This window comes from Eleutherodactylus coqui, chromosome 3 (genome assembly GCF_035609145.1).
Source record: "Eleutherodactylus coqui strain aEleCoq1 chromosome 3, aEleCoq1.hap1, whole genome shotgun sequence".
NCBI classification, from domain to species: domain Eukaryota; kingdom Metazoa; phylum Chordata; class Amphibia; order Anura; family Eleutherodactylidae; genus Eleutherodactylus; species Eleutherodactylus coqui.
Genome location: NC_089839.1, coordinates 205,971,465 through 206,032,412, shown reverse-complemented (window position 1 = coordinate 206,032,412; position 60,948 = coordinate 205,971,465). Strand labels below are relative to the sequence as shown.

Sequence of the window (60,948 nt, the reverse complement as noted above, 5' to 3'; positions counted from 1 at the left end):
GTGCATTTGGGTGCGTAATGTGGGCTAATTCCAGCCTATGTGAGAGCGCCTTAAGACAACTAACGAGCCACAGAACGGGCACCAGGACAACCACATCTACTGATCACTCCATCAATATACGACAGGATTGTGAGTTCAGACATTCCCATTCCACTCTGAATAAGGGCGCCGTCACGCGGGCCAGTGTGATGTCACTCGGACCAATATCACGCTTGTAAACCTACGATTTCTGCCTGCGATTACAATGAGTTCTGTGAGAAAAAACGCATCACATCTCTCCACTTGTGATTTTCACGTGCACGAAAACTGCATATTTCTTCATCGGTAAAATTGCATCACAGTCACATGAAACTTGCATTTTTTCTTAAGCTCCCATAGGGATTAAAGAGTCACCCAAAGATAGAACATCCTGTGATGAGAAAAATTGCTTGTCGGTATTAACTCATTGACTTCAATGGGTTATTTTCACGTACGGGTTCCGTCCATGTTGAAATCAGACGGAACTTGCACGTTAAAGTCACTCATGTGAATGCAATCTAAGAGTGCAATCCCACAAACAATTTTCCCCTGCGAATCACCCATTAATCCCTATGGGAGCGAAAAAAAGTTGCACCACACTCACAAGTAAATGTGAGCTTCATGCAAGTGTGATTTTCTATTTTTTTCACTATTGCAAACACATGCGATTTTCATGAGCATCAAAATCACACGTGCAGCAATGCATTTTTCTTACATTGTATTTGCAGTAAAAGTTGCTAGTTTACAAGTGTGAATACACCCTAAAGGCTTATGAAAAGGAGCGTATATCGGCCGCCGTTTTCACGGCCGGCTGATATACGCTACTGTCTGAGCTGTCTTCCTCCTTCCCTCCCTCTTGCTGGCTCTCTGCCTCTTTCCTCCCCTCCGGCTGTTTGCAATGGGAGGGGGAAGTGCAGAGCTCTGCTCCCGCCCCCTTGTCCGCAGCCAGCAATGGTAGGGGGCAGGATGGGGCCTAGCTTAGCTCCGCCTCCTCCCATTGCAAACAGCCAGAGGGGAGGAGAGAGGCGGTGACGGAAGGGGGAAGACAGCTCAGATGGTAGCGTATATCGGTCAGTCGTGAAAACAGCGGCCAATATATGCTCCTGTGAATAAGCCCTAAGGCTAGTGTTACACGGGTGATCACAATTTTGCCGCGAGAAAATCACGGCAAAATCGCGTCTTTATTCCTGCGATTTTTAAGTATCAGCAATGCTTTTTTTTGGAATAATCTTGCATCACATTGCTGCCACCCGCGATAAAATCCCAGTTTTATTTATTGCGAAGGTCAATAGGGCTTTTTAAGTTTAAAATCGCAACGCAGCCTTGTGGTGTTGTGATAAAAAGGAAGCTCCATAGGGAAACATTGGAGGTAGAAAAAAAAGAAATCGCACATTGCAAAAAGATAGAGCATGCCACGATTTTTTGTTTTCTCAACAGCGAATCAGTGAGAACATCACGAATGGGAAGGAAACCATTGGAAATCATTGGTTTCATAATCTGCTTTTTTACTGACTCTCGCATTGTGCGAAAATCGTGTGATTTTCTCGCCCGTGTGAAACCACCCTAACACTGAATTTACATGGGTGAGACTGATATCGCACTCTTAAACCCGTGATTGCAATGCGTTTTGATAGAAAATGCATCTATGTACATGTGATTTTCATGCGTATGAAAAAAGAATTGCGTGTTTTCAATCATTTCAATTGTAAAAATGGCACATGGTGCGACTTCTCTAGCTAGGACCATTGGTGTGAGAGAAGAATCACTCATGTGAATATACAGATTGAAATAAATAAATTCCATCGCTATCGGAACTCGCTCGTGAAAATCGCCAGTGTGAATTCGGCCCAGTGTAGAGAGAGAGAGTGGAGGTGAAGCGCGACAAATATGACATGATAGCAGTGGTAGGAGGTCAGTGAATGATGGGGGTCTTGTTCCCTTTGGCTCTGTAGTAGGACGCGGTAATCCAGCAGTAAAACCGCAAAAAGACGCAGGTTGTGTTATATTTTATTTCCACATAGAAATACTCATTACATTCTGTGGTACAAACTGTTCCCTTGTCCCCAAAATACTAACATCATAACTTATAATGTTTACCAGTGAACCTCACAGCCGCCACCCCCGACCTTCACGACTGGGGGTGGAGCCTAATAATCTACTATATATTAATACAAAGTAGTTACAAAACATAATAACAAAATATTAAATTACAGTTTACAAAGTCTCCTAGTGATGAGGTCATCAGTAAGCGCCCGCCCTGGAGTGGATGCAGGTTACACCGCACGTGGCAGCAAAAATAACCCCTCCTACTACAATGCAGAACGGTGATTCTCCTAATCCTTTATTTGTCATTGAAACAGACGCAGTTGTCATAGCCGCGCCATTTTTTATAGCCACTTGTGGATTCTGCTGTATAAAGACCTGACCTGGTGCAATGTGGGTGAAATTAAAGGGCAACTCCACCCAATCAGTTTGTTCCAAGGGGATTTCAATCTGGTCAGGTTACTAGAATTGTCCATAAACCCCGCACTGTTATTGTCAGCCGGGTGCAGGCAGACAATCAATGTAACAACTATGGAGAATTGGGACCTGATTATAATCAGCATGGAAGGAGGGGAGAAGGGTGGGGGGTAAATACTTTACAGCCCAAAGTACAGGTTTAGTTGATGTTCAGTTCTGGCTGAAGTTGAGTTTGGTGCATCTGTAGAGTTGAAGCTTTAAATCGACCCTCCGGTTGTGGACAAACAAAGATGGCCTGATACACCAGCCAGTCAGAGCAGCATGTACAATTTTAGACTACCGATGTATATTAATGCACAGTGTGCATCAGGCAGTCAGATAAGCGATTCGGCCATCTTTGTCCAAAATCGGAGGGTTGCTTTAAGGAGCTGCAATGCTGAATTTATGGTGGAAAACTGGTACATCGCATACAATGAACACTTAAAGGGCTGGTAAATCTACAGTCCAGAGATTATAACAGTGCTGGAGCATTATAAAGAGGAGCGCCTGATATCAGTCAGTGCTCAGCACTGGAGGAATGTGATATAAAGCAGTAATAGTGGGGGGCAGGGAAGTCTGTACTTCCTGTCGCTCATCACATTGAAAATGGGAAGATGGAACAATACCTCTACAGTGTTACCTATTGAAAGGCAACATTCCTGCAAGTCATTGTCAAGCCTTTGACTGAGGAATGGACTCCCAGAACGAACGGAGCCTAGTACTAGGGTCAACTGAACCAATGTTTTCATGAATTGCTTCATAGTTGGAAATACAGTTACAATTCATGGAGACTTTGGTTCAGTTGACCTTTGCACTGGGCTCCGTTCATTCTGGGAGTCCATTCCTCAGTCATGAACTGGGCCCTGTGTGTTTTTGGTCATGAATGTCTGCACACTGATGAGGGGGCAATCACCCCAAAACAGCTGTTTGTACATGGTTATTATTTCCCTCCGGAGAAGATTCTGGCTTTGGCTCATAATTCCCTGTCTTACTTACAAGGCTTATTGAAAGGTCTGAGATTGTCTTGCAGGAATGTTGCCTTTCAATAGGTGGCGCCATAGAGGCATTGCTCTATCTTCCATTTGCATATTTCCCAGAGGAGCATGCATGGCCTTATAAGTCTCCTCACACCTACTAAGTGCTCTCCCTATGGAGAAACAATACCCTTCCCAACCCTCATCCCATTGAAGAATAGTAAAATCAGCCTGGAATGTATGATAACAGGGAGCAATAGATTGCATTCATCTGTCTTATTTTTACATGTCCACAGTATACATATCTCCTGACATTGGGTCATCACCTGTCATGATAGAACTCTACTTGCATGTGTCTGTATTTCCATCCTACAGCCCTGTATATACTGCAGTGCAGACGATGATATGGGTTGGATGGGGTGGTTGTTTGTGACATTGGCATCAGGAGAGTCCTGGGACAGCAACGTGTTTGTTGATGGTTATCAGTAGGTCATATGATTGGCAGCTAGAAGAATGATTGCCCCCTGCCTTCTGGCAGAAGAGCAACTAAGCTGCACAAGATGTTTGCGCACAGCACCAGCACTGAAGGGGTTACTAGATTTTGGCTCTCAGGCTGGCACATTTGGCTCCTGTCAGGCGGCCCCTGTTCTCCTTCTACTCACAGGAACTTCTACAGAATATAAAATAGTTTCCGATTGTCCTACGCAGATTACGGACTGTCCCAGAGCGGGAACGAGACACAGAAGCCCCTGCAAAGCTGTCAGCGACCACAGACGTGACTGGATTTCGTACATGCCATCTTTTGTCTACCATGAAATGCCAAGCAGCGCCCCCTCCTCAGGGCTCGCCCACCTCTGCAGGGCGTCTTGAGATGGATTTCCTCTCCGCTTTCTTTATACTGTGCCTTCTGCATATGAGAACCTATTCAACTATAAGGCAATTTATGGAGACTTTGGGTCACTTGACCCTTGCACTTGGCTCCGCTCGTTCTGGGAGTCCATTCCTCAATCACGGACCAGACCTTGTGTTTTTTTGGCTTTGACTATCTGGGTGATGACATCATGTGATCCTTCTGACGGCCGCATGGTACATCCAGCATCTTCATAGGTTCCTTATCATTAGTCCCAGGTCTTGTACAATTCCTTCTTAAATTTTGTGCTTCTCCTTCCCACAGAGGTGAAGGTCCTTATTCTGGGAAGACTGTAAAGATCATCAGAAACCCATAATCTCATGCCCTCATCTAAAGCTCAGATACCTGGAGTAGTCATATGTGGAAGAAAAATGCCGGGCCTGAGCGATAACATGGCTGCCTGCATCACCATCAAACATAGAAAATTGGGCTTTGAGGTGGACAAAGAAGAAGGACCTACAATCCCTGGAGCATGTCCCTCGCCAGTGCGGGCTTATGGTAAATCAGATATTGGATGGATATGTTGGTTCCATTATATAAGCATCTCCCTCCCAAGTTCTTGGGGTGCAGGACAGGAGATAATATGGTGTCCTTCCCCATCATGGATGGTAGATTCCCCTCCCAGGGCACATCAATAGAAGAAAACTGAAGCTTCACGTCCCGTCTGATGTTGCAGCAGCATACGGACTGTGCAGTTAAGTCCTGGGGTGATCAGAGGTGCAGGATGTCGGGGAGGTCTACAAGGAGGGGTTAGTGACTTCCACTGCTTTTACTGCTTCCAGTTGCCCAGTCAATGATGATAAAACTGAGACTCATGATCATGAAGAGAACCCCGAGACCAGCAAAGCAGGCGGCCTGTGAAGACAACGTAGAGTTATTGAAGGCTCATTCAGGCTATGGGGAAAAGGAAGAAGAGAGGCGGTTGCCTCCATCAGTGTACGTACCAGGATTTTGGGCGCCGATTTGGTGGGCTCCTTGTCTTTTGGCATTATGCGAATGTAAAAGACAGCAGGGAAGATGAAGATCAGACATGGAGCAGAGGTAGCGCCTGCAGGACAATACGGGGGGAAAAGAAGAGAAACAACTTTAGGTGTTTTTAGATAGAACTCATTCAAAAAATCGTTCAAATGAGCCAACGATTAAACAATGAACGATAATCATTCACTTTTCATTCGTTGTTCATTTTACGCAGGCATAAAAACCATTGTTGTCTTTTTCGCTTATCGTTTGGTTTAAACACCGATCCTTCAGTCCTTCTCAGTTACTTATACAGCAAATGTGAAAGACTGAACAATTCTTGTCTGAATGAGCCAAAGATGTAGCTGTCTAAACAGGCTAAACGAGGGCAATGTGCACGCTGTGACATCACTCGCTCGTTCAAACGATAATCGTCTCATCTCAAAGAACCCTTAGAAGCCAAACAGAAGCCCCTCCTCCAGTGATGACATCACACATATTTGTGTCACTTGAGGACTTGATGTATAATAAAAACTTTAGATGATTTGTTCTGAAAAGGTTAATGCTCTGGCTGGCCGTGAATAAACCTTATCTTGCTGAATATTCTGTGGTATTCCAACATGTAGACCGCATGGATGGACACACTATATACATTATCACAGTAGATCTGCAGACCCCGGCCTCCACTGTCCCCTACTATCAGAGCTTTTCCACCTATATTCACAAATATTACATTACTAAGGCCATTAGAGCTAGACAGCCTCCTCTCCTGACAAGACTGGTTGCTAGCAACAATCCCAATGAAAAGACTGTGGCTATTACATTATTCCTCCATTGACCTAACAGCCTGTTTGGCAGCAGTTCCATCATCTCAGTTTGTGATGGTAATCCGAGTTTCCCTCATCGACTCGCCTTCTCCAGACTGAGACGTTGAATGGAGCGTGGACTTAAAAATAAAACGACTCACCAATGATGCCAAATATTCCCAGGATGCTGGGGGCGAAGATAACCAGCAGGTTAATGACCGTGAGCAGCACTGCGGCAATGATCGTGTGTCGGATCCAGCTGAACTCCTTGTTCTGGAAGAGCATGTGCTGAATGGCACGACGGACCTGAGCAAGACAAGTAATTAAGAGATGAGCGCTATTAATGAAAAGCATGACAGGATACTGCGCCGGGTTGTTAGAGCGTGACCTGCACATCACTACCAACGTGCAACAGATAGCAGCTACATGTTCTTTCAACAACCCCCAGCCTACACCCTCCCGACAACTACAGCTCTTACCGGGAATAACACAATGGGCACAGTGAGGGTAACGGCGGTGAGAACAGCCACGCGGACACACAGAATCAGGATGTCAAATGGATCCACTTTGCTGTAAGTGTGCAGAAGCTCCGACTCCACGTGGTCTGAAAACGTCACAGAAGAGAGTGAGGATGATGGGGAGAGTGATTGTATAAAATTAATCTCCGTAAATCATCACTGTGTATAGACACAACATGCTAGTTGAATGCTCCCATATTGGAAAAGCTCAACTAAATATTTGGAGAGATGCTGGACAACAAGCTTGCTGACTGTTTCCAGCGACATCCAGCAATTTAGCTGTAAGTGGGAACATTCTTGTCTACAGTCAGAGGTCGAAAACCCATCCTGATTACACAGCTGAAATAGTCCCACAAATGGATCCCGTGTAGTTAAATACATCAGTAGCACAAATCTCTCTCCTGCCTTGATTGATATTACAATGTATCAATGCAGGTAACATGTATCAGTCTGCATCAATCCAGGATGTATATTTCACAGAGGATTGTCTAGACATAATACAATGTAACAAACCCTCAGTTGTGAGAAGGATCAGGCCTGTACAATTTTCATCCTCTGGATTAGTGATGAGCGAACTGGAATGTCATCAATACCACTAGATATGGTGTAAAGCACTGCCTAAAAGCCATAAAAGCCTCGTATAACACGGTTAGGTCACTAGGAGGGTATCTAAGTACTTTGCGGCTGTTTTTAAGGCAAAGTTAACTAAAAAAGAGAAGAATAACAAAAAGGACAGAAGGAAAAAAGAATGAAGACTAAGGCGAAGGAGGAGAAAGATAAAAATAAGGAGACAGAAGATAAGAATAAGGAGAAAAAGAAGCATGAGACGAATGGGGAGAAGAAAGAGACAAGGAGAAGGAAGACAAGAATGAAAAGAATAAGGCAGAAGACAAAAATAAGGAGAAGGAAGAGAAAAATGGGGAGAAGAAAAAGTAGGAAATAAGTGGGGAGAAGGAAGAGAAGAATGGGGAGGAGAATGTGGAGTAGAAGAAGAATTGGGAGAAGGAGGAGAAGACAAATGGGGAGATGGAAGCCAAGAATGGGGAAAAGCAGACGGAAGCCGGGAATGGGGAGAAGAAGACGGAAGCCGAGAATGGGAAGAAGCAGACGGCAGCCGAGAATGGGAAGAAGCAGACGGCAGCCGAGAATGGGAAGAAGCAGACGGCAGCCGAGAATGGGAAGAAGCAGACGGCAGCCGAGAATGGGAAGAAGCAGACGGCAGCCGAGAATGGGAAGAAGCAGACGGCAGCCGAGAATGGGAAGAAGCAGACGGCAGCCGAGAATGGGAAGAAGCAGACGGCAGTCGAGAATGGGAAGAAGCAGACGGCAGCCGAGAATGGGAAGAAGCAGACGGCAGCCGAGAATGGGAAGAAGCAGACGGCAGCCGAGAATGGGAAGAAGCAGACGGCAGCCGAGAATGGGAAGAAGCAGACGGAAGCCGAGAATGGGAAGAAGCAGACGGCAGCCGAGAATGGGAAGAAGCAGACGGCAGCCGAGAATGGGAAGAAGCAGACGGAAGCCAAGAATGGGAAGAAGCAGACGGCAGCCGAGAATGGGAAGAAGCAGACGGCAGCCGAGAATGGGAAGAAGCAGACGGCAGCCGAGAATGGGAAGAAGCAGACGGCAGCCGAGAATGGGAAGAAGCAGACGGCAGCCGAGAATGGGAAGAAGCAGACGGCAGCCGAGAATGGGAAGAAGCAGACGGCAGCCGAGAATGGGAAGAAGCAGACGGAAGCCAAGAATGGGAAGAAGCAGACGGCAGCCGAGAATGGAAAGAAGCAGACGGAAGCCGAGAAGGGGAAGGAAGAGAAGAATGGGGAGAAGGAAGACTAGAATGAGAAGGAAAAGAAGAATGAAGAAAAGAATGCTGAGGAGGAGACGGAGACGAATGAGGAGGAGAAGAAGCATTATTTTTGCAGGCTTGTTTGAGACAAAGTGAACTTTTAGCAAGGTTTAATCCAAAATAGGTTTCGACTGTTTCAGTTCGCTCAACATTACTCTGAATTTTTGCACTAGGTGCACCCGTCCTCCATTATTTTACAGGGAAACATTTTGCACATTACCCCGCAGTCTGACCGAGCTATGATTTGTGATGCTATTCATTTTTCCTCAACACTCATTACAGAAGTACACACTTCTCCTCTTCTGCCATAACTTTGTGTTTTGCTGTTAGCACCAGATAAATTAAGTGACAATTTGTGTATTTTCTGCAGAACTGACATCTCCTCTCAGAAGTCTGATGACATGAACCGGTCCTATTAGCCCCAGCACCTGCATTACATCATGCTGAGCTGCATCCCCCTGCCCTCAAAGTATCCCATATCACATGAACCTTCCCATACCCGCCTGCACGTACCATAGAAGGTGAGGTATCCAAACAGAGCGGCAAAGAAATACATGCAATACATGACGGCAATGGAGATATTAGAAACTCGTTGCATCCTTGTCTTGGAAGCACTGCCAAGAGAAAAACAACAATGGTCAGCACCACCAGTACAGAGGGCTATGGGGAATAGGGAGGGGGGGCAGAGGTGGCCTGGTCCCTACTGTCTGGGGACCCACATATGAGGACAGCAGTGCTGTGAATGGGCAGTGCAGAGATGTGACGGCAGATCGTAATAACTGCACGATACCACAGACATTCTAGTAATGTAATCTGTACATGGATCTATACAGGGTGAAGTCAAAAAGCCAGATCCAATACTGTGTCCTATAATAAAATGACAAAAGTGTACTTGAATAGGAAGGAATGGATGAACTACATGATGGTATGGCACACGGGCCACGGGAGACCCTGGAGCATAGATTCCAATATTGTATTGTGTCCCCTGTAAGAAATAAAGAGTAAAACCCAATTGAAAAGTTGAAGAGTAGCATGTGAGAAGAAGAAATCCGCCCATGGGACCGCTGCTATGACTGAAGGAAGGAAAACATATTTGAAGTACCATACCATCATGTAGCACATCCATGCCTTCCTATTCAAGGACGCTATTATTTCACAATCAGTAGTGAGATATAGCACTGCAACTGTCTTTTTGACTGCACCCCGTATATCAGTGCAGATGACAGAGTTATGCAGCACCATCGAATCCTACGCAAGCTACCACACACCGATGGAGTGATGCCCAGGATCAGCATTATATGACGGCACAGCCCTACAATCCCTGCTTTCTATGATACTCACTCCTTCAGCTCTGTATATATAGGAAGGACTTCAGGGTGACACACGAATGCGAAAGCCATGATGGGAATGGTGTACGCTGTCTACAGAGATGGGAAATACACACATAGGTTAAAGCACAGCAGCAGAAAATTATTATGACACCTACACGGCGGCATTACATGGGCGCTGCAGAGTCATGTGACCATTACCTGTGAATTCAGTGTGAACATCTTGGCTGAGCAGTCTCCACTCTCCGGCTCTGCTTCATCTATGTGACCGTTCTGATAGGCATAGTCACCTGATGTCAGGTTGCTGTTCCCAAGCATTGTGTGGTTCATGCTGTCCCAAGCCAGAGGACAGGGAATCTGGAACTTTTTATATATGACCTGAAAAAGAGGAAACACAGACGTCACATGAGGGCACCACAGCACCAAGGATGATACAACAATGTGTTAAGCATCATTCCACTTTCTAATATTCACTGCGGTAAGTATTGTGCTTGCTCTGGAGTTTCCATGGCAGCATTAAGAGACCAATAATTCTCTGCATGGACTTCCTGTCATGTGACTTCTGCTTAAATCAGATGACAGGAAATACAATCACATTTAAGGGCCATTTACACTGGACGATTATCATTCAGAATCGATCAAATTCCAGCACTCCAGTGGGAATTTGAAGATAATCGTCCCATGTAAATGCATTGAACGACTAAATGAGAATTGTTCAGTCATTCAGTTTCTGCTTTCAGAAAACTGAACAACTTGCCGATCAGTATAAACAGCCGCCGGTCACTTCTGAACAATTATCTGCTTACGGTAAATGGAGGCGGGCGGGAGAAGAACATGCACCGTTCTGGCAGCACTGACAGTAATGCCAGTGATACTCACTTGCCCGAAATCTCGTCCCGTGTAAGGAATCATGCCCACGGCCGTGACGGACTCCGCAAGCAGGATATCGTAGCGGAGTCCGTCACGGCAACCCCCCAAGAACCCCATAGTCACCTCCCGCATCCGCTATGCGCGTCCTGCCTGACACGCCGACGTGCATGCGCAGTACAGTGCATGACACGGCTGGCAGTGGGCGGGATCGTGTATTCACGCGATACTTCCGCTGTACTGACATCAATGGAAGCCGGCCACACGTAGTCCCACGGCTTTTAGAACATGCCGTGGTTTATTTAACGATGCGGAACTCTGCTGCGTGAACATTGCGCTATAAGAGTCACTACTGAACTCTTTATCCCTGTAGCAACAAAAAAAAAACCTGAACAAAACGAATACTGGAAATTCTTGTTATTTATTATTATTTGAAGAGCCAAATTTTTATAAAGCAATGAATTCCGGCTGCACATGAGTGTAAGCACAATTGCGCATGCCTTAGCGCAATATTTTTGTGCTATGAATGATCTTTTTTGCACATGTCAGCATATTTTTAATCATACTCTTTCTGCCCGGAGGGCATGTTTCTTTTGCGCGCCAGACACAAACACACTCAAGATTGAAATGGTCAATTTGTTTACAGAGTTCTGGATGTGTTAATTTTCTAACTGAATTACGCAGTATTTCACGTATTTTTTTGCGTCTTGCACACCTTTAATGACTTCTATGGGAACCTTTGGTGTGCAAATAAGCAGTAAGATAGAACATGTTCTATCTTTTTTAGTGTAACTGAAATGCAGGAACCAAAATACGTAAACGTGAGCAAACCAATTGACATCAATGAGTTCTATTCTCTGCACACTGCGCGTGCAAATACATCTGTGTGAAGCTGGCCTAAGTGGAATATGGTGCTCAGGACGTTTATAGCGCCTCCCATTACCACAGTGTGTATATGGACCAAACACTTCCCACCAATTGCAAATTGGGACACGGCTCATCAAACTCCAAGTCACAGTAGAGTGGTAGGGCATGCTGGAATTTGTAGTCCCCGGGCCTATAATGTGTATTGTATAATATAATGGACACTTACGGAGCACAAGAAGAACACCATACAGCTGAGGGAGAAGCCGCTGGCATATCCAAGGTAACCTGGAAAGAGACAGGAGATGTTTATCACACTGCCATTATAATCCAATCACCCTGAGCCGCTGGTGTCCGCAGAGTATTATTCCCTGTTATCAGACTGTCTGGATACTGATGGGTCGTTTATCTGCCCCCAGACACATTACACTCACCTAGCTGCTTCATTAACGCCAACGGAAGAATGATGGAGACCGATACTATAACAACCAGATAATTCCCATCCATGTACCAGTCCCTGCGAGAAAACACGAAAGAGCGTGAGACGGAGGAGGAAGAGATAACGTGAGAACATGCAGGGAGGGCAGCAGAGCACGGGACAGGTACATAGTGTGACACCACTATATATACAGCACGTTGTCACCAGAGAACAGTGCAAGACTAATACTAGGTGACAGCTGGGGACACCGGGTTATTACACATGACCGTCCCAATGTGAGACCCCCCAGAACTCATCTTTAATGACACGCAGATGCAGAAATTTGAGCTCAATGGGAACAGAAACTCAAAAATTTTCATTTAGCAAAACTGTCTGACAGTAAGACGTCCGTGTTGTCCACAGCAACCAATCACAGAGCAGCGTTCATTTCTCATTTAATGTCAGATAGTTTTACTAAATGAGGCCCAAAAAGTTTTAATTTTGCCGCAGTCATCACTAGGAGGATATGAGACAAAATGGCTTCCAACGAAGACAGAACAACGTTTTGTGTCCTGGATTTTCACGTCTACTGGTCTGTTATTAGCGTGCAACATCATTTTTCTCAAGTTTGGTGAGGCTCCTCCCAGCGCGCACAATTCATAGGTTGTACTCCAATTTTAAGGGAAAAGATTGCATCTGTAAGTAAAAATCATCCGGCCGTCCACCAGTAAGTGTGGAAACAGCGGAGCGCGTCCGTGTAAGAGTCACACAAAGCCCTCCGAAATCCATCATCGGAGCGAGCAGAGCATTGGACGTCCCACAGCCGACCGTCTGGGAGATTTAGTGCAAACGCTTGCGATGTTATCCCTGCCAATTGTGATTGCTACCAGCTCTGAAACCGGACGACAAAGTGCGGCGACGTTCTTTCTGCAAGAGAATGCAAACTAATGCACAGCGATGGTTTCATGGAGTCTTCAGTGGTGAAGCCGCCTTCCACCACAACAACCGAAATTTCAGAATGAGGGGGAGGGGAAACCCACCTGCCTACATGTAGCGTATGTGCGACTGCCCCAAGGTGAATGTGTTTTGCGCTATAACCTGAAGGAAAGTGTCCGGCCCCTTTATTCTCCATGAGGAAAGAATCCCAGGGATTTCGTACCTGAACATCCTACAGATATGGCGTCTGCCACAGCTGGAACAGGAATTCCAACAGGACGGCCCCTCCCCATTGTCACAAGTGAGCGGCGACTACCACACAGATGGATCAGCCGTGCCGGTGGTGACGATGGTGAACATCTTCCTTGGCCCCCACATTCCCCGGACCTTACACCTTGTGATTTTTGTCCCTGGGGGGTGTTAGAGTCTACATGCCCCCCTTACCACCCACCATAAACTGCGGCATCCCAGAAGCCATTGCATCAGTCAATGGTCACCCACTACAAGGTGTACGGCAGGAACTTGACTACAGGCTCCATGTGTGTGCAGTGACAAAGGGGGCCGCACTGACACCTCTGAGGGGGAAACATTTTTGATGTTATGCAAAAAAAATTGTTGAGTTTCTGTTCCCATTGATATCACACTTATGTATCTGAGTGTCATTAAATATCAGTTCTGATATCGGGAAGATCATTTGTAATAGCCTGGTGTATAATGTGACAGGTATACTGTGTGAAACGACTGTATATATACACAATATGACAAGAATACAGTGAGACACAACTACATACACAATATGATGGGAGAACAATGAAACAGAAATATAGTGTGACACAGCTGTACATATACAATGTGACAGGCATACGAGGGACAGGAGTGTAAATATATAATGTGAGACGTATATGGGGTAACACGTCTATAGATATACAATATGTAGGGTATATACTGTGACTTGGCTGTACATTTACAATGTGACAAGTATATACTGTGGCATGGCTGTACATACACAATATGACAAGTATATTTGACACGGCTGTACAATGTAACTGGTATGCAGTGGGACATGACTGTACATATACTATGTGAAAGCAGAAACATATAATACAGGTGACACGGCTGTGCACATACAATCTGACAGGTATACAGTGTGACGAGGCTGTACGTATATAATGCGACAGAAGAACAGTGTCTCGTTGTATTATATGGGAAAATACTGTAGCTGAGGGATATTGATGTAAACTGAGGACTCGGGGAAAAAAAGGAATCCTTGGAGTTGTGGGTAGAGTATGTGATGGCTGATGGGATACAATGTGACAAGTTTACAGTGAGACATGGCTGTGTATATACAATGTGACAAGGATACAGCGTGATGGGTAAGGCGTGCATATCCTTGATATACTCTTTAAATGGGTCACAAGCAGAATTATTAAGGGGTGTCCTGACTTTCTGTTGTATTCCAGAGGAAGGACCATTCAGTGTCTGTGGGCGCACACTTGGTGTCAGGGTAGGGGGCAGCCTGTAGCAGGGCATAACTGTCAGGGGTGTATCTCCGTGCACACCCCCCGCCCACATGGGCGCCTGCCAGCTTCCCTGTATTTTTCCACTTCTCCCTGTCCTCATGCCTCGTTATTTTTAGGTGCTGTGAGTTAATACAGAGTTGGACAGCATAGCTATATCTCAACAAGGAGACGCGTATCCGGGGGCGACCAACTACGTACAGAAGTCAGATCAGACGACAACAATTCACAAGGATAACACTGAACAAAAATCACGTGCACATGGCGTGGAGGTTGGAGGAAGGGGGGGCGAGGTGGGGGAGGGGAAAGGGATAAGGGGAAGAACATGATGGAAGGAACATTAGAGAGAAAATCTCATGTAACACCATTCCTGATTGCATGGGGTGCTGAAGTACATACAATGCAACATCCCCACTGACACAATGTAACATCCACATCCAACAGCGACACAATGCAACAGCCCCTCCAACAGCAAAACAGTTTTACACACAATGCAACTTTCTCATCGGTATTGACAGAATCTAACATAACCTCCGACAAATGCAGCATCCCCTTCAGCAGTGACACTTTACTCACAATACAAAATCCCCACTGACACAGTGTAACATCCCTTCCCACACAATCTAACATCCTCACTGACACAGTGTAATATCCACACCGACACAGTGCAACCTTCCTACCAACACAACACAACTTCCTCATGGGCACTGACACCCTCTAACAACCAAGATGATACAATGCAATATCACCTCTGATACAATGTACCACTTTTACTGGCACCCTCTAACAACCGCAATGATACCATGTAACATTCCCACCGACACAATGAAAAATATTTGGTACGGTGTTAGCCAGTAGAGAAAAATGTGATTGTTCCCAGCAAGAGAAACTAAGTAATCTTGCAGATATAATACTTTTTAATGGCTAACTAAAATACATGATTCTATTGCAAGCTTTCAAACCTACTCAGGGATCTTCCTCAGACAAAATGAAACAGATCCGAATGTGGAACAGATCCGAATAGGCATGCATACACACACACACACATACATACATATATATATATATACATACATACATACATACACACATATATGTACACATACACACACATACATGTATATATATATATACATATACACACACACACAATATTATATGTACACACATATATATTATACACAGACACATATATACTAATTAGAGATGAGCGAACGTACTCGTTTCGAGTAATTACTCGATCAAGCACCGCGATTTTCGAGTACTTCCGTACTCGGGTGAAAAGATTCGGGGGGCGCCGGGGAGCGGTGTGGCGGAGCGGGGGGTAGCAGCGAGGAACAGGGGGGAGCCCTCTCTCCCTCTCCCCCCCACTCCCCGTTGCAACCCCCCACTCACCCACGGCGCCCCCCGAATCTTTTCAGCCGAGTACGGAAGTACTCGAAAATCGCGGCGCTTGGGCGAAAAAGGGGCGTGGCCGAGTAGGTTCACTCATCTCTAATACTAATGACAAGGCACAGGCATGGATGTGGTTAATTTGCACTTTAAAGGATATTATCCTTTTAACTGCAAATTAATCACATCCATGTCTGTGCCTTGTCATAAGTATGTGTGTATATATATATATATATATATATATATATATATATATATATATATATATATATATATATATATACATACATACATGCCTCTTCGGATCTATTTCATTAAGGGCTCCTGCACACTTGCATTTTTCTTGCGCGTTTTTTTTCGCGCGATATCGCTGTGTTTTTTCACGTTATTGTCAATGGGACTTTCTAATGTTAAAAACTCATCGCACAAAGATTGCAAAGCACCAACTTGCAATGCGTTTTTAACATTAGAAAGTCCCACTGACAATCGCATTAAAAAAAACGCAGCGATATCATGTGAGAAAAACGCGCAAGAAAACCACAAGTGTGAAGGAGCCCTAAGCTTGAGGAAGAACGCTGCAAGGTTCGAAAGCTCGCAATAACATCATGTATTTTTGTTAGCCATTAAAAGGTATCATATCTATAAGATTACTTGGTTTCTCTTGCCGGGAACAATCACATTGACACAATGTGACACTGTCAGCTGATACAATGTTGCAGGGATTGACAGATAAGACAATGTGATATACGCAGGGAGATGAACGGATCCAACCCAGTCACTTGCAATAAGAAAGGGTTTGAGAATTGTCGGACGTGCTGATGGTTATTTATTTTCAGGAGTGGGGTGCTGTGGTCAGAGCTGGCCGGCTCGCTGCAACACTCAGGTCTGAGAGAAGGTGTCCTCAGATCTCAGCATACCCAAGAAATCCACCAATAAAATGTGACTCTGGGTGACGTGTTAAGGTCCTTTTACACAGGCGGCCAATAATGGGGCTTGAGCGTTCCTCCAAATACTTATTCGCCCAACACTCGGGCAGGATAAAGGGACCAATGATCAGCTGATGAACAAGCAAATAATCATTCGTTGGCTGATTGTTCATTTTCAGTGAACATAAAATTTGCTCACTGATCGGCAGCACATCTTCCCAATCATTAGCCGATTTAAAAGAAAGATGAAACAAGTGCCAATTGACATCCATGTCAGTCATTCATCACCTGCACCATTACCTGTAAACCACCCGACCCCAAGACCACATACTGTGATGGGCAGCGGCACTTACGTAGTTTTTTCCGGGAGATTCAGGAATGTCTGGATGACCAGGGGCAGCTCTGATTTCACGATGTACAGGTAGCTGGACATGGCTGCAGGGGGCCGAGAACACAATGTGAGGTCTACAGCTTTAAGAGAATTTGTATCGCTAACATCACAGTTACGTCTTCACTACTCACCTCCAATATTTTGCAGTGTTATGGCGATGGCAGCTGCCAACTTTCCTGGTATTCCAAAGGCTTTGTAGCCCAACTGCTCATAGGCCCGTAACCCTGTAACACAGGAGTGTATTACACACCATACACAGGACATGGGCTGCGACTATTGCCAGACTCAGGACCCCACTCACCTACGATGCCGGAGGACTTGAGCAGCAGGTGGATAGAGTACGTGGACAGCAATGCCACACCCGTGAGGAGGAATCTGCAAGATCAAGGCAAATATCAGCCAATCAGAAGCCAGCGGGGAGTAAAGGAATTACATAGACCCAAAAAACCTGCACAGCTCCACACAGCATGGGGGGGACTGAACCAAGACCCACTGGGTCTGACATCAATGGGAGGGGTCTCCAATCTGATCGTAAAGTGAAGACTTCTGCAACTTTCTAGGACTTTGTGTCTCAATTCTTCACCATTTTTAAGATCTCTGCTTGCTGTTAGTGAGATATTTGGTGTTTAAACTCAGCAGCTGAAAACCTATCAGGATCAAGTGCTGTTACAGAGATGCAGAGCTTGTTGCAGTGTATCAGAGTTTTCCATTCTGTAGGTGTTACATAGCTGAATCCCTATACTGATACACTGCAGCAAACCAGCTGTGAACAGGACTGCTTTACAGTCAGTGGGAGAGGAATACTTTACAGAGCGGGAGCTGGTAGACCGCAGCTCCGTTCTCAGGTAACACGTTCTCTACCAAATTCTTAGGACAAAGCGGATCAGAGCGGAGACAAGGGGTGCCTGTGCTCGGATAGGCAGCACCGTTATTGCTGCCAGATTGTGTTTCTGTCCCTGAGCTGTGGGAAAGTGCAGCTGGCATTGTGAAGGATGCCAGGAGATTAAAGGAAGACCGTGAACCCAGAAACCCTACATAGTCTGCGCAGAGTACAAGCCAGGTGTTACACAGCACCAACATATAAACAGGTTGTCACCAACATAAACAAGTCATTCTCATCCGTAACCACTGTATGGTGGGCACTGATCATTCACCTCTGTCCTCTTAGACATGTTCTGGTGTCCACCCAATGAGGACAGCAAGAGATCACATCCAGGTACATAACATAGCTAATTAGTAATCAGATCCCTTCCCAACCAAAAAAATGGACATTTTCATCCCATACAGTGCACCATCAAACAACCTGAGCTTTAAAATAGCAGTAATACATTCATAATTATACCATCAAACAACTTTAGCATTCCTAGAATAGTAACTCAATCAATAGTACACCATGAGACACCTTTAGCATTACATAATAGTAACTAGCCTTTCATAGGGTTATCAGTAATCTAACAGTACACCATCAGACAACTTTAGCTTTCATAGGATAATCAGTAATTCAGCAATACACCATCAGAGAATCTGAGATTTCATAGGGCAGTAAATAATCCAACAGTATACCATCAGACAACCTTGGGTCTCATATAACATTAGGTAATCTACAGTGAACCATCAGACTACTTATTATTCTAAGAAAACTAAAGTTATTTAACAGTGTACCATAAGACAACCTTAGCTTGCGTAGGGTAATAGGTAAGTCTGCAATGCTTAGTTTAGCTTTTGTTGAATCGTAGGTAATCTAACAATACACCATTAAACAAACAGCTTTCATAGAGTCATAAGTAATCTAACTGTACAACATCAGATTACTATTTTACGAAAGCTATCGTTAACTAACAGTACACCATCAAACAACCTTAGCTTTCATAGGGTAGCAAGTAATCTAAAAAAAAATACACCATCAGACAACTTTAACCCTTTCCAATCCAATTTGTATCCTGGTTTTCCTAGGGGGGTTACTCTTTTTTTTGCTCTTATACAACGGCGCTATCTGCTGGCTAAAGCCAGTAGTGCATGAGGTGACACGTTGGATAGGTTCCGACAGCAGAGAGGCTGGCAATATACAGTAAGAGAACCCCGATGGATGTCCTCCAACATCGGAGCTGCACAGCCTTAAATCATAATGTCTTCAGAGGTCAGACAGTGGATTGGAAAGGGTTAACTTCCATAGTGCAGTAATTCATAGAGCAGTACACCATCAGACAACCTTATCTTTCTGGAAATATGACCCAAACAGCCATACATTATATATCTCATTAGCATGGTTCCAGACAACTTGACCATGCTAAATATATGAGCCCAACTTGTGACCTTACAGCCCAGGCCTAACGAGAACAACAACAAGATCTAACCATCAACATCTACAACCTACTGTTCTAACCAATAACCAACCCACCAGTCTACTATAACTATTACACACCATGAGATCATCTCTTCTACTAACCTCCTAACAGAACCTCATCATACCTCATCTATCACACCTCAGGTGCCCATCCTGACCTATAAACCTACCTGCCCATTCTCATCACTGCAACCATCAGACAGCTTTATCTAACATACAGGTGACCCAATAGTACATTACTGCATCATCCTGATTGCCCGCAGAATACTCTACCCCAATTACACAGTCATTAAAGAACTAAAGTTAGTGCCCCCACCCATCCATCTACATTGACTGGCACCCTGGCACCAGTCTCACCCCTGTGTGCCCAGACTGGAAGATGAGACATCTAAACCTGCTCATACAGCCCCAGAACCGGATGGTAATGTCGACTCCCACAGGATATAGAACTCTGCTCCCCTTCACCCAGGATAATGTTTCTGTGTTCGGTGCCAGGGTCATGAGATGGCGCTTGGTTCTGCATGATTGAGCAAGGTATTGACACAACAAACACCAGGCTTCTATGGATAATTTTTATTAATTAGGTGAGATGTTAATAACCAGTGGCATAGTCATTATCTTCTCACCGTCCTGAGCACGGTGAACTAGGTGAGAGGAGCACCTTAAAGCCTGGATTGTGGCTGATCCGCTGCGATTGTATCGTGAAGCGTCTTACACCAGTGATTTTACGGTCACGGCCGAGGAAGTCACAAGTACTGGATATCTCAATTCTCAGAACTCTGCATAACTGCTCTGTAATAGTAGTATAATGTACTATGGTATCAAGTGAGGGTCAGTTATAGGGCGCAGTACATGAGGAACACATTACGTTACGTATCATTAAAGTCTGCTCAGCTGTGGACTACAATTAATCAGTGCACACAACCAGGACAAGGGACACTGAAGCCGAAGACCCCCACTAGTGCAGACATACAGGTACGCAGAGGTGCTGAAGAACACTGCGGAATATAATATAAAGGGAGCATTATTAAAGGGGTCTTTCAGGCAAACTTTTTGGATGGTCTGTCCTCAGGATAGGTCATCAGTAGTTGATCAACTCTGGTGTGCCACTTGGGACCCCAACTGATCAGTGGCCAGCATTGGTATTAATAGGCATAGCTCTCACTGATTTTAATGGGAGCTGTGCCAACAATTACCAGCGCCGGCCACTACATAGATGTCGGAGCCATATGCTTCCGTAACCTATGTGTTTTGCTGGTGAAAGCAGGCGCCGGAAGAGCTTATCACTAGGGGTCTCAAGCAGCGGACCTCAGCTCATTAACTGTTGATGACCTGTCCTGAAGACAGGTCTTCAATAAATATTGTCCGGAATACCCCTTTAATCCATAAAGTTCGTAGTAGTAAAATGCGCCAAAGTTATCAAGGGATGCACGTTGCTTAACAAATTGGGTGCATCTTTGGCCTTCAGTGCACTAGAAATGGAAATCTATGCCAGCTATGATATGTGCTATAGTTTGTGCCAATATTGTGGCCCCACGCTTCCCACAGTCCCCACCCACTTTCTATAAAACCCAAGCTCTTTTACTGCTGCTTTTAAAAAACGGCGAGAGGCTTAAAAAGTCAAATATGACGTGCAGCAAAATTTGTGACTTTTACACTACAAGATTGCAGTAAAACCCTTGATAAATTCCCGCCTTCACATATTGATGCCTTATAAATGTTAAGATCTTTGCTTTCTGTCAGTAAATGGGACCAATAGAGGCTAAAACCATGTCCTTGCCTAGTTCTGTTCACACAACTCGGGGCTTGTAACCAGTGGCGTACCTTGAAGCTTCTGGGCCCCATTGCAAAACCTGTAACAGGGCCCCCAACTATAATGCTTTATTCATAGTACTGGGCTCCCTATATAGAAAGGAGAGACCTTATGGGCCCCCTAAGGCTCCTGGGCCCGGATGCAACCGCATCCTCTGCATCCCCTATAGTTACGCCCCTGCTTGTAACAATGCATGGCCAGTTTCACATGAACATATTACAGCTGCATTTCTGGATGTGTGTCCCGGTCCAACTAAGGGGTTTACTGACCCGAACTGTCAGCATCATAGAGTTCAGATCTATAAACCCTGCGGTTAGGTCGGGACACATGTCCGTATTAGGACTCCTTCACAAAAGCATATGCACAAATGTGCACGCTTCAGCGCAACATATTTGCGCTATGCACAAGGTTGATTTGCGTGTGTATGGACGCATTTTAATGTATTTTTTGTGCACCCAGTGCATGGTTATTTACGCGCAGCAGACGAACACACCCTGATTTAAATAGCTATTTAGCCTAATGAGGTCCATATGTATTCTTTTTTTGAGCATGTATTTGCGCACCTCTTATAGACTTCTATGGGGACCTTTGCTGCGCAAATGTGCAGGAAAATAGAGCATTTCCTATTTTCTTCTGTGCACACAGAGAATTTTTTAAAAAACCATTGATAGCAATGGGTTCTACTCTCTGCGTATTGCACGCGCAAATATTGCATTTGCAAATATGCACCTGTGAGGGACTCCTTACGGAAACAGAAACGCCCTACCTTGTGCGTGTTTGCGCACCAAAGAGCCCCACAGAGGTCTATGGGAAGTGTATAAATACATACATCTGCCTGCGCAGGTATGTGATAAACGCAGCGCATACCCGCAATCACCGGCAACTCGTTAGCCGAATTAGTCCTTTAAATCAGGTCAGGGTGATTCCTCCACCAGTGCGAATGAGCAGTGCCTGAACAAATACTCTTCATATTTGTGCCGGCACGAGGGTATTGCGTATCACATTCGTCTGTTTAAACTCTAAGCACAACATCGGTTGGTATTAAAAATGCATGTCTGATTAAGCCGATTTATTAAAAGATACGGACTGAGAAAAGCTAGAAAATACGCCTGTGTGAATTGCCCTAAATTTCTGTCCATACCTGGACTCCAAGCTAATGGCTCTTACCTGCACTGATACTTTATAACATACACATCAGCGTGTGCGCAGGACCGCGGCAGTCTGTATTTTCAACCTATTACGTTCCCATTTACTGACAGCAAGCAGAGATATTAAAATGGTCAGAAAGTGAAACCTGAAGTCCATAGGAAAGCGGCAGACCTTTGCATTATACAGTGATTAATCCCCATGATATAGGACAAGGGGCGGATAGTACCATCACCACAACACTTACACACCAACTTATATATGTGCCATATAAGGGTGTATGTGCACGGGTATTGCAAGTTCAATCCGAGGTTCTCGGGCGCAAATCGCATCCCACAGACGCCTTGATCTCATGCTGTGCGATGTGCCGGACTCTGCACATTATATGTCCTATTCTTATGTGAGATTTGCACACAAAAAAGACATGCTGCGAATAAACGGGTTCTTTTCCTGTGCGAGTTCTGTCCTTGTTGCAACTGGACTGAACTCGCACGGGAATATTGCCAATGTAAGTACATCCTTAACAGAATGCTCCATATGCTTCATACAATGTTCACACCGTCCACTTATATTTATATACCATATACACTATATATGTGACCGCTCAATGGGCGGCTTCTACAGCGATATACAATACCACGCACTTACAGGAAGAGAAGAATGCCCGTGTTCGCCATCGCATACGCCAATCCCAGGATGCCACTGCCCATGATGGCGTTACTCAGGTTAAAGATGGACATCCCGAACGACGTCTTCCCCTCAAACTGTGAGAAAATAAGCGTAAGAATCATCCCTGGCACCAGTGATGCCACCCATGTACTTGTCAAAAGCATCCCAACCAGCACCAGGTGATGGCACTCTCCACACCAGCAAGTGTCACCTGCACAGGTAGGAGAAAACCTCCGAGCTGTATCACTGCCACTTATGGCATTCACATATAGAAGCTATAGGGTCACACAGTGGTTACTCACATCTGTGAATCGCGGTTTCTCCTTTCCGGAGGTGTGAGGTAGGAACTCTTCCAGCTCTTGGTTCTCGACATAACTAAACGAAGCAGACATGACTGTGGTTATAGAACATATATAGAAGTGGGCTGATATAGAGGACGGCACGTATCTTACCTCGGCTCTGGCGTCTCCGTTCTCAGCATCCCATTGAGTTTCTCGCACAGCTGCATGTCCACCATTTCTGTCTGCGGAGGAAGCTCCATGTCCGGGCATCAGAGACGCTCACCACACTGCAAGAGACAAATACGGGTCACCACAGAGCAGTGTGTGCGGCGATGGCGCTCGCGTCTGTGTAGCTCCTCACCAACGCACGCTTTCTGCTCCCTGAAAACAAACAAGATAAGGAGGTTGGAAAGGTGCGAGCTGCGCAGGTGACGGAGCCGGACCAGACACGATGATTCCCACACATACAACTCCACCGTGCGCAGATGTCGCCGCCATCTCTGAAATTGTCATGTGAATTTTTATGGATGCTCCTGGAAACCTGGCAACCGCCTGCTCCATAGAAAGCGCTCCAGGCCCCGGGCGCCTCCATCGTGGTGCTGAGAGTTGTGATACCAGGAGAAGACACTGATCAAGCAGTATATTTCCATTCAGGGGTCACATCTGAGGTAGGATCACTGGTGACCCCCATCTCTCACGTTTCCAATATGCCCCCTCCCCAATATAATCGACTTTCCATCACAGGCCCCTCCCATAATTCCTGCCACTAATATGAGCGGCTTTAAGGTCAGCTTCATATGAGCATAAACGCATTTGAGCGCAACTAGGTATAGAGTTTTTGCGGAATGAACGACGCTTTTTTGCCCGCACATCAGCGAATTTTACCTTACTTCTTGCGCCCGCAAGGCATGTTCATCTGCGCGTGACAAACAAAGACGCACTGATTGAAAGGGCTACTTAGTCCTAATACATTTATGATGTGTTCTTTTTCCTGCGCAATTACGCAGTTTTTCACGCATGTCCTTGCATATTGCACACACATTTGCACACCTCTATTTACTTTTATTGGGATCTTTAAATACGCAAATACGCATAAAAATGGAACACGTTCTTTTTTTTGCGCGATCAAAATGCCCGTGCAAAATACGGAAATGTGAACGAACCCACTGAAATCAATGGTTCTATTAACTGCGTATTGAGTGCACAAAATTTCCGTCCACAAATCCACGCATGTGAAGCTGGTATAAGAAGTATCGACTAACAGGATGACTGACAACATCCTGAGGGTCCCCATTACATGGCCACATGTGAGAAGAAGCAGATAATAACGTATAGAAACAACATTCAGGAGCTATGTAATATTTACTTCCTGTTACCTATATAGCGCCAACATATTCTGCAGCGCTGTACAGAGACGGTTATAGCAGGGGATTATGTGATCATTATGGAGTCGTTATAGAAGATGGCGGCAGATTCTGCAGGTTGCCCGCCGCCCCCGTGGTGATGTCACGATAAGAGTGCAATGTTCGAGTCTGACAGAAGAGTCTGTCATTGTGAAAGCAGAACCTGTGCGCCCCTGACCTCCCCGACCCGCTCCTCCCCTCGTCCACCCGCTTCTGCCTGACTTATCTGATCAAAATCCACTTGTATCCGGAAAATCCGGTGTCACTGCGCTGTCACCGACCGTGTGACGCGTCCTGAACCAGCGAACATACTAACCTGTGATCCTGCATACATCACAGCCCGGGAGCCTGTATACAGACCAGCACATATATATCAGCCAGGAGCTCATATATATATATATACTACCCAAGAGTTCATATATATTACCCTGGAGTTCAAATAGTGACCAACAAATACCGTTATATAATGCCCATGAGCTCATATATACTGCCCACCAGTTAATATAATTCTCCCGGAGCTCATATGTATCGCTCAGTATCTCATATATACCAGCTAGGAGCTCATATATACTACTCTGGAGCTGATATAACGCCCATAATTTGATATATACTACCTTGAGGCTTATATATACTGCCAAGGAGATCATATATTATATACGCACACACTAATATATATACTGCCAGGAACTAATACACTTCCCCAGCAGCTCATATATTAAACTGACCCAGAAGTGATACTCTTCTGCCAGAGCTCAAATATACTACCCTGGTGCTCAGATATACTACACCAGAGCTTGTAAAATAGTGAATCCCCTACAAATTGCGGTTTTGCTGCAAAACTCGTCCTGCAGTTATATCTCGGGCAGATATACAAATGATTAGAGTTGTGGTGATTAGATGAACAGTCTTGTCACCTGAGGCCCTAAAAGTGGCTCCCCCCTTGGCCTATAAAGGCTCTTGGAGGCTCCTTGTGTGTAGTGACCTCTTCTTCCGCTTGTGTAGAGCTTGTTGGCCACTAGACGCCTCTACGAGGCAGAGAAGAGATGTCACCCCATTACCAGAGTCTGAGAGGGGCACATTATTGGGATGTGAGAAGCTGGATGGTCATATCGGCGAATTGGCCCCAACCTGGGCAGTCACCCATAGTAGTGGTACGAAAGACCATGACAGCTTACCATCAGTCTCTCATGGCGGCTTCCAAGAGGCATTTCCCAGCAGGATAATGCTCGGCCGCACACACAAGGGCATCACAGGAGTCTCCACAACATTGTCACACTTCCATGGCAGCCCGGTCGCAAGATTTATCACCAATAGAACATGTATGGGACCATCTGGGACGCCAACTTCAACAGCCTACAAGTTTGCACAATCTAGAGTCTCAGTTACAGCAAATATAGAGATATGCCGGAGGCTACCATACAGAAGCTGTATGCCTACATACCCGCCCGTATAACATAATGTATCCAAGCTAGATGTGGTACAACAGGGTCCTAGAGCCTCCATGCCCGCCTGTATCACATCTTGTATCCAAGCTAGAGGCGGTACAACAGGGTACTAGATCCTCCCTTCTAGTACCTGCCCGTATGTACCCACCCGTATCACATCTTGTATCCTAGCTAGTGGTGGTACAACATAATACCGCCAATAGCAAGGATACAAGATGTGATACAGGCGGTATAAGTATACACTGCACAACACCTCATACATATACTGGCCCGGAGCTCATACATACTACCAAGGGGCTCACATATATTGCCCATGTGCTCATATATAATGTAAAGGATCCCATACACACTGCTCACAAGCTCATATATGCCTCCTAGCAGCTCTTATATGGCCCAGGAGCTGATATATACCGGGGCCCTTGTGTAATGGTGATGTTACTTAAATTAGGAGGAATCTAGGACCGAAATAAACGGCTGCTGCTCCCACGATGCTTTGCAGCTGCTACAGATCACCGATCAATGTGACTTTCACCGTATTTCAGCACTTTTCCAGAAAGTGCAAATTAAATGTCACCAAGTGTCAGCAAATGACAAGAGGCGCCAGGGTTATCGGCATCACAGCTATCGATCAGTGTTTCTGGCAATCTGCCGCCACATCAACTTGTCACTGATGTCGCAACCTAAAATGTGCATCGAATGGAGCCAGAAAAAGACTGAGTGACTACAGAGGGGCATGAAAAGAGGGGGCTCAGAGCACAGAGGTATCAGAGCTTCCAGAAATCTTCACATTTATTGTTCCCTGTTATCAGCCACAAGATCCCTAGCCCTTTAAGAATCGCCTGCACATTTTATGCAGTTAAAGGCCTCATGTCCACGAGGAAATTATATTTATCAAATCTGAGCAGGTCTCCTGTGCGTGAAATCTGAATATCCGCATCCCATAGGAAAGCACTGACCATCTGCGGTTAATTAAATAGCCGCAGATGGTATTGTAAGTGATTTTCGGAAATAAAACGCGGCATGCTCCATTTTAGCGTGGATCACGTGCAAGTAGGCGCAATTGTCCTCTATCTAAATGGATTTCCTGCATGCAAAAAAAAAGACAATTTAAAGTGCATCCGCTGCGGAAATCTGCAGCAGAAATCCGCGTGGGCCATATTTTTCCCATGGACAGGAGGCCTTATGGAGAACAGTATACGGAGAGCAGATGGTGCCAGACTGTGCCACACACGGTGCCCACAGCTATCGTCTGGGGAATCATCTGCTCCACCAGTGGTCTATTTCTGCACAGCTGTACCTGTGTCATGAGTGAGATGATTATGTCCGGGGTTCCCGTGGGGTGTGGGGGCTCCGTATAATGCAGATTACTGGGGAGGTCAGCGCCATACACCTGTCTGCAAAAATCTTATCCAAAGTGTTCTCCACTGAAGAAAGATGGCACAGACCTAATACTTTTCACAGCTGAGGATCTGCTACAGTATGTCCAGCGCAGACAATGTTCTCGGCGCTAAACACAAGTGTCTCTCCTGTCCTGATAATCTGTTACAATATAACATTAAGAGCTCATTTACACGGGCGAGCTTCTTGGGCGAGTTTTGTACTTTGTGAGATGCACAAAACTTGCACGATAATAGAAGCCATTATTGCAAATGGGTCTATTTACTTGTGCGCTCTTTCTCTCGTAGATGGAAAAATCGCAGTATGTTCTATTTCTCTGCAATACCACAGAAAACACACCTATAATTTGCTCTAGGCGAGTTAAAAAAAAAAAACGCATTGCAATCGTATGTACATGCTAGTTTTAGGCGAATGCGATTATTAAATTTTTCCTATTGAAACGTGATTTTCATGCTGGGTATTTTTTCACACTTTGAGAAAATGATGTGACATATACGCAGATATGAATGAACTCATTGAAATCAACGGGTTCTATACACTTCGTATTACGCGTGTAAATAATACGCATGTAATACGGAGTGAAATTGCGCCCGTGTGAACTAGCTGTTATAGTATCAGTCCAGGATTTTCACCTCACCTCTAGACTGGATGTATTGTAAAACCGTCAGCTGTGAGAAGTATTAGGTCAGGGGAGCACTGGTCGCTGACAGCAAGCAGAGATCTTGAAAATGGTAAAAAAAAAACTGAGACAAAGGCTATTTACTGACGGCTAGGGCTTACAGCCACTTTGGCCAACAGCCCGGTGTAGTACAATGACATCGCACTGCACTGAACTCAGTGGAGTCACAGGTTGCCACGACCGTGATATCGCACGCGGTTGTATTTTTATGTGATCGCAATGTCCCGGCTGCAGCAACATGCGACTCGTACTGCGACTCCAATAAGTTCAATAGCAGTGCTATGGCGCTGTACTACACAGCAGATTTGTACCCGTAACACCTGTCGTAACAAAAATCGACATGTACGCCAAACCTTACATATCTGGCTGCCATTCCAGATTTTCCATACTGCACTTGTACAGTTCACACCAGCTGAGAGCAGTCGGCGACTCTCCCCTGTGGGTAACGCGGCGGCGCTCAGCGATGTTAAACTGATAGGATGAGACGCGTGGCACCTCCAGGACACATCCTCAGCCCCATCACATTACAGCGCGACCTAATTTAACCCCATCTTGCCTGTAGCCGAGTAGTGTGGGCGTTCAACAGTGACCCCATTCTGTATTTATAGGAAGGAATGGCTGCCAGCGCCCCCCAATGACGTAGAGCTTGAGTGCGCAGCCCGGCCTGCAGCATATATGCTGATATATGAATCCTGGCTTTTTCCACTGCCAAAATAGGGAACGGAAACATTGCAAATCCTCCTGTCCAAGAGCAGAGACAACCGGAGCGAGCGCAGCACTGCAGCCCCCCATATTACTGCATGCAAGGACATATTAATTGTGTACCTATGGGTAAACTGCGGTAGAAGACATCAGGGAGGGTCTGAGCATTATAGACATTACTGACATAATGCCGATGACCATGTGCTGAGCCTAATGTCCTACCTACAGGGATGTCACTGCACAGCAATGCTGCATATAATGTCACACCTTCAATAACATGTACATTCCCCCTTAACTCCAGTGTTTATATACAGTAAAAGGGGCTGGCACATCATATACTCCAGAGCTGTACTCACATTTCTGCTAGTTGTTACTGGAAACAGTCAGCAAGATTGTGGTAAGACACACCCAACAGCTCAGTTCTAAGTGCAGGGGCTGCATTAATCAGGGGGACACTTAGTTTTCCCTAGACCAGATGACTGTATAGATAGAGCCTGGTGTAAAGACTACAATTCCCAGAATGCAAATCATCAGAACCAGCTCTGTGCAGACACTTAACAAGTAGAAAACTCTGTATGATTGCAGTTCTGAAGCCTACAATTCAGCAAATGGAGCTCTGGAGTATATCAGTAACTCAGGATCAGTACAGGATAAGTAATGTATGTACACAGTGACTCTACCAGCAGAATAGTGAGTACAGCTCTGGGGTATAATACAGGATGGAACTCAGGAGCAGTACAGGATAAGTAATGTATGTACACAGTGACTCCACCAGCACAATAATGAGTGCAGCCCTGGAGTATAATACAGGATATAACTTGGAATCAGCACAGGATAAGTAATGTATGTATACAGTGACTCCACCAGCAGAATAGTGAGTGCAGCTCTGGAGTATAATACAGGATTTAACTTGGAATCAGTACAGGATAAGTAATGTATGTATACAGTGACTCCACCAGCAGAATAGTGAGTGCAGCTCTGGAGTATACAGGATAATTAATGTATGTACACTGTGACTGCACCAGCAGTATATTGAGTACAGCTCTGCAGTATAATGCAGGATGTAGCTCAGCAGCAGTACAGGATAAGTAATGTATGTATACAGTGACTCCACCAGCAGAATAGTGAGTGCAGCTCTGGAGTATAATGCAGGATGTAGCTCAGGATCAGTACAGGATAAGTAATGTATGTACACAGTGACTCCACCAGCAGAATAGTGAGTGCAGCTCTGCAGTATAATGCAGGATGTAGCTCAGGATCAGTACAGGATAAGTAATGTATGTACACAGTGACTCCACCAGCAGAATAGTGAGTGCAGCTCTGCAGTATAATAGAGAATGTTGACCAATTCTGTATGGAATCTGTAAATGGTCATCACTGGTCTCCACCACGGTGTTGTTCGCACACTCAAATCTTCTCTTCCTGCCAACCAATGATAAACTCTTCAGTAGGTTCCAAGAAATTGACCTCTGACTTTTTGACAACACAAATTCTAATTTTATCATTTCCCGCCCCTCTCACCTCCGCAAACTCAAATAGTGGACACGGCCCCTGTCAACTGACCAGTTCTCGAATCCCGAACACCAGCAGCAGACACTCATGTGCCAATTGTAGTGTTTGCAGAGAGTGACCTTCACAACATGTACCGTACATATAATAATCCTCACCTATCCATAACACAGTCTCATCCTGAAAAAGCCACACACCCCACTGGGACCCCAGGGCTCTCAGGTAGGGGCTCCTGGGCTGTCAGGTTGGGGATCCTTATAATGAATGCTGCTCAGCAAATTCAAGATCTCTACTTCCAAGAAATGTTTTACAAAGTATTACTGCAGGTAAGAGCATCAGAGGAATGCCTGGACCGGATACATTGCAGCACATCCTCCAGATTCACGCAAACGCATTTGTGCACGGAAAAAATTGGCACACACAATACACAGAAAATAGAACTCATTGATTTCAATGGGTTAGTTCACAAGCACGCATTTTTCCTGCACATCTTGATCACCCCAAAAAACACAGTGTGCTCTATTTTCCTGCGCATTTCCTATAGAAGTCAATGGGGATGCACAAATGCACACACAATACGCTAGGTAAGGTGGCCAGACATCCCGATTTAGGTGGGACAGGCCCACTTTGGCACCCTGTGTCCTGCTTTCCCCAGGGTCCCTAAGCAGGACTTTTTTTGTCCCACTTCTGGGACGTCTGTCCCATGTTTGGGACATCTAGTCACCATGAAGGTGATTACCAGCGGGGGTGCTGCTGCTCCCCGGATGGCAATCACTCAATGGCTCTGCGGGATGCACACACTGACAGCAGTGTGTGGACCCGGTGTCCTCTTCCCCTGACCTGTCCTTCTTGGTTCACCAGGAGGAGAGGAGAAGGGAGGAGGTGTCCGGATGCACACACTTCCGCCAGCAGCAGCGCCAAGCGAAGGAGTAGCGGCACTTTGAAGACAAGGAGGAGATAATTATATAGGTCTCAGGGAGGCTACTGTGGAAGTCACTATTAATACTGGGGTCGATATAGGAAACACTATTAGTAATAGTGTCCTGTATGGCTAATTGAACTGAGCTCCCACCCCCTTTCCGCCCCTCTGCACTATTTGCAATGAAAAGGAGGGGGCAGACCTAAGTTTCAAGACTTAGCTCCGCCCCATCCCATTGCAAATAGTGCTGAGGGGTGGAGAGGAGGCGGTGAGGGGGCGGTTGCTTAGAGCACTGCTCCTGGCTCTTCCAGCCTCCTCCCCCTGCAGAGAGGGACACCGTATATTGGCCGGGCGTGAATAACCGGCCAGTATACGGTCGTCTGAATAAGCCCAATATCAGCCCCGGTAGTAATAGTATTACAACCGAGGCCACTATGTGGTCATTATTACTACTGAGGCCACTGTGGGGGTCACTATTAAAACTGAAGCTAATAAAGGGGACACTATAACTACTAAGGCCACTTTGGGGTCACTATTACTGCTATGGCCGATATAGGGGACACTACTACTGGGGCCACTCTGCACGTGGCAGCATACCTCAAGCTGACTTATGGTATGTTTACATGTAGTGGAAATTCAGCAGACTGTTAGCAGCAGAAATTTCCGTGGCAAATTCTGCAGCATTTCTGCATCCAAAAACAGTCAAAATCTGTACCATTGGCGCAGATTTTGACTGGAAAGCAGCCATGTACCCACAGCTAAATTCATACTAAATTCACGTTGTCAGCGCTCCCCAGTTCCCAGTGGTCTGGTCAGGTGATGCTGGTCAGGTTAGGCCACTACAGGTCGCTGGGAGCCAGAATCTAGGGAGCGCTGACAGCGGGAAGCCTTCAGAGCGGGTGAGGGGGAGCGACGCATAGTATTTCCAATCATAATCCGCACCGATGGTAAGGATTTTGACTTTTTTAAAATGTGGAAATGCTGCAAAATTTGCTCCCTGTCTTCTTTGAAAGGCTTTGTACTTTTGATAACAACGGAGGTAAAATTATACACCATGATAAGCCCCGCCCCCTGATCTCACCTCTCTGTCCCGCTGTGAAACCACCCTTATATACTGAATTATTAAAACACAGTTCCCCAGGTGATATACATAATATATAATACCCTCAGTAAAACATGTGACATGCCGTGTCATTTTATAAGACGTTTGGCCGCTAAAGTCTAGTATCTCTGTAGCAGATTCAGTATCCGCATCTCAGCCCTTTCCATGTTGTTTAGGTAAAGGAGGAGCTACCGGTAGTAAAAAATGTTCTTTAATCTAGAACAGATTGGTGTTTCTTTATACAGCCGCCCGTTTCCTCCCATTGAGGATCATAAGTGGCGATTGGGGTCCGAGGCAGATATCTGTCCTCTGTGTTTGTATTTACCACAGACTATCCCAGCAGGCATGTATACATTGGCATCCAGGGCGGCTGACCCCGAGCCAGCATACACTCACTGACTGAGGGCCCTCTTACAGGGGCCAATAAATCGTATAGATTCCGGCATCCAGCAAGATTCTAAATGATCATCATTCAGTGTAAATGCCCCAACTGAACCTAAGATGAGGGGGATTACCTGCCCGGTAACAACATTAAAAGCCTCTTTATGGCAGTCTTCGCATGGGCAATTGAATGGCTGTGATTGGTTCACCGAACGCTGCAGTGATTGGCTGTGCCGCGGCACTTAAGAACCAATCAGAGCCAGCGCTTCCTGTAGGCAGCACTGGATGAAAACTACTAGCAAGTCTGCCTAAGCTGCAGAGGAGAAGTGCGGCGGAGCCGAACAGCGCCCATTAGGTGATGTATTGTGTTTTTTGGGTTTTTTTATGCGGCCAGGCTTATTTTCAATGTAGGGATTATATTTCAAGCCCCCCTTACCACCCCAAAAAAAATCCCGACACAAAATCTCGATATCACCGTGAGAAAACACAGCAATATCGCACAGGACACAGATGCGAAATCGCTGTTATTTTCTCGCAGCAATATCACAGTCACCCATGTGAAAGAGTGAAAGATGCCTTAGGATCACAATTACTTGTGTGAATACAGCCTTAGGCCGCTTTCACATGGGCTACAAAATTGTGCAATTTTCTGGTGATGCGAGAGTGTGTGAAACACATGCTTTTCAATGGGTTCCTTCCCATTAGCAATGTTTTCACTGATGCAACGTTGCGAGAAAAAAACATTGCGGCATGCTCTATCTTTCTGCGATGTGCGATTTTTTGTTTAACTATGGAGCCTCCTTGTTTAGGGCATTCCATAGCACAAACTTGTGATATCTGTGCAACACATTTTTAACATTAGAAACTCTTATTAACCTTCTCATGAGAAAATTGCGGGTAACAGAAAAATTTTGCAGAACAAAAAGCATCACTGACGCTACAAAATTGTTGCAATTTTGTAGCAGCGATATCGCTGTCACCCGTGTGAGAGAGGCCTGTCCATGGGCAAATTTTCACTGCGTTCCCCGCTGGGAATGCAGTAAACGCTTTCCATAGCGTTGCTATGGGGAACGCAGTCTCCCTGTCCACGAGCGGAGAATCATGGCGATTCTCCGCTCGTGGGCAGCCAATCGTGGCATGCTGCGAATTGCTGCGATTCTCCGCTGTGAGCCTATCTGTCAGATGGATCTCCGCGGTGAGCCTATCAGCTGGCTCCTGCTCCCCTTCGGTGGCTCCCGTGGACAGGAGCCCTAACACACATATAAATTCCGGACCTGACACCATACTGCTCTATGTATAGAGCAACTTGAGTCCTCCGTCTGCTACATGCTCTGTACTGTTAGAGCAGGAGATGGGGGAGAAGTCAGGCAGAATCCAGTCCAGAACTTCTATGTGGTGTTAATGCCCAGTCGGAGGTAAAGGGCGATGTTGTGCAATGGAGGGATTTATTACTAGTTGAGGTCACAGAGTGAGCACCATTAGTATTTAGGTGCACTATTATTAGTTAGGGCCACAGAGGGGGCACGGTTACTAGCTGGCGCACTATTACCAGTTGGGGCCACAGACTTGACACTATTACTAGTAGGAGTCCACAGAGTGGGCAGGTTTACTGGTTGGGGGCACTATTACTAGTTATGTACATAGAGGGGGCACTATTACTGGTAGGGGCCACAGAGGGGACACTATTACTATTTGTGATCACAGAAAGGGAACTATTACTAGTAGAGGGCATTATTACTAGTCGTGGTCACAGAGAGGGCACTATTACTAATAGGAGCCACAGAGTGGGCAGTCTTACTGATAGGGGGCACTATGACTAGTAGGGGGCATAGAGGGGGCACTATTACTCGTTGTAGTCACTATTATTATGGGGAGGATAATGATAGGGGAATTGGAGGTAGAGTCAGGATAGGAAGAAAATGCAGAAACGAGACGTGGCTAGAAGAAGTCTTCATGGCGGTCTGGGCCCAAACAGAAAAGAGAAACAAAAACAGACAACTCCAGAGAGAGAAGATTTCAGCTGTGCATTCTGAGATTTGTCCTGGGGGTCCCATGAGTTCTATGGATGCCACTGAGGAAATATTGAGGAGTCCCAGAACAATGTATGCATTTTTATGAAGGCATCAGCTGCTAGTGCCCTAAATGGAGGGGTGTCTGTCTGTGTTGATGTCTCGTTGCGGGCCATCATTGGCTGGCCACATTATACAGGGTGCATCAACGGCTGGCACCTTAGTACAGGCCTTAGTGTATAGCACCATAATAATATAAGAAGGGTAACAGCCAGGTTATTCATGCATTTACAGGTAGAACAACATAGGTAACAGTCACATGTTGTGTTAAGCCACGTCCCATAGCGCACCCGCTTTTTACCTAAGCTGTTATGTTTTGGTGTAAAAAAAAGGTGGCAACCCTAGTGACCACAGTTATGTCATGCTAACACAGGTCCCAAGGTCATGGGATGCTGATCTGAAAGTATGTTATGTCATACACGGCTGGCATGAACCGTATGGATGATTCTTATTGGCCATCATGTTATTTCAAAAGTGTGGTGTGACTTGTTAGCAATACCCACTGATGAAGGCTATTCAGACAATATGTGCATTGGCGCAGACACCATCCTGGGTACCCAGACATTGTCACTAAGCATTCTGTGGCCTTACACAACCCCTAATACACCAATATATCCGCCTGCCGTATATCTCACATCAGATGTCTTATTACATATCATCCTCTATAACCCATATTGGGACCATAAACCTGCTCTGCAGGCTCCTCCCACTTGTGGAGGTTCCTCCCCTCAATCTTTATTATGTAGATACATGATAATCTTAATTTTCTCACCGGTATAAATTCTTCTGTCCCTCCCATAATAAAATCATCTCTCCATGTACTGATTTCCTACTGAGCTTGTGTAGCAGCCAATCTGAAGAAGTAGAACTGCAGTGTAAAGCATGGCTGAAAGGTACAGGAGGAGCTTGAGTGGCTTTATGAGATAGGAGATTAATTCTGGACTCCAAGAGACAACACAGTTGGGTTTTATATATATGTGTTCTCTCCATCCTGTGTTTCCCATATCATGAATAGAATGCTAGAACTATAATAAAAACTGAAACACAGACTAGTGAGGTATCTTATAATAGTGTAAATATATTCAGCATTCAGGGTCTGAGTAAAGCTGGGTGACAGTTAGGAGCCGTGTAACAGTGGCCATTAGTAATGGTCAGTCAGCACCAAGAGAGGGAGAATGGGTGGCAAACCGGGAGTTAACCTTTATGTGAATTCCGCTGCAGATCTAGTTAAGGTAACAAACCCTCAAATGGTCACAATGGAAAACTACTCTAAGAAGCAGATAAGAGGCTTCATGTCCCATTACCCAGTGAGTCACCTATAGAGCGCTTACTAATCCAGAGGCAGCAGCGCTCCGATGACCCCCCCCCCCCATACTGTAAATGGAACATTCACAACTACAAGCTACTGCGGCACAGCAGAACTTGATGTAAGCTGTAGGTAGCTACAGACCACAGGTGCCACATAGCTGTAGGGGGTCATGAATGTCCGTCCCTGAGTGCCACAATTCTGTACCAATTCATTTCATAATAAGTATTTACAGAATAAGTACTCTATTACACTGATACAGAGCACCAAATGCCCTGCACAGAGACAGTGTGACAAAATAACACTCTGTAGCTACCACTAGGAGGAACTCACTGTTTGCACGTTTATATAGCTACTACTAGGGGAAGTTCACTGTATACAGATATATACAGCCACCACTACGGGGAGCTCACTATATACAGATATATACAGCAACCACTAGAGGAAGCTCACTGTATATATATATATATATATATATATATATATATATATATATACACAGCTACCACTAGAGGGAGCTCACTGTATACAGATTCATACAGCCACCACTAGGGGGAGCTCCTTGTGTATAGATATATATAGACACCATTAGGGGGAGCTCATTGTATACGGATATATACAGCCACCACTAGGGGGAGCTCGCTGTATACAGATATATACAGCCACCACTAGGGGAAGCTCACTGTAGACAGATATATACAGCTACCACTATGGGGAGCTCACTACATACAGATACATACAGCAACCACTAGGGGGAGCTCACTGTATACAGATATATACAGCCACCATTAGGGGTATGTTCACTGTACACATATATACAACTACAACTAGGGAAGCTCACTCTATATAGAAAAACTTAGCCGCCACTAGAGGAAGCTCACTGTATACAAATATATACAATCAACCACAAGAGGGAGTTCACTGTATACAGATACATACAGCCACCACTAGGGGGAGCACACTACATACAGATATATACAGCCACCACTAGCAGGGGCTCACTGTATACAGATATACTCTTTGTCAAAAACAATTGCGTCCCCCTAGTGGTAGCTAGATAAATACTTACTGTGAATGCAGACGAGCGGGCTGGAACAATCCCCGGCTGTTTCACCTCCATTCACTAGTGATGATTGTTCCTGTGTAAAAGCACAGGAACGATTATCTCTTGTTGAGAATGATGCAGTTCTCGCTCACCTATCATTCAGTGTTTCACATTCCTATATGAACGATCAGTGCTTAAATGGCACGATAAGTGACCGAGCCAGAGCTGATTTTTATGCTAACTGAATGACGAAGGAAAAGTGCACAGTTCTCATTTGTCGTTCAGTCGTTGGCTCGCCTTTATCAATGATCATTCAGACTCACTCGTTTGAGCAATTTTCTGAATGATAATCGTTCCGTGTAATTGCAGTGTAACTCCACAGTAATCCCTATCACTGAAGGCAACTTCATGGTAATCACTGGCACTGGCAGTAACTCCACAGTAATCACTATCACTGGCGGTAACTCCACAGTAATCCCTATCACTGAAGGCAACTTCATAGTAATCACTGGCACTGGCAGTAACTCCACAGTAATCACTATCACTGGCGGTAACTCCACAGTAATCACTATCACTGGAGGTAACTTCATAGTAATCACCATCACTGGCGGTAACTCAACAGTAATTACGATCACTGGGGGTAACTCCACAGTAATCCCTATCACTGGAGGTAACTCCACAGTAATCACTATCACTGGAGGTAACTCCGAAGTAATCACTATCACTGGAGGTAACTTCACACTAATCACTATCACTGAGGCTAACTCCACAGTAATCACTATCACTGGCAGTAACTCCACAGTAATCCCTATCACTGAAGGCAACTTCATTGTAATCACTGGCACTGGCAGTAACTCCACAGTAATCACTATCACTCGAGGTAACTCCACAGTAATCACTATCACTGGAGGTAACTTCATAGTAATCACCATCACTGGCGGTAACTCAACAGTAATTACTATCACTGGGGGTAACTCCACAGTAATCACTATCACTGGAGATAACTCATCACTATCACTGGAGGTAACTCCACAGTAATCACTATCACTGGATGTAACTCCACAGTGATCACTATCACTGGATGTAACTCCACAGTGATCACTATCACTGAGGGTAACTGCATTGAGTAGAACTGGTATTATATATGGTGACTGCACTATTTAGAGGTATACTAGAGCTGAGCGGAGGTATCTAAGCCCGCTGTGTGATAATGTCTTACAGAAAATACATACAAACATTTTTTTGTGAGGCGGGGTCCCATTTCAGAGTTTTACTATTAGGCCCCACAAGTTCTATGTATGTCCCTGGCTATAATAGGTCATGAGTAGCCCCTGAACCACTCGGACACGTCAGAACTATCCACGGGCAACCAGCCTAAAGCCATGTTCTTCACAATCATCCATTAGTCACTCACAGGGCTACAGATGAACAGTAACCAGTCAGAGCGCTGCACTTGGAACACTTCGCGTTGTATCGCCCATTGTTTTCAATGGGGCCGGCAAAAGATTGCACGGCGTGCGAGGTTTCCCACACTCTGCGATCCACGGCGGAGGATCGCTACTTCCCTGAAGTGATGTGAGGCGGCTATGACACAAAAACGCCTCGCATCCGCGGGGAAATCGCACACTGGCGAGCATGATATCGGCTGAGTTTGATGGCTCCATATTGCACTCGCCCAATAAGAAAACTGACAGGAAGAGCAAGTGTAGTCTGAGGGCTCATTCGCACAGGCTATGCACTGCGTGTTTATATACGTGGTTGCGTGCATTTTTGTCGCATATGTGTTTTGGTTTTTTTTGTGTGTAATCCATTTTTCATGTGCACAAAAAGAAATAAACACTAGAAGGCCGATTGATGTCACTTTTTTCTCACTATTGCCTGGCAACATGCGTAAAAAACGTACTGCACAGACATGTAATGTTTGTGTTCGTTGCACTTTTTATGCTACCGTAGATTTTCATGAATATAGACCAAAATAACAAAAGCTGCGATTTAAAAATTTTTTTTTTTTACACACAACATCAATTCGCATAAGGGTATATCTAAGCAGCAATTTTTCTGTCTGTTTTCTGGACTGAAATCGGACAAAAATTAAGCATATTTTTCTGAAAGTTTTTTATCACACATGCAATTTTTTTAATTGGACGAACAGTCTGCGCAAAAAAAAAAATTGCAGCATATCCTATTTTGTTGTGGTTTTCGGATATTCATGTCGGAGGGCGCCTTTAGACGACCGTATATCGTCCGGGTGCCGATATACGGCGTCCCTCTCTGCAGGGGGAGGAGGCTGGAAGAGTCGGGAGCAGTGCTCTGAGCTCCCGCCCCTCGCCTCTATTTGCAATGGGAGGGTTCGGCAGAGCTAAGTCCCGAGATGTAGCTCCGCCCCCCCTCTCATTGCAAATAGTGACGAGGGGCGGGAGCTCAGTGCACTGCTCCCGCCTTTCCAGCCTCTTTCCCCTGCAGAGAGGGATGCCGTATATAGGCACCCGGCTGATACGGTTGTCTGAAAACGTCCTAAGGGTGCAATAAAAAAACGGATTGCATTTGTTTTTTCTGTGTTTTGCACAGCAAAGGCCCCGTAGAAGTCTATGGGAGGTGCCAAATAAGCAAGGGGAAGCGTGAAACACTGCGGAAAATGCAGAGAGAAGAATAAATCGGACATCATCAGGCTAATTAGCTTTTTATTCCATTGAAAGGGTGTATCTCACATGTGTGAACAGGTCATGTATACGCAAAAAGTACAGTAATATGTGCCGACACGCGCACAAATGTACCTCATCCAACCTCATTCATGCGCAAATACGCTACGCTGCAGTGAGCATTTTTCCACATACGGGTATGTGAAGCCGCTCTTAGAGGACTTGAAGGAAGAGAGGGCCATGTTGGATTTTTCTAGTGCGGCTTCCTCTATAACAAGTGCAAAAGACTTGACAAACCAAACGCAGATGGCGATCTGCCTGCAGCGAGCATGGCGGTCACACGGAGCGTTAGCACAATATTTGCATTAACACTGAAGCACTTGTGGAATGTGGGGTGTGAGGAGTAATGAGCGGTTACTGCGGGTCTGTGGGGCGAAGGGACATATCACATAGGCCATCACAGTCATACATTGTATGTACATCATGTCCCTCACTGGGGTTTACATAGGAAGACCCCCCGATGTCACTGACCCGGACAAATGACGGGATACAGCCCTCACTGAGGTAAAAAGACAGCGAGGTCCGTAACTTGTAAACACTGCGGCGCACGCGGGGGGTAACGGCAACAATCTGCCCAGTGGGGAAAGCAATAACCGGCAGGAATAACAAGGAACAAAACCGCAGAAACGCTAACATTCAGAAGAGCGACTACGAAGATTCTTCACTCCACAAGAAGTCCAAAAATCTCAGGTGCCCCTCATATAATATCTAGCCATGCGCAATACGACTGCTGACCCCCTGGGTTCTGGAAGGAAAGATGGCACACAGATTAAATGCTGGAAGGTCATAACCAGATGACACTGCACCTTTTACTTGACTTCTGTAGAACATTGTAGAAATCTGCGCAGATCGTCATAAAGATGTTTAGCATTACGTAAAACTGTCTCGGTGCCTTATGGGGATTTCCGAGCGCTCGGTCTGCCATATTAACGCTGCTTCTACAGGCGACTGAATTTATCTTTCATGCAAAAGGCTGTAAAACTCTGGAATAAAGCTTATCCGCTCCGGGGTGCCGATTGGAATTTCACATTTTCATCACTTTTATCCAACGTTCTGCAGTCAGATTGTCAGCTCTTCAGACCAAACCTCAGGCTGCGTCCCAAGCCTGATGTTATAGCATGTGAGTTCAGCTCTGGAGTGTAATACAGGATGTAACTCAGGATCGGTACAGAAGCAATAACCGCCCAACAATCATCCTGTGTAAAAGGACCCCAAATTATGTATGTACACAGTGACTCCACCAGCAGAATAGTGAGTGCAGCTCTGGAGTATAATAGAGGATGTAACTCAGGAGCAGTACAGGATTAGTAATGTATGTACACAGTGACTCCAGCAACAGAATAATGAGTGCAGCTCTGGAGTATAATACAGAATGTATTTCAGGATCAATACAAGATAAGTAGTGTATGTACACAGTGACTCCAGCAACAGAACTGTGAGTGCAGCTCTGGAGTGTAATACAGGATGTAACTCAGGATTAGTACAGGATAAGTAATGTATGTACACAGCGACTCCGCCAGCAGAATAGTGAGTGCAGCTCTGGAGTATAATACAGCATGTAACTCAGGATCAACACAGAATAAGTAATGTATATACAAAGAGACCCCTCCAGCAGAATAGTTAGTGCAGCTCTGGAGTGTATATTACTAACAGGTGAAGGCTCAATAGTTAGGGGTGCTATACATGACTATGCTATAAGTCATAATACTATATATGAGGCTGCTAAAGGTAAGGGTGCTATACGTGGCCATGCTATAAGTTATGGTATTATACATGAGGCTGACCATGTTATAGGTGATAATACTATATATGAGAGTGCTATACATGGCCATGCTTTGATAGCATTATACATGAGCGCGCTGCAGAGGTATTTTTCCATCTTCCTTGTTTGCATAGATTACCCAGAGGAGCTAGCATGGCCTTATAAGTCTCCTTACTCACCATCTAGGTGTCCCCACACCCCTTCTGGGTGCTCTTCTTGGGGAGAGACGTTGCCATCCCCCAACCTACTCACCCCCTAGGTGTCTCTACACACTTTTTCGGTGCTCTCCTTAAGGAGACACGACACCCCCTCCTGACCCACATGAGGGCACAACCTGTATAACCGGGGGTGCTATACATGACCATGCTATAGGAAACGGTAATATACATGAGGGTGCTGTAGATGATGTTGCTATACATGGCCACACTATAGATGAGAGTACTATACATGAGGATGCCAAAGGTGAAGATGCTAAACATGAACATTCTGTAGGTGATACTGCTATAAGTGAGGGCATTAAAGATAAGCATGCTATGTGTGACAATACTATACATGAGAGTGGTATACCGTGGTCATGTACAGTGCCCTCACCTATATGTGATGGTACTATACATGAGTGGGCTATAGGTAAGGGCATTATACATGACCATGCTATGGGTGATAGCACTATACATGAGGGAGCTATAGGTGAGGATACTACATATGACCATGCTATCAGTGACTACTATACATAACAGTGCTATAGGTGAATACTCTGAATCAATATGCTGTAGCTGATGGTCCTACACATCAGTGTGCTATAGGTGACAGTGCTATACATGAGCTTGCCATAGGTAATGGTGTTTCAGGGTCCTATATGTTTTGGAGGTATACATGAGGGAACTATAGGTAATAGTGCTGCTGAGAGTGTGAGGGTGTTATAGATGAGGATACCATAGGTGAGAGTTCTATACATGAGCATGCTCTAGGTGATAGTACTATATATGAGGATACGAAAGATGAAGATGCTTTAGACTGCCTGTCCACGGGCGTTTTTGGATTGCGTTTCCCGCGGTGATATTCCGGCCGGGGGGAACGCAATGCACACTTTCCATAGCCTTGCTATTGAAAGCGCAGCCCCCTGTCCACGAGCGGAGAATGATAGTAATTCTCTGCTCGTGGCCGGCAAATTGCACCATGCTGCGAATTGCCGCCATTCTCCGCGGTCAGCCTATTTGTCAGATAGGCTGACCGCAGAGATCCGTCTGCAGGCTCCTGCTCCTGGGCGGCGGCTCCCGTTGCAGCGATCAGCCGCGGGATACCGCAACGCCCATGGACAGGCAGCCCTAAATGATGGTACTATAGGTGAGGGCACTATATAAGACTGTAATATAGGTGACCAAACTACAGATTATTGTACTATAGATGCTATACATGAGAGTGCTACAGGTGCTGCAGAGGATATCATGTCTTGTTGCCTCTGGCTGACAGTTAATAGCCAACGACCCCTGTGCGGGGTCATCTGTGATATTAGAGGAGTTTATATGGCTAAGGTGTGTACTGCTCCTGGATCTGAAGCCTTAGATGCTGAAAGTCCTGCGCAGCCTAAATACGGATATTACTGGAAACTGCGAAGTGTTGATGTTGGAGAAAATAGTGTCTGCAAGGGAAAATATTCCACTACATAACCCCGTCCATCCCCGTGCATCTGCTGCCATTAAAGGAGCCGCAGCGGGGTGTTAACAGCCTAGCACAGGGGGAATCTCAGCCCTCAAGGCTCATTTTGGGTATATAGCAACTCCATAGGGAATGATGAGGGTTTGTTACAATGTATCAGTGCAACCAATCCTCTGTGAGTCACACACATCTTTACCCTCTCTAGTTTGTTACAATGTATCAGTGCAGGCAATCCTCTGTGAGTATTGTTCCATCTCTCTTATTCACAGACCCAAAGCACAGATCTCTACTAGAGATGAGCGAACGTACTCGTAATGAGTACTTACGCACCCGAGTACCGCCATTTTCGAGTACTTCAGTACTCGCGCGTAAAGATTCGGGGGGCGCCGGGGGGCGGGGAGAGGCGCGGCGGTGCGGGGGGTAGCAGCGGAGAACAGGGGGGAGCCCTCTCTCTCTCCCTCTCCCCCCCACTCCCCGCTGCAACCCCCCGCGCCGCCACGGCGCCCCCCGAATTTTTTCGCCCAAGTACGGAAGTACTCGAAAATCGCGGTATTCGGGCGAAAAAGGGGCGGGGCCGAGCACGTTCGCTCATCTCTAATCTCTACCCTTTCTAGTTTGTTACAATGTATCAGTGCAGGCAATCCTCTGTGAGTCACACAGCAGCAGCACAGATCTCTAGTTTGTTACAGTGTATCAGTAGAAATGCAGGATGTTTAGCTGACAGAAGATTGTGTCTGTGGTAATTGTGATACGTGAATGCCTGGTTCTCACGCTTTTTTGGAGCTCATCTCATCTGGCGGTCCTGTCTTGGCTTGCAAGATGCGCTGGAATGTGAGAAAGGTTTAAAGCCGGCACCTTAGAGCTCATTACAGAAAGGGGCAGATTTAACACGGTCTCCCTGTCTGCAGATCACCCTCAATACTGGGACACAGCCCCCTGTGTGAAGCGTATCCCAATACCAGGCCATTGCCTCTGTGTGCAAGTAGCCCCCATTGCTGGGACACAACCCCCTTGTGTGAAGGTCACCCCCAATATTGTGACAACCCCCTTGTGTATAAGTAACCTCTAATACTGGAACACTACTACAGTGTAAAGGCACTCCCAAAAATGATATATAGCCCCTCTGTGTGCAGTTCATCCCCAGTACTAAGACACAACCCCCTGTGCACAGCACACATCCAATATTGTTAAACAGCTCTCTTCCGTAGGTTATCTCAAACACTGCAACACTACCCCCCATCTACAGGTCACCCAAATACCAGGACATTGCCCCTTTGTGTGCAGCTAACCCCCAATACTGAGACACAGCCCCCTTGTGTGCAGCTCTCCCCCAATATCGTGACACAGCACCCCTGTGTACAGGTCATGCCTTATACTGAGACACTACTCCCATGTGAAGGTCACCGCCAAAAATTAGAGATACAGCCCTCTGTGTGCAGTTCACCCCCAGTACTAAGACACAGCTCCCTTGTTACGTGACATGATCCCCGTGCACAGGTCAACCCAATACTAGGGCACAGCCCCTCTGTGTGCAGGTCACCCAAATGCTTGGACATAGCCCCACAGTACTAAGACAGAACCCATATTACATAACCTCCGATACTGTGCCATGACCCCCATGCACAGGTCAACCCAATACAAGTGCACAGCCACTCTGTGTGCAGGTCACCCCAAATACTTGGACATAGCCCCACAGTACTACGACAGAACCCATATTACATAACCTCCGATACTGTGCCATGACCCCCATGCACAGGTCAACCCAATACTAGTGCACAGCCACTCTGTGTGCAGGTCACCCCAAATACTTGGACATAGCCTCCCTCTGTGCCCAGGTCCCCCCAATACTGAGAAACAATCCCCCCAATGTGCAAGTCACTCCAATACTGGGCTTCAGCCCCCTGTGTATGCAGGTTACCCCAATACTGGGATGCAGCCCCCTCTGTGTGCAGGTCACCCCAATACTGGAACATTGCCCCAAATTTGCCCTATAGATGGTATAATTGCGATTTCTGTGTCTGGATCTGGAGACGTCGAGAGAAGGAGACACGTGAATCGCCCGGTGCGACTTGGAATAGAAGGTACATGTTGGCACAGTCAGGGCAGCAGGAGGGCGTGGCCACAGAAGCGGCAAAACTGTATTTAACCACACTTACGTGCATGCGGGAAGCACAGCGATTATTACCTTACAAGTTCTATTAACTGTTGAGTTTTAGTATCCGGGACACAAAGACGTTTGTTTCAGCTTCCAAGGAGCCGATAATTAAATCCCAGGTCACTGCTCGCCCGGCGTCGCTACTGTACATACTGGACCCTTAACCACTGAGCCAGCAGCAGCTCTTAATCTCCAGCACCTGCTGAGAGCATTACATTAATATATATGTATATGAAATACACAAGATTAACCACTCACATCACTACACAAAAAGTGGCTGATAACAGAGAATACCGCATATTATCACTTGCTAAAACTTCTTCCCACAAGCATAAGCGCATTTCAGCTGTGCAAATACACCTGAGTATTTTGCCAGCTCCAGCGTGTTTTTGTGTGTGCAAATGCACTGCGTGCGCAGCGAATACATATGTCATGTGCATTTACGCACGACCACTGATTGCAATGGGCTCATGCAGGGTTCAAATACGCACCAAGCTAAGTCATGCTGCGTATTTTTTCACAGGGTCGCACACTGTGTGAAGAAAATATGTACATTCAGTGCATATTACAAGCGTAAAATTTGCATGCGTCATATGCTGCGCAAATATGTCCATGTGAATAAGCCCCAAAAGTCCTAAATGGCTGAGAATGTAGAACAACAGACTGCATAGAGCGACAAAGTAAATGACGAGCATTACTGCCCCTTTAAGAGAATCTTCAAAACTTCAAATACAAGGGATAAAGTGAAAGATTACGTCTCCCAGGTAACACCTGAGATGAAGCCCTTCATTATCCCTAAGGCCCATTTAGACGGGACGAGTGTCGGGCAAATGATGCCCGACACTCGTCCCCGCACATACTAGCTCCCATGCGCCTGCACGGGAGCTAGTATCGCTGGCTCACAGCGGGGGGGGCAGGAGGAGATTTCTCTCCTTGCTCTCCCCTGCCCCACTCCATTGCCTTAACATAGCGGCTGTTCAGTACTGATGAATGATCAGCATTCAGCTCATAATCAATCGTTTATGCTGCATACATTTATCCCCCCCACATTATCGATTATCCTCCCCCATTAACCCCATCACATTATTCTGTATCCTCTCCCTGTTATCTCCCCCCACTATCCTTTAACTTCCCCCACATTATCTATTTTCTCCTTCCTCTATTATCTGTTATCCTCCTCCCCTTAATTCCCCCACTATCAGTTATGCCCCCATTATCTTTCCCCCTTGCTAACCACTCTCCTCCCATTATTTCCCTCCACATTATCCATCATCTCTACCTACATTATCTTTAATCGCTCCCACTATGTTATACCTCATTTTCTTCCCCATTATCTGTTATCCACCCCCCCCAACACTATCTGTTATCCTCCTCCAGTTATTCCTCCCCCCCCCCCCTCCCACACATCCATTATCCGTTATCCTCCTGCCGTTACCCCCCACCTGCCACCCGTGGAATATAAAAATCACGAGACTGGATCTGTGGATGAAATTAAAACATCAAGGCCTTTTCCGCCTCATTCCCGCTAATCTCTTGTGCGGATTATTGGCAGTAATCTCTAATAGTCCATTAATTACACATCTCCTCTAATATTTTATAATCTCCCCAGTAAAGAGACCGAGGGGCCAATTGTATAAATTCTGGTTCCCCTCAACTAGATACGGGGAACCAACCACCGAGGAGCTTACAATCACATCATACAATACATGTCACCATTGCTCCCAGGAGTTTACACTCACACTACTGGCGTAACTACAGGGGATGCAGGGGATGCGGTTGCACCATGGCCCAGGAGGCTAAGGGGGCCCATAAGGCCTCTCCTCTCCATATAGGGAGCCCAGTACTATGAATAAAGTATTATAGTTGGGGGCCCTGTTACAGGTTTTGCATTGGAGCCCAGAAGCTTCAAGTTACGCCTTTGACTCACATCATACAATACATGTAGCCTCTGCTCCCGGGAGCTTACACTTATACCGTACATTACTGCTGCTCCCAGGAGTTTACACTCATACCGTACAATACGTGTTACCTCTGCTCCCAGGAGCTTACACTTATACCATACTGTACATGCAACTGTTACTCCCAGGAGCTTACACTCATACCATACAGTACATGTAACTGCTACTCCCAGAAGCTTACACTCATACCATACAGTACATGTAACTGCTACTCCCAGAAGCTTACACTCATACCATACAATACATATTACCACTGCTCCCAGGATCTTATACCGTACAGTATATGTAACCGCTGCACCCAGGAGCTTACACTCACATTGCACAATACAAGTAACCGCTGCTCCCAGGAGCTTACACTTATACCATACAGTACAGGTAACCACTGCTCCCCGGGGGCTTACACTTATACCGTACAATACATGTAACCGCTGCTCTCTGGAGCTTACACTCATACCATACAGTACATATAACCGCTGCTCCCGGGAGCTTACACTTATAGCACACAGTACAGGTAACCGCTGCTCCCGGGAGCTAACACTTATAGCGTACAGTACAGGTAACCGCTGCTCCCGGGAGCTAACACTTATAGCGTACAGTGCAGGTAACCGCTGCTCTCGGGAGCTTACACTTATACCGTACAGTACAGGTAATCGCTGCTCCCGGGAGCTAACACTTATAGCGTACAGTATAGGTAACCGCTACTCTCAGGAGCCTACATTCATACCGTACAATTCATTTTACCGCTGCTCCTAGGAGCTTACACTCATACTATACAATACATGTTACCTCTGCTCGGAGGAGCTTACACTCATACCATACAATAAATGTAACCACTGCTCTCAGGAGCTAACACTTATAGCGTACAATACATGTAACTGCTGCTCTCAGGAGCTTACACTCATACCGCACAGTATATGTAACTGGTGCTCCCAGGAGCTTATACTTATACCGTACAGTACAGGTAACCACTGTTCTCAGGAGCTCACACTCATACCATACAGTATATGTAACCGCTGCTCTCAGGAGCTTACACTCATACAGTACGGTATATGTAACCGCTGCTCCCAGGGGCTTACACTTATACCGTACAGTACAGGTAACCGCTGCTCCCGGGAGCTTACACTCATACTATACAATACATGTTACCTCTGTTCCCAGGAACTTACACTCATACCATATAATATATGTAACCATTGCTCTCAGGAGCTTACACTTATACCATACAGTACATGTAGCCACTGCTCCTGGGAGCTAACACTCATACCGTACAGTACAGGTAAGCGCTGCTCTCAGGAGCTTACACTTATACTGTACAATACATGTAACTGCTGCTCCCAGGAGCTAACACTTGCACTGTAGTGCGACCATTCATTATAAGAAGCATGGTTATCGGTATGTCACTCATAGCTGTACAACAGATCTATCCTCAATCTGATCATGTACTCTCCCTAAGCTTTTCTAAAGACTTATCCTCAGCCTGACCATGTACTCTCCATACAGATGTATGACGGATCTATCCTTAATCTGACCATGTACTCTCCCTACAGATGTACTACATATCTTTTCTTAACCTGACCATGTACTCTCTATTCCGCTGTACGTTAGATCTATTCACAGTCTGACCATGTACTCTGTGTATAGTTGTACTACAAGTCTATCCTTAGTTTGACCATGTACTTTCTATATAGCTGTATGACAGATCTATCCACAGTCTGGCCATGTACTCTCTATACAGCTGCATGACAGATCTATCCAGTCTAACCATGTACTCTACATACAGCTGTACTACAGATCTATCCTCAGTCTAACCATGTACTCTCCGTACAGCTATGACAGATCTATCCTCAGTCTGACCATGTACTCTGTATACAGCTGTATGACAGATCTAAGACTACATAAAGCTGCATGACAGATCTACCCTCTCAGCCAATAATATATCTACATGCATTATAATTATTCTAACCATGTGCTTTGGGTCCAGCTGTACTAATCTCTCCATGCCCAAGTGCGGCACTGACAACATTTGGTGCCATCTCTCTGTACTCACATGTGCCTGAAGTTCTGTCCTGTAGAGTCCTGGAGGCGCTAGGAGTCCGGATCTAGGGGCAGGGGGCACGATGGCTGGCAGTGGAGGATAGAGGTAAGGAGGTTGGCAGTGGAGGCTAGTGCTCCGTACGGCTGGCAGTGGACGGTGACTGAGGTTGGCACAGTTACTGGCAGAGCATTTAAACCTCCAGCTCAGGGTGCCCGGGGGCCGCACAGTTAATGATTGCTGGCTCCGCCCACTGTCCGGGTGGGGGTGCGGGGGGGGGGTGAAAGAGACATTTGTTACTTTGTGTCCACGAAACTCTGCTCACCTCCTACCCACAGCGAGACATGCAGTCTATACATAGCAGCCTCCACCTATATACATATAGTCTAAACATAGTAGCTAACACCTATGTGCATACAATCTATATCACACAACGCCTATATAGTGTATACATAGGACCCCTATATACATAGTCTATGCGTAACCATCAATTCTATACACATAGTCCATACATAGCACCCAACAGCTATATACATATAGTCTATGCCTAGCAATCTACACCTATATACGTACAGTCTATACTTGGCACCCAACACCTATATACATACAGTCTATACATAGCACCAAACATCCATATACATAGTTTATACATAGGACCCAACACCTATGCACATACAGTCTATACATAGCATTCTACACCTATATACATACAGTCGATACATAGAACCCAACACCTATATAATACAGTCTAACATTGCACTGAACAGCTATATACATACAGTCTATACATAGATCTCTACACCTATGTACATACAGTCTATACATAGATCTCTACACCTATGTACATACAGTCCATACATAGGACCAAAACCCTATAAACATATAGTCTAATCATAGCACCCTACACCTATATACATACTTTATACATAGCATCCAACAGCTATGTACATAGTCTATACATAGCACTCTACACCTATATACATGCAATCTATACATAGCACTCTACACCTATGTACATTCAATAAATACATAACACCAAACACCTATATACATAATCTATACATAGCACCCAATAACTATGTACATACAGTCTATACATAGCACCCAACACCTATAGAATACAGTCTAACATTGCACCCAACACACACACACATATATATATATATATATATATATATATATCTACGTAGATACAGTCTATACATAGCATCAAAAACCTATATACATAGTCTATGCATAGCACCCAACAGCTATGTACATATAGTCTATACATAGTATTCTACACCTATGTACACACAGTCTATACATAGCACCAAACACCTAAATACATAGTCTATACACAGAATCTTATACCTATATACATAGTCTATATATAACACCCAACACTTATACACATACAGTCTATGCATAGCACCAAACACCCATATACATAGTCTATACATAGCTCTCTACACCTATATACATACAGTGTATGCATAGCACCCGACACCTATATAATACAGTCTATACATAGCAACAAAAACCTATATACATACAATCTATACACAACACCTTACAGCTATATACTTCGTCTATACATAGCACCAAACACTTATGTGCATACACCCATATACATAGTCTATACATAGCACTCTACACCTATATACAAATAGTTGATACATAGCAGCCAACACCTATATAATACAGTCTAACATTGTACCCAACACCTATATACATACAGTCTATACACAGCATCTCACACCTATATACATACAGTCTATACGCAGCATCTTACACCTATATACATATGACCGAACACCTGTGTACATAGTCTATACATAGAACTCTACACCTATATACATGCAGTAGATACATAACACTTAACACCTATATAATACAGTTTATACATAGCGCCCAACACTTATATACATACAGTCTATACTTAGCATTCTACAGCTATATACATACAGTCCACACAGTGTTATCCATATTATATATTTATAGCATGCTACAGACATTGTATAGGTATCATAGAAGGCTACATATGCTGTGTAGGTACAGTGTAGGAGGCTTTATATATATTATATAAGCACAGTACAAGCCCATAGCAGACAATAGATACGGTATAGATGCAGTACAGGTCTGTAGCAGGCTATATGCACTATATAATGACATGGTGCAAACATCAGACCAAATTTTAAAACGGCCACTACAGCACTTATGGTGAAGACCATTTTTGGAAACCTCCAGTAGTGACTGCTCCAGAAATCATAGATGCCATCCAGGACATGATTCTGGAAAACTGGCGAATTGCTGCAAAGATGATAACTAGAGATGAGCGAGTATACTCGCTAAAGGCAATTGCTCGAGCGAGTATTGCCTTTAGCGAGTACCTGCCCGCTCGAGACAGAAGGTTCAGGTGCCGGCGCGGGGGAGCGGTGAGTAGCAGCAGTCAGCAGGAGGGAGTGGGGGGGGAGAGTGGGAGAGAGAGATCTCCCCTCCGTTCCGCCCCGCTCTCCCCCGTAGCTCCCTGTCCGCTGCCTCCCGAACCTTTAGTCTCGAGCGGGGGAGATACTCGCTAAAGGCAATGCTCGCTCGAGCGAGTATACTCGCTCATCTCTAATGATAACCAAGACTCCAGACATTTTGAACATGAGTGAGTCCTGAAATGTTTGTCAGCAGATCAAAAATGGGCCAAGTGCACAACTCCTGGGGAATTCTGCAGCATTTTCAGAGGGATGCTTTCTTGTCTCAACTGGTGGTGATGGATGAGACATGGATTTTTATGTATGATCCGGAGTCAAAAGAGTGGATAAAATAATAGACACAGTGGTCCCCCGCATCCAAAAAAAGTTCAGAGGGCAAATGTCATCATCCAAAGTGATGGTGTCTATCTTCTGGGATAAGATGGGTACTGCTTGTGGACGACCTTCCAAAGGTCATGGCTGTATATTAGACAGTACTTCTGAAAGGAATTGAAGAAGGCAAAAATTTGCAGAAAGTTGACTAAAGTGTTGTGTTACTTCCTATAGAGTGACTATCACCCAGAGAACACTGGCTGACCTGGGCCTAGAGCTGCTGATCCATCCTCCTTATTCGCCTGATCTGGCACCCTCATATTATCAAATGTTTCCTGATTTAAAGAAACACCACAAGGGAGCCAAATTTCCCTCAATTTCAGATGCAATTGCAACAGTTGTAATCTGCTTTGCCACCCAACCAAAGGAATTCCATCTGAATGGGTTGAAGAAGTTGTAACGACTAGTCAGAGGTGCATTGATATCCAAGGGGACTATGTAGAATAACTATGAAATATCATTGTTCTTGTTAGGGCTCTTACCCACTTGCGTTTTTAACGCTGCGATATCGCTGCGTTTTTTTTATGTGATTGTCATTGGGACTTTCTAATGTTAAAAATGCATCGCAAAAAAATCGTAAAGCACAAACTTGCAATGTGCTTTTAACATTAGAAAGTCCCATTGACAATCATGTAAAAAAACACAGCGATATCGCAGTGTTAAAAAAAATGCAAGTGGGTAAGAGCCCTTAGAGTAATAATTTGTCCAATACTATTACTCTTACATTCTATATCATTTTTTTGTGGTCAAAGCAAAGGACTTGTCATCACTCCCTTTCAGCACAGCATAGGTCCTCAGCAAACTACAGAGACCATATAAGTGCAGAATAGGTTCATAATAGGTTGTAGTGCTGTATAGGTATATTAATTTCATAGATTTCTAGGAGGCTACAGTTACTGTATAGATACAGTATAGGCCCATATCAGGCTAGAAGTGCTGTATCTGTACAGTATACATTCATATCAGACTGTAGTCGCTGTGTAGGTAGAGTATAGTTTCATAGCAGGCTATAGGCGCTGAAATTGATATTCAACTGTACAGAGAGTACATGGTAAAACTGTGGATAGTCTTGTAGTACACTGCTATGGGCTTGAGCCTTAAACCTTACTCTAGATGTTCATATTAGAGGGGCATCTAGTCTAGAATGTGTTAGGGGATCAGAGTGTGCGGGCTGGGTGATATATGGACAGAAGGGAAGTGTTGGCACGTTGCCGTGGAGAGCATTATGGGTGCCGGTGATGAGTTTGAATTGAGTTCTGTAGTGTATGGGCAGCGACTGACATACTGCAGAGGCATCTGAGAAGCATCTGGATGTGAGGGGGAAGAGTCTGGTGTGGGGAAGGCCAATGAGCAGCGAGTTGCAGTAGTCGAGTTGGGAATGGATGAGGGCAACAATGAGTGTCTTTAGCACGTCCGTGGTGAGGAACGACTGGATTTCAGCAATAGAGAACTGCAGTTTAAGTATCATATGCATCTATTCATTATCTGTTTGGTCATTTTATGCTGTACTAAAACATGTCAGCTGCAGGAAATCTGATGCTGACAACAGAGGGACTGTTACAATGTGCTGATCGCTACAATTGGTCTTTTCACAGAATACTGTTACTGGAACGGAATGCTGTAGCCTGGAGATGGGATGATCCGTATATCACAGGGTCGCAGACTGTTTCATGAGTACCTGACACCATCCACACCTGCACCAGGTGGCGCCATGAATCACCTCTTCATTTGCATGACATTACTAGTAGAGATTCTGAATTATCTGTCAGTTCCAACTAGGGCTGGACTGGCCAACTGGAGGACACAGTTCTGATACTCCCCAACTATACAGAACTGTGCACGTTCATCTTTGCTGCAATCACTGTATACAGAGAAGAGATCATCACTAATGAGTCACAGACATGTAAGAGCAGAGACTGATGCCCCACTTCTCGTAGAAGTTCCAGTCACTCTGATGAGCGGCTACTTTAGCCGCGCTAAGCTTTGTCCCCGTCGGATAGGGTAGAGGAGTGGAATAAGGGAAAAGACAGGCCGTGTGCCAGAATCTGGTGCATTGCAGAAGATTGTGGCGCATGAAGAACCAGAATTTGTCAGTGCTATATGTGGAAGCTCTGTCCCCTAAACGAGCCCGAACTTTCTCTGCATTACAAGCAACATATAAAAGGATTCCCTACTGCGCCACATGTAGGAGAGTGCAGATTGTATGGCCAGAGGTACTGCAAGAGAGCTGTAGATACAAAGAGCAAGAATCTGCAGGTGGATTAAGGACTGCGAGTAAGAGTACTATAGGAGTTGCTGCCGAAGTGGCAGAGAGAATGCTGGATCCAGGGACAAGAGTCTGCTGATCCGGAGAGGAACCACATACAGACCAGAAAGGAGAGCAGAGACTTTGTTGGCAACAACTTGTAAGTAAGGCCGACCTCAGTAAAGCAGTTAGGTGTATACACCGCTAGGGATAATATGTTAGCAGGCCTGCTATAAAAGGGGCTGACATTGTGCAATTTCCAGGTACTCGAATGCAGGTTATGGACAGTGTTATTTAAAGAGCCATTATCCTGGGATATGGAAACCAACATTTCTAGACGACTGCCTTGAGGTGGTCATTACAGAGGTGAAGTTGAGCACTGTATTTGGCCACAAGGCATTGTTAATTTTTGAGTATAATTAACATTTTTCCATGAAGTATTAGTATTATCATGTATTCTGTATAAAGTTTTATTCTAGGATTCAGTTAGGTGCAGCTAGCGACAGGTGAATCTACAATAAACATTAATTATTTACTTGTTAAAAAACTGTTTTGTACTTGCATTTTTTAGTTCATAAATAAATATTGCATATTTGTGTAATTCCTTTTGCTGCATTGTATCCCGAATCTGTATTGCGATCCCACCACCCGTGACAGACACAGAACTGTATATGGGCATCTTTTCCTGGACCATTGGGGTCCATTGTTGTGTTGTAGCCCGGACCTTTTGAGGTCCTTTGTGCTTTGGTGGGACAATCTGACCCTGCCTGTGACTGACAGCAGATAGAAGAAGCCATGAAACTATGAGGAACAGGCACTCAGTGTTAGGTTGTTCTGCTGGGACTTGTAGTATTATCGGTTTCCAGAAGCACAGCTTCACAGGTATGGGATAATTGTGCTTGCTGGGTGTGGCATTCTCCAGCCAGCCAATCCCCACTGGTCTACTGCACATATGTACCAGCCCCTCTGGTTAGGGGATGCTGGTTTTCCTATACCCTGGGGTTTTGCTTTCATGCGTGATGTGTACTGTGGGTCTGCACAGGTGGCCAGACATGTGGTATGAGCAGTTCTGTTCTGTGTTGCATGCAATTCCTAGTGTGTTGGTGTGAACTGTATACTGCCTGTTTGGATTGTTTACCATCAAGGGTGCACGAAGTCCTTAGGTTCCAGCGTGGGGCTGTCCCTATCGGGACGATCGTCCTGCATGCAGGCAGCTTTTCATGTGGAAGTTGTCTTGTGAGAGTAGAGACTCATGAGACGAGGACCCTTGAAGCGGGTGTGCTTAAGTATCTTGGCCAAAATACGAACTAATACCTAATACTTTCTATAGCTATCCCATCTGGCTATGCATACAGTTATGCAAGGTGAGTGTTTTGGGTCATTTGTCAGTCCCTGTGTTATGTCTGCCCATGAGTTCAATTTGCAGATCACAGTCCCTTGGTGTTCCGTGTGCATTTGCCTAGTTTGTCAGATTACGCAGCCAGTCTCGTATAGACGTGACACTTAGCCTTGTAATCGTATCGGGCAACATCAAGTCATATGTGAGAGATATATATACAGTCATTGTAAAAAAAAATCAAGCACCTAGAAGTTGTTGGAATGGAATGAAACTTTCTCAGCCTGATTGTAAAATTGATATAAGTAAATTATTACAATATCCAAGCAAAAGGATCATTTATTGTGGAAAACTAACCAGGAAGGGAGGCTCTAGTATCCTGTTGTACTGCCTCTAGCTTGGATACAAGATATGATACAGTCGGGCATGGATGCTCTAGTACCTTGTTGGGCTGCCTCTAGCTTGGATACAAGGTGTGATATGGGCAGGCATGGAGGCTCTAGTACCCTGTTGGGCCGCCTATAGCTTGGATACATGGTATGCTACGAATGGGCATGGAGGCTTACAGGTTCCATATGGTAACCTGTGACATATTGCTCCACATTTGCTGTAACTGAGCCTCTAGTTTGTGCAAACTTAGGGTGTCGAGGTTGTCATTCCAGTTGGTCCTATACATATTCTATTGGTGATAAACAAACCCCTATCGTCAGACTTTGGAGATTCGCTATGGTGTAAGGCTTTCCCGTTTGCTTCAGTGACTCTGTACAAATCAGAACCTTGGCGAATATCCCAAATCTGGTACCTTTCTTTATTTTCTCCATGTTTTTTTAAATTATTGTCTGTTGTGTATGCCTGTAAATCTTATCTCCATTGTAACATCCTTTTTGTATACATACAGATATTTAGCACTGCTAGTCTTTTTTAGAATAAATCTGTAATTTATTCGTCAAGCCTTGTCCGTTTTAAAACAAACCATAACTTGTGTTCATAATTCATAGTTTGGGTTCCAGCTTACTGGTGACATATAAGCTAGTGGTGGCAGCGGTAGCGTGAGTATGATAGAGTGCTGGAGATGCTAGACCGACCAGTGGTGCAGGAGTCCGAGAAAGCTGGATACAAATCTACCCATATTCTAATGGCTCTGCGCTTGCAACCCCACTAGAGTGATCCGGCTCTGCTGTGACAATTGGTAGTGGCAAGCGTGCTCGGATTAGTCGATCCTTGACAAATCATCAACAGAGGCGGGATCAGTCAGAGTCCCCCCTCTCTGTCCCTGACATTGTCCATTTGATGAAAATTTCTCTTGATGACATCTTAGAAAAATCTGCACTCCTTAATTTTTATCCAGATGAAAAAAAAAACTCGAATCAGTTTCCATTGATGTGAAAATGTCGCCAAAGTTAGCTTCATGAGCTGGCTTTCTCTTTTATCATGCTGGAGCTCGTTATCTTCCATTGTTATTCTGTTTTTCCGCCTAGACTAGGATCTCTATAGCCACATGGCGTCTGATGCTGCATTCAATACACGACTCCACATGAAGGAAAACAGGATCATCACACTTAAAAGTTCGCTAATTGATTTTCTGACACTCGGACCAGACTGGCACTAAGTGCCCTCTGTGCGAGCAGCTGGATCATCTCATTATTCCTGCATGATCCCGGCAATGTTGAACAATTGCTTAACGAGATAAATATATTCCATTATCTACCCTCTTCAGAACCAGACACTTTTCAGGAATTTCACCCACGTGGTGGTTTTACGGTCGTATTTTATTTTTTTCAGCTACCAAAATTATTTTTGCTGTGTTTTTTTTTCTATTACATATAGGGTTACTTTTTAGATCTTTTTTTCATGATTTTTTTCGCCACGTTTTTTAGATTTATTAGAGGTAAAATACAAAAAAAAGGATTTTTTTTTTGTAAATTTATAGTTGTTTATTTTTTTAATTAGTATATGCTAAAATAAAGTACAGAATTGGCTTACACATATTGTTTTGATATATAATTTGTATAGTCTTGAATTACAGGGTGCATATGGTGATGATTTAGGTTGTAATTTTTTTAAACTTATTTTTTTATTTTTTTAACAAGTATGTCCCCCATAATGTTATGTAAGACCTCTGGGGGTAATTTACTTTGTCTTTTTTTTATTTCACACTTTTCCACTGTAACTGGGGCATTCATAGGAGCCACATTCATAGGAGCTCCTGTAGCAACAGTAGTCACTGTCAGAGCTGGTCCGGTTCTACTAAGACCCTGCAGCTCTGCCGAGGTAGGCGGAACCCAGCGATCACATGAAGTGATCGAACAGTGGATGTGACACTTCCGCTTTCTCTCACAGAGCGCTATGTAGCCTGCAAGAGAGAAGACGGAAGGGGTTAAAAAACGCTTCTGCCTTCTCCTTTGAGTCCTCGGCTGTGATTAACTGGAGCAGGAGCATTAATGCTGTGCAGTATTTTTACTGTCAGCTGGGATTAAAGCCTAGGACCAAGCGCCATAAATTTACGATGCTTGGTCCTTATAGGTTTAAAGCACATTTCTCACACGGTAGGAGATTTACGTAATAAGGAAAGCAAGACGGATACAAAATCTGGACTCAGCCATATCTGATACATCAGTAAGTGTGCTACCACTGTGTATTACAACATATATGGGTGCCCAGGAGTCAATCTTGGGGCCACAGCTGCACTCTGTTTCTTACAGCCGCTTCTACTGGGAAATAAGGAAAGTAGAGAATAAACAGCTCCTCTGTGATGCTTGTGCTTGTGTCTTCCAGGTGGTGCTGCTCCACACTGCTCTATCATCGCTCCCCACTGCAGCACGTTCTTCCTTGGCGGCTAATCGGCCCCTCTTCCAGCCTGCCTGCACTCCGCAGTACTGCTGTGTCTTCTCTCCCGGTGGCTAGTCGGCACCTCCTGTAGTCTCCCCGCGTGTTCCCCACTGCAACGCGTTATTCCACGGCGGCTGTATTGTTCCACTGCAGCTCCTTATAGCTGACCAGCAGCACAGACAGACGGCGGTCGCCAGTTGTGTCTTTGCTCCTTATGTCCGTGCCGCACGTTACACTGTCTGGGACAAGGGAGCCGATAGAGCCACCGGATAGCTGTGTGGAATACGGCAGGTAATAGAGACGCCGATGCCGACATCTGAGCCCTCCTGCCGGCGTTCACGACGTCTGTGTGCTGCAACCGTCCATAAGGCTCCTTACACTGTGTGGGAGAAGGCAGCCAACAGAGCCACCGCTCCCCACATCTGACCGCTGCTAAGCAACGCTGGTCTGCGCACATCCCTCAGAGCCGCAGCATTGGGGGAGCACAGTATTGGGATTGCCGTAGCCCTGTTTGGCTATTATTGTTTCTTGACGTTCACCTTCCAGGACCTTTGTACCTTCACCCTATCAGCAGCTGGGGGTGTGAGAGGGGCATTCCTCCTGTCAAACCCCTAGCTTTTGGTGGCGTCAAGATACACTAATACCGCCTGGGTGTGACTGCCACCTCAGCTCAGATCTTTCACGAGGAGACTCATAAAGTTACAGATTTTTGCCTCTTTTCTGCTTTCTCATCAGTTTGGTCTTCAGTCATGCAATGTCCACCCAGAAACAACTAATGAAAATCTGGAAGAAGCAGGTCAGTGGTTGTGGCGTCCGTTCTCACCAGTCTATTGGTGCCTGCCAGTTAAAGTTTAATATTATCCCTTGACCATTGTGTGATGTGACAGTAATCTCATCGTCTGGACTAAACAAGCCTCCAACCAGAATGTCCCCTCATTGTTTAGGGTTAGTAAGACAATTAAATCATCAGATAAAGGGGTCACTACTGCAGGAGTGGAACAGATTATCTCATTGAGATATGGACATGGGAGTCATAGCTGTAGGGGCTACAGGGGTTGTTTGGTGCCTGAAGGGGCCCAAACACATCTCTGCTATGTGAGAAGATACCTTTATTATAAATGGCTCATGGCAGGTGAGAGCCCTGTTATATATAGACTTTGCATTGGGGTCCAGAGCAAACTCTGTGCAGACACTGAATGGTTACATGCCAACATTTCTATTACCTGCAGCCTCCACTAGAGGAAGCACATTGCATAATGTGTTATTATAGAGTACAATGTTTCATCTGTATTATAATGAGCTCCCCCATAGTGGTGGCTATATGTATCTGTATAAAGTGAGCTCCCCTTAGTGATGGCTATACAAACCTGGATACAGTGAGCTCTCCATAGTGGTGGATGTATGATTCAGTATATAGTGAGCTCACCCTAGTTGTGGGTGTATAAATCTCTATACAGTGAGCTCCCCTAGTGGTGACTGTATATATCAGTATGTAGTCCATAGTCATGGCTATATACAGAAGCGTAACTTGAAGCTTCTGGGCCCCAATGCAAAATGTGTAACAGGGCCCCGAACTATAATGCTTTATTCATAGTACTGGGCTCTCTATATGGAGAAGAGAGGCCTTATGGGCCTCCTAAGGATCCTGGGCCGGGGTGCAACCGCATCCCCTATAGTTACGCCCCTGGCTATATATATATATATATATATATATAGAGAGAGAGAGAGAGAGAGAGATACCTACCTACCTGGTGGTGGCGGCTATATAAATCCGTATGCAATGAGCTCCACCTAATGGTGGCTGTATAAGTATTAGTGTATCTTGACGCCACCGGAAGCTAGGGCTTTGACAGGAGGAATGCTTTTGTCACACCCCTACCTGCCGATAGAGTGAAGGTACAAAGGTCCTAGCAGCAGAGTGTGGATAAATTTGTGGCCACGCTGCAGCCATAGGCAGACGGGTACTATAGTTCTTTGCCTTACGTTACCTGTTAATGCTGCCATGTTACCGCTGTAACATAGCAGCATTTACATGTCATAATGTAAGGCTAAGAACGATAGTAA

At 45.2% G+C, this 60,948-nt stretch overlaps 1 protein-coding gene across 2 annotated transcripts; it reads right to left on the bottom strand.

Annotated features, from left to right (window-relative positions):
* Positions 1-2,013: 2,013 nt before the first annotated feature.
* Positions 2,014-49,834, bottom strand: SLC38A3 (solute carrier family 38 member 3). Of its 2 annotated transcripts, XM_066596874.1 has the most exons (17): positions 49,653-49,834; positions 37,400-37,469; positions 23,589-23,704; positions 23,439-23,511; positions 23,116-23,231; positions 17,466-17,539; positions 17,296-17,388; positions 17,127-17,208; positions 12,019-12,101; positions 11,814-11,872; positions 10,055-10,231; positions 9,867-9,946; positions 9,039-9,139; positions 6,644-6,768; positions 6,326-6,470; positions 5,346-5,449; positions 2,014-5,256 (listed from the first exon to the last, which is right to left on the bottom strand). In XM_066596874.1, the coding sequence occupies exons 3-17, from the start codon at positions 23,675-23,677 to the stop codon at positions 5,152-5,154; spliced, it is 1,506 nt and encodes a 501-aa protein (XP_066452971.1). In that variant the 5' UTR covers positions 23,678-23,704; positions 37,400-37,469; positions 49,653-49,834; the 3' UTR covers positions 2,014-5,151. The 2 variants fall into 2 exon arrangements, with proteins under 2 accessions (XP_066452971.1, XP_066452970.1); XM_066596873.1 differs by lacking the exon at positions 37,400-37,469.
* Positions 49,835-60,948: the final 11,114 nt, after the last annotated feature.

Excerpts from the sequence above, each read along its gene's own strand:
- SLC38A3 (XM_066596874.1), bottom strand. The coding sequence starts at position 23,677 with ATGGAGCTTCCTCCGCAGACAGAAATGGTGGACATGCAGCTGTGCGAG. Across the intron at positions 17,389-17,465 it reads CAAGTCCTCCGGCATCGTAG|GGTTACGGGCCTATGAGCAG; the intron begins GTGAGTGGGGTC and ends CCTGTGTTACAG. Across the intron at positions 9,140-9,866 it reads ATATATACAGAGCTGAAGGA|TGCTTCCAAGACAAGGATGC; the intron begins GTGAGTATCATA and ends TTCTCTTGGCAG.